The sequence below is a fragment of the Eimeria necatrix genome, genomic scaffold (assembly GCF_000499385.1).
Source record: "Eimeria necatrix Houghton genomic scaffold, Enh_scaff161, whole genome shotgun sequence".
Lineage (NCBI taxonomy): Eukaryota > Apicomplexa > Conoidasida > Eucoccidiorida > Eimeriidae > Eimeria > Eimeria necatrix.
In genome coordinates this window covers 1-66950 of record NW_013652307.1, presented here as the reverse complement: position 1 = coordinate 66950, position 66950 = coordinate 1, and the positions used below count along the sequence as shown (strand labels likewise).

Here is a 66950-nt window from a genome sequence, read left to right as displayed (position 1 = left end):
AACACTGTCTACGCTGTCCGCGCAGCCAATAGCACACACTCCCACAGTTCAACGCACTTGCTGAATTCTCCAAAACTCGAGCACCACAAAGTGGCAGCACCTGCAGCAACAGTGCTGCTTTTGACAAAGTCACTTTAAGGCCAGTCAACCGCAAATGCTATACAAGTCAACAGTGCCACAGAATCCATTCGCGAACAACAATACAAAAGTACGTGAATGCAGGCGTATCTCCCTCGATGGCTGCAAACTCCGTGAAGCCGCAGCAACAAGACTTCGTTTGCTTCAGCAGCGCTAGCAGTTCGTAACGCAGCCTCCACCGAGCCAAGAGAGCGCTCTCCAGCCATCGCAGCCTCTGCAACAGTCCTGCTGTGCACAGCCTGCCACAGCAGGCTCGGGGATTCCCCAGTAACATGGCCTTTCTAGATGAAGTATTGTCAACAATCACGCATGCTGGCATGCCGGAAATGTACCAGTTGATTCAAGCTAACCCCCCACATTACACGTAAGTTTGTGTCCGCGTGTTTGCCTCTATACGCCAAAGTACTAACACGAATTAGTAAGCAGGTCTTGAACGGTGATTTTGCACGTGCATGCTCTTAGGTGCACTTGTGTCTAAGAGAAGACGGACAGTGTGGAGCTACGAGGATCTGGGGCTGATTGGTCGCAGCTATCTGCCGTCGCCAAGCGTTCTGTACAACACAAAACGTTTCAAATCATCTCAACTGCCATCAAATGTCTGTGAAGAACTAGCAAGTTCACATAAAATGTACTTCCACAATCGCGTTTATCTGCTGTGCGCACGTGAGTTAGGACCACGCACTAGTGCGCAAAATACAGACACATCGATGGCAACTGCTGCTTTATTTGGCCATAGACTTCAGCGTCTTTCCACCGCACAACATACTGTCTGCAGTCGGGAACCATTCGGAAGTCCCCTAAGCAGAAGAATTTCTGCAATAGTCGTATTCATGCCACGGCCGCCAACCCCAAAAACCACAACCACCGATCCTGTATGGCATCCCAAGAAACACTCTGCCAAGTGACCACATATCTCTTTGATGCTACTGAAACTGTGCTCCGGTCACCAACTCTACTGGGTCTACAGAACTTTGCAGCCCAAAATGCGAAGCCACTGCTCCTCGCCTTGATTTCATTGATTCAGAACTCATGGGCAGCCACCTAGATGCCACAGTCTCCACTGGCCGATATCTCCGCTGGATTCCTCCTTCGCTCGTGCTCCTCAAGTGTTCATCAAGCTGCCCCAATCAGGCTCGCATACATTATTACGCAGCGGCACATCTTTTCATATTTGGGCTTGAAACTTGACCCTTCCAACTAAAGCCAATCATTGCCGCGTCCTCAGTCATACGCCCACGCCGAATACAACACATTGAAGCTACAGCTTCATATGCCCATCGAGTTCTACGTGCCTCCACTGAAGTAAACCTACGCGTCGACCACGTAGCAGCTTACGCACGCTCATATAGCATCTTTCGATACGCATTAGAACAGGCTCTGAATTGTTTTGCTCTTATCAACAGCACGTAAGCACAGCACATCGTGACGAAAGCATCCAAATATGCAACCTCACGAGAGCCGTCCATCCCACACACACTGTGCAAAGCTCCAAAAGACCGACAGCATCTCAAAAAACAATTTGTACTACCCTTGCTCTGTCGTGCGACAGTTCGGTTTGTCAGTTAGAGGCGTATGTGCCTTTGGCCGCGCACGCTGGCTCTACACTCAGTACAACTACCGTCTCAACTGCCAGTGAGCGACCAAAACCCATTGTCAAAGCTTCCCGCACTTCCTGCGAAGCACCACCAAATGTAACTCCCTAATGCATTGCCACTGCATGAAGAGCTTTTAGCTTGCTTTACTGAGTCAACATGGAGCGACAGCCGACCCTACGAAGCAGCAGACCCAAATGAACTCTAGGTGCCTACGCCGTGGAGCAGCATGTGCAGTTGACGCTAATATTAAACACGCTCACTATGTAGTTATCAAGGTCCCTGCTCCGCACACCAGCAATGCTACTCAGAAGAGCAAAGAATGCTGAGGCGTGGATCTCGCTTTCCATATATCACCGGCGCAAGCCAGTCTCCCGTCTGCAGGCCATCCAACGCTGCTTCAGCCCCCTTTGACAAGCTCGCTCGGGTCTCTACGAAGCTGCTCCGTGGGGCCCAGCAAAATGTCACATGACATTCAAACTTTCCAGGTTCTTTTCAATGCAAAAATGACGCCGAAGTTTGCTGTGAGCATGCGAAAACCAAATGCCTTTAAACGTATGGGCTTGTAGAGAGGCACATGATCTACAGTAAAGCACCACATGCGTACACCGTGTTTCACAATCAGAATTTGAGTACAGCACAACGACCAGAAACCTACTAATTGTGTGAAGTGCGCAACAACTGTTACACGTGCGCAAAGGTTTCATAAAATGTCACAGCACTGCCGGAGAACCTGGAGCTGAAGCAAACGAGGAGTTTGAACTCAGCATCAGCCCTTTCCACATTAGAACTGTGTGCGAAATGCTAATCTTCACGACCAGTGGCCAGCAGTAGCACGAAATCATTGTGTAAGACCTCCATTAGAGGGTACATGAGCTGGGTCATAACAATAAAAAGGCTTCCGAAGTCCAATTGGCGAATCACTACACAAGCCAGAATACTTTTTCGTTAGGGTTGCACAACTGGCCTCTTGGCCTCCACTTCCGAGTTACAAGCACATGCAGATTCTAACCAACTGCGATCACACAGCACCAACTAACGCTCACCAAAGAACAAAGCGGAGGCACCTTGCCCATAGTTTTGTCACTACGCCAAGAAGCTAAGGACCGCCAGCTCCTCAACGCGTCTCTACTCCAAACATAAGACGCTCATCATGCAATGAAATCACAGCGGCATCAACGATACGCTATCACCCAACCAACAACGCGCTTGCTACACGCGCCGACAACAGGTCCGATTGGCAGCGAGCTCGTCGCCAGAATCGCAACAAAAAATAAACTCGATTCAATGCCACTCCTTATTTGAAGGAACCATCGAGCTGAAAACATGATACGTCTCTGGCCTCGCACCAAATGCAAATTAACAGACACCTCTCGCCTCGAGTTTCCTCAACGTACCTTGTGTCGCGACCCACGGTGCACACTCACCCAGACAAGAAGCAGTCGTCTGCGGATCAACACACTTGCTACAGGCGAAAGCTCAGGTGACGCGCGAAACCGCATCGTAACCAGTATGTCAAACAATGAACTTTCACTGAATCGCAGCAAGCTGCTCGCCTTGCACAACTATGTGCGTCAACTGAGCGCTACGTTGACGGAATCGCTGCTTCAATACTCAAGAAAAAAAAGTATTTGCGTGAAGACGTTCTGGCCAGTTGCAAGATTTGCGGCCAAGCTATTGCTGTTGCACCGCTAAAGTGCTTATAGCAGAACTGCGGGTACGAATTCACAGAACAACGAGAGACTTGAATCCAGCAAACATTTACTTAACCAACCGTACGCGTGTGCTGAGGTCCATGGCTCCTTTTCGGCAAATGCATTTTAGATATTAGCAGAAAGTTTGACGGTGAATAGGATGGCCTAATTACGTGAGCAGCCAGATGCTTGGAGTCTTTTCTTGTTACATTACTTCATTATGACTCATGCACTGCCTGCAATATCACGCTACAAACATCAGCAATCTGTTGAAAATAATTCGTGGATTTTCCTGAGGTAAGGCTGACACGGGCGTTCCAAGTGGCTTGATGCAAAAAGTTCACAAAATATGATTTAAGTGGAGCGTCAACAAAAAACGCAACAGGATATGTGCTGGCGGATCAGGCATCCAAGGCCATGCACTCCACAGCCCAACACACTTGCTGTAATCAGAGTCACACAAAAGTCATGCAACGCAGCATGCATACATGAACTGTGCACTGCCTTATTAAGGCATACGCCTCAAGAAAAGGCGAAAAGGAGCGGCTCACACCGTTCGTCGGCAAGAAGGACAGATATGCAGATGTTCATGCAATGACACTGCGGCGGAAATACCCCGTCCGCCATCGCAGTCATCAACGAAATCTGCTACCACGGGACTAAATTTTTGCTAGCAGCGACGTGTTCAATTTGCCCCTTGGAAAACACCGGTCAGGCAGCCTTGTGCGAGAATTCCACGCAGCGTTGTCGGAAAATTCTTTAAGATATAAAACTGCCTTCAGTCAGCTGATACCAAAACAGATACATCAACAAACGTAGGCGAAGCACCACAAAAGAGTTCAGGACGTCTATGCACCAAACTGCAAAATCATTCACTCCTGGAAAAAACAGTTGCTGCACGGGAAGGCCTATTTTCATGCTTCTCACTATAGGCACTCTAGCACCTTCGCCCACGCATACCCTTCAGTCGTTTCAAAATCAGTTATGCTATTGGCAAATCATACCCGATCCCCTTAAATCTCTTCACTCACTAGAGCAGTAGCAGCAGGCCACATTAGGCATGAGGCTACATCAAGCAACCAGGTGCGAAATTTCCGTAGATTCCAAATCATGTAAATACGCACTCTTGAGCTTATGTCAGCGCCACACCAAACTGAAACTGTAGTCAGCATGATTGCACCTACGACTATGCGCACCTCGCAAAAACCGTCCGTGGAAGCTCTCTCCGCTAGCCATTTGGCGGAGAACTTGGTCATCAGTGTATGCATCCCTTCCCGGGAGTCAGAGTCGCAGCAAGGTGGAGCTGTGCTCAAACCATTTGCACTTATGGTTAAGCGCGTCAAGCAGAAATTATTTGCCGAAGTTTTCCGTATAAGCCATGATGCAGCAGCCCGGCTCCCTTAACAGTTCAACCCACAACATCAGAATTTTTTCTTCGTATTCGGACGTAGGAGCGTAAAACGCCTAATGATTTTCCGGTGCAATATGTACATCCATGCAGCTTAACCATTATTGCAATTAAAGGGATTGCTGATGCATTTCGCCAAATCGCATGCAGTTTTACTCACAGGCATTATGCCTCTGCGCCACAGTACTTCAGCGTATGAGAGAATAGCTGAGCCGCCCGCAAAGCAATCAGAGATGGCTTAGACCTTTAACTGAGAGCATCACAAAATAAGGGCTTAATGCCAGCGATATTCGTCAGCATTCAATCAGCTTATACCCGTGTGGGTATCGGTGCCAGATGGGTCAAGCAGTGATCCACAAAATCTTGATGACAATCCCTCAAATAAACCGCTCTGCGATAAAGGTACAATGATACATCTCAGTTTAGTCGCCTGAAGAATCAAAAACCTGAACGTATTTAATTTTCGCAGTTTGCAAGTGCACGGCCCAGCCTCAGCACCGGTCTGGCACGCAACGAGCAAAGCTACAGTGTAGAAAATACACTAGCAAGAGTAAAACAATCACGAATAGCCAGCCAGTGATCGTTGACCAATCAAAGTAGAAGGCTGTCCGAAGATTTGCCCCAAAGCACACAAATCTATTGGCTCCTGCAGTTTTCATTTTGTTTGGAAGCATTCCATGATAAGAGCCATTCAGAAGCATCTTAGCTGGTTAGCCACATCGCTCCATACATTTTCAGTAGCTCTCTTCCAGTGACCACGATGCAGTCTGTCGAATCACCTAACAACCCCGCTAAATTACTAAATTGCAGGACTTCTTTTCCCTTCAAGCAAGCAGCAAGCGACTCTTGTCAGAGCTTCAGGCCTCTGCACTAGCAAATGAACAAGCAAATGCCGCACTGAACTGTCGATGCAGCATGGCATCACAGGCTCCTAATCACTTCGCGAAACAGTATGAATACACGAAGTGCCTAGAAGTAAACGCAGTGCTGTGTTCGGGATGAAGAGCGATCACATTTGTTGAGGGCGGAATCGAGTTGGCTGCAACTCGTAGCATCCTCAGCGCACGTCCTGTGTCTTTGCAGCATCGTGCATGTGCCAGATTGCACCTATCACCGGACGAAGATTGGGTGTATGCGCTTCGAAATCGGGAGCAGTTTGTAAATCTCCACCGTGACTCCCGAATGAAAGGCTACATACAAGTCTCTCCTTAAGATATACGTCTAATCCATCTACGCGCCCACATTTGCAGAATGTAGTTTAACAAGAGCAGTGAGGCAGTTGCTCACCATTGCCGTACACAGATAACAACGCTGTGGTCTAGATATGAGGATAGATTGTCCAACGAACCCAAAAGTGCTCTCGATATATGAGCCTGCGAGCAGCCCGCTTGTTGTTAATGAAGCGAACTAATGACAGAGGCTTGGCTGCCCAAGTGTCAATAGACTTCGCATATCTGAAGTTGCTTAGGTGAAATTATTGAGTCGAAGAGGTGGCTAAACTTTGACCATAAAGTCTGGCAACGACAGCTGCACAGAAGCAGTGCTTTGGTGCTGTGATCTCATAAAAGACGCAACCAGTGCTTGAATGCGACCTTTGCCGCGCTGCAGGTCCGCTTTGTTCTTCCAAGCGCTCCGACATACGGAACAACTAGGTTCGTCAGAATCAGAAAGAATTCGGCTGATAATACTGTCTCCGCTGCTTGGCTTGCTTGCCCTAAGTAAGGCGTAGCACTGCAAGACAGCGAAGCCGACAGCTAAGGCGACTAAGGCAAAGGCGAGGTTCTGAAGAAGAGAATTATTCGGAAACAAGTTCCTGTTCAGCCCTTCAGGCGCATTTAAAGGAAGAACAGTCAGGTCACTATTCAAACGCTGCTTATAGGAGGCGGTAACAGTCGCCTCGCTTGCTTCAAAGGAGAGCTCGGCTGCGGTTCGAGTAACGCAGAAGATCAGCAAAAAGAAGCGGCACATCCTCAACAAGGGGAAAAGGAGAGCAGAGAATATAAATGGTCTTCCGCTTTTTCAGGTAAGAAACTGCTTTTGCTTGTTCCCAACGGTTCGCATTGCGAGCTGCCAGAGGCAGGGCCTTGACCAGAGAAGATGCCAATGTAAGTTTAGTTCCGCTGTTTTGAGGAGACTCTCCCGTTTAAAAATGTTTATAGGATAAAGACCGAAAGATGATTCACGCTTCTGCTCTGTGCTGATTACTGCCCTGTGTTATGCTGGAGTCAGCAACCTTGCCGACTTGCAGGTGGGGAGATGGGTTTTGTTGAGCCAATCGGCAGTTCACAAGATCTGTGAACAGGTGCACTTAAGGGCGCTTACATCACCGTACTATGCGCTTTTGCTAGAGGATTATACTATATATTGCATTGTACAGAGCCTGGTCGAGAGATCTGTGTGGTTCGCTCTCTACTATTGCGGCGAAATGGCCAACTCCTGGATAGCAGGCCTTCAACAAATCAATTTTTCTGCTCTGCAGTAGCGGTAAAAAAAATTAACCTGCCCTGTGGCATGCATATTTGAGAGGCATTCAAACCGAAGCATTGTTGAACAGGGTTCTTCGCGGTAAATTCAGTGTAGGTCGGGTTGCCGTACAGTGATGTTCTACGGCTGCGCGAAACCGATCCAGATCAAACACAACTACCCAAAACAAAACCCAAAAATCCTTAAAACATCTCTAATGTAACGTTTGACTGGCAGTTTCCTGAGTGTGCAGGAGAAAAAAGCCAAATGTCAGGGCAGTGTGTGACAGCTAGAAGAACAGCATGTGTTCAGGAAGGCTCGAAAAGCCTCAAAACGAACGTCTGTAATTTCAGTCCACGGATAGGAGAGTTTCATAAAACTCAAGCTTGGTCAAAGGTTGCCATTGCTTTTCAAGAGTTCTCAAGAAGTTAGTGGCCAGCTGAGAAATTAAGAACTCTTGCTGTTGAGTAGGTAACCCAGCGAATACGAAAACGGAGCCCGTAGTCGTCCTCAATTACTACTGGCTCTATACCTATGATCCCGTTCACATACTACATTTTCTCGAGGTTACATCTTTGTAATTGCGAAATCTTTGTCTTTTCTTGCTCCCAGGTGTGTTTCGAATGGCTGTAGATCTTCCCTTTCTCAGGTCGCCACGGTTGCCACAAAGAACTAGATGAATTGAAAAGTAGTCAGCATTTATTCAGTAACTGCTGGTGCCTCTGCTTCTAACACATGATCAAGGAAAAATTTGTGGAGGCTCGAGCAGCGTTCGGATCCGGCAGCGTGGCACCCAGCAAATAGGATAGGAGTAGTGCAGTGTAAGACAGTTCTTACAAGGAGAGTGTATACGTAGCGAGGGGTGCATTGACATCTATGATCCATACTTTGGTAGGATGGATAGGTTGCCGGAACGGTTATGCAGCTGCAGTAGCTCGGCAACTTTCATGTATAGGCGACCACCACGTCAAAACACAGATGGGTCGACTAGGTAGCTATACCGCGTAAGTAACTAGCGTGTATATGCAACTACGTTGTACAGACGCCTACACTGCATAGGCAACTAGCTTTTGTATGGAGATACGGTATAAAGACGGCGAAGCGTTATAGGCAGCAGGTGCAGTGAGGGAGCTGTGATGCGTCGGCTAGTCGAAGCCGAAACAGTGAGAATTCCGTGACTAAACGACCATTTGATCTGGTGTTATATGGAGTTATGATGGCTCTTAAAGGCGAAGACGAGGTTTTGAAGCAATTAGTGCATTCACTTGTATGTATATGTATGTGAAAATGCAGTGTGTATGAGGATGTAAAAATGCGTGAAGGTTACGCGTATGCAGATATAAGCAGCACATTAACAACACGCACACACCCTGCAGAAAGCATGACAAATTTTTTTGTGTAAATGTAGTCCGCAGTCCGTGCAAGTCCTCACGAACCAATAACGCTATGTACATAACCCACTTGGCCCTATATAGGACTAAAGAGGGGCATCTGCCACAAAAACCAGAGGCGCGAAAATTTCCCAATTTCTCTACAACCCAAATAGGAAGAGACGGTCCCCAACTTACTCCAGGCGCCATATATATAGGTATATGTACATATATTTTTGTATATATTATTTCTAACATATGTATACGCACTTGCAAACATTAACTAACATTCCTGTGTGTACAGGTACTTTGGTGTCTTTAAACAAAAATGTTGGGACACTTAGGCATATATTTGTTTACGTATACATTTTCTGTGTGTCTTGGGAAATTGAGGGAAATGCGCAGCACCAGAGTGTGTATCTACGTAGATGCACGGGAAAATAAGGTAAGCTAATGTTTGTCAAGCAGTGCATGTGTGACTGCTTGCATTTACTAATCTGTATATGCAGAACAAAAGTATGTATCTGCATATCTGTTTACGCTTAGGACCTTATGCAGATACGCGTATATGCATTTACAAGACTTTATTTGCGTTTAAGCACTGGGTTCCATGAATAAGCCAAATCAAGACAAAAAGGCCTTCCTCTCTTCTAGATCTGCTGTAGAGATATAGCTTGTTCACTGTAGCATTTCAAGCAGGGTTTATACTCTCGAGGTGAGTTTATCGGGGCAATCGTCGTCTATTCACATGAGTCTTCCCCCTACACTCAATAAGCGTGTTATCTATTTCAATCTCGGTCTCACAAGGACCACCTCTTGAACAGTTTTGTTAATTAATCACAGCTGTGGCTACATTCACTCATGTTTATCTTACATGATTGTCACTCCTTGTCATCTCCATAATTCTGCTTCGACTTCCGGAGATCATGATCACGATTGCCTTCCCATCTGAGCACGGCAAAAAGGCCCTTACTACCTCCCGGAACGCTCCGGGGTTTCGAGTGCTAACTTTTCACCTGAACTTCATTATTTTTTCATGACGATTTTGACTTGATGGAGCTGGAACAAACAGTTCAGTACTACCGTCTTTAGGTGTCAACCCATGTCTGTACCCAATTAAAGTTGTTCTCGCCTCCCAGTATGTCATCTGCACCAAGCGGAACAGAGCTTTAGGGATGCTCCCAGTGTCGAAAAACGTGCCAACAGGCTTGTGGTCTTGTTCTCAGGGAAGCTCCGCCATTTCCCTTGGTACCAGATGCCATCGGTTGTGCCTCACTGATGCACGATATAACCAACGAAACTGGTCAGCTGGATTGCCGACTGCATCTTGCAGTGGAAGCCAGCCAACAGCAGCTTCTTTGGTTACTCTGTGAGGCGTATCAGGGCGAAATGACACAATTTGGAATATATGAAAAGTGTCCTTGGAAATGGGATTCGGATGCAATTTCAATCGGTGTACCACAGCACCGTTAAATTCCGCGATAGTGAAAAGACCGCAGTAACGAGAGCCAAATATGGATTGTGCAATTTTGACAGGTTAATGCTTGCCGTTGTGCCACCTCTTGCTTCAATGGTGCACGTGACAGCGCGACGTTTGAAACGAACGTTTGCTTTTTTGAGCCACTGTCCTCCTATAACGTGGCAAGGTTCTTGGGCATAGAAAAGCTTGTTCTTTGTGGCTGTCTCTGGCTGTTTCTGGCGTGTAAGGTCGGGTTCCATAGCACCGACAATATGAAGGCTAACGGCATTAAAAGCGTTCTGGCCTGTCATGACTCCAAGGCGAAGGAACTCATTCAAGAGTAGTTGTTCGTGTTGTGTGCCAGTCAGAAGGGTTGAAGTCTCGCTCGTGAAACTAAATGCAAACGCAGAGCATCTCCTCGAGGGTACGATGCATTCGGTTTGTCTAACATTTTGGGAGAGATAAGCGGAGATGGCACTTTCGGCATTCAACCAGCAGCAGTGCTACTGTCACAAATTGAACATAAAACAAGAGTCTCTGTCAATTGAGCATTTCAAAGAACTCATGGCAGAGCAAGAGAAACCCAGATAAAAATTGAACAGTGTTGGTTGCTGTAGATATCTTTTTCGTGAGACAACCATTTTGCTGTGAGGAAAGACTGGCACCAAAGTTAACTCATTGCCAGTGACAGCTAGACGGGCCAGTCAGCAACTAGTTCCAGACTGGCATGGCTCCAGTGGCGAGAAGCAGTGAAATCTTGCAGGCTGCCCACAGAGACATTCAGGGGCACTGTAGTTGAAAGACTTCAAAAGCGTCGTAGTGTAGCGACACACGCCACACGAATAATGGCATTTGCTGAGAGCTATGAAACTCTTTTGGCCGCTGTAGCCAACTCTCATGAGGTTGTGGTGAATGTAGAGCAAGTTTATAAGGAAGTAAGGAAACTTAGATACACTGACTAGTCAGATGCTGTGAACAAAAAATTGCCGGTACAGCAATCGAAAATGAATATTAAATTGATGGCTGTGTTGCCGGCTTCATCAACTTGTTGTGCTGCAACAATTAAAGCTTGCAGGATATTGGGTACATTTCGTATGCCGACGCCAACGGCTGCTGAGGAAGGGTGTAGTGCACAAGCACTACAATGGGGCTTGCTAGTGTCCTAGAGACGATAGCTAGCTAGCGACCTACAAGGGGTCGCAACACTGGAGGACGACAGGATAAAAGTAAGGAAAACTGTCTATGAGTTAAAATGCATACGTGGAATGTGTGGAAAATGTGTGGAGACTGGGGCTGGCGATAGCGCCGGCACCAGTGCTGGCCTCCTCCCCATAGGGCCTAGGAGGCGAGCTCCCAGAGTGGGGCGAATCGAACAAATAGAATTTGAAACACTTAAGAATTATTGTATTTCGATGAAATTAAGCTATAGTTTCCAGGAAATGAGCCTCCGCTAGGTGTAGTTTGTAGGCCTGCTCGAGGGGCAGGAAGCAGCGTAGTCGCAGCAGTAGGCGCTGTGCACTACGAAGGGGACCCTCAGCTGTATTAGTAAGTGTTGGTAGCCTTGCGACAGTCTGCGGCGCTGTAATTGGAGAACTACTTCAGTAAAAGGTGCACGTGGAACGCGTGTGAGCGGTGCTGACTTGTGGGTCCCGTTCGTGGAACCAGATTCAATTGATCGCATGGCAGCCAACTAACAGGGCAGAAGCACATGCATGTCTCCAGTCGATTTGCAGTCTGGCGGGTTGTCAGCGTTTGGTCACAAGACCTGATGAAGCTAGGGCGTCCGGAGGAGTGAATGCAGCATCAGGGACGCCATCGGGGGCAAATACAATACGTTGGCAAGCGCATCGAGACAACGCATTCGCCACATGGTTGTGTGTAGCCAGCATATGATTGCGACAACTTGGGATTCCGCCTGAAGTTCAAGCCAGTGAGCAATGCGACTACTTAAAGGCCACGAATCGCTGAGCTGTTGCAAATAGTTGAGGGACTGATGGTAAATATACATTCTAGCTGCAGTACACTGCGTTCTCCGCAGCGTGTACGATGCTGCATGACCCACAACTCTGGCGCTCTATGAAATCTTCTCTACTACAGACGCATCGGCTGCGTAACGTCTTCAAGTTCTCAAAACCATATCTCATAAAAGTCACTTCTCATGGTTCTTGCTTTGCTGGTCCGGTGAGGATTTGACGCGCAACGGTGCCGGCGTTGTCGGCAACCCCAATCTTACGACATTCGCAGACATTTCTACTTGCTACATGTTATTTTGCTAATAAATTGCTTTTCTATTTCACTAGTAAGAGGGTACAGCGCTCAATCCGAGTCTTAGCCTCTTGACCGCGTATAGATCATCAGTTAGCTATCCTCTATAGGTCACCAGCAAACCCTATTGTAGTGCCTGCGCATTACAGCAGCGCTAAACAAGTTAGGCCACTAGCCTAAAGGGATGACTGAGGTGAGACCCCTTTGGTCGTATATGCAACATCTAACAAGTTAGGCCACTAGTCTAAAGGGGTGACTGAGGGGAGACGCCCTTGGCCGTATATGTAACATCTCTGTTGAACCGGGTTCATGGCATGGCTTTGAAGGAAGATTGATTTGCGTGCTTGCGTGCAAGCCGGCCTTCCGTTTCATACGCGACCAAGAGCGTCCCTTCTTCTTCACTAATCTAGACACATGGTGCTGGGCCTGATGTATGGCTCACGGCGCTTCGTGGTATCGGGAAGTTGTGGGGTTGCACAATAAATTAAGCCCTACTTAGGGCATCATGCGGCGTATGTATGAAGTTATGTCTATTGGAAAGTTGTGTGCTGTTGTGTATGAGATAAATAAGTGAGCGCAACAGCTGAAAAGTCAGGACCATTGCTGAGGCGTTGTCTTACTTGTGCCTGAGGGCACCCCGGAACATTCATGTTGTTCGCCCGCCTTACAGTCCACGATAGCTTGCGTGCTCGCTGTAGTCGCAGTAGCAGGATTTCATGTGAGCGTTCAAGTGGCGGCTAAAGCCTTTTCCCCCTGTTGCTCAAGCTCTGTGCCTGGGTAGACTAAAAAGAAACCTGTCAATATTACTATCTGCGTTTAGCGAACAACGTACGCCTGAAGAGCTGCTCCAGCCCTTCAAAATATTTTGTCCATTTGCTTTTTCTTCAGTAGCCTCTGCATATAGCAAGAGGAGGTTCCGGTGGAATCTGGCTTTGCAGTGACGGCACTTGGCGGCCACGCACTTTGCCAGTGGTGGCTCAAAGGCTCGTCTTCCGCAACTCCTACGTACTGCTCTCTAAGTTTTCATGTTCTTCCCCCTTCTTGTGGGATATTTTAGTATCAGTAAACGCTTCATAGTGCACTTGCCTTTACCGAGGTGCGTTTGAACCATCCCTGGCGTATTCGTCTGCACCTCTTCACCTGTTGCAGAATTCAGCTGGTCTATGAATTTTCAATTCGTCGTGAGGGGAGGCATTTCGCCGAACTCCCCCTGCACATGCATTCAACGTATACCGTGATATCCGCATTTCCAGTCTAAAGTTGATACCTTGGACGCCTTTGTTTGCCTGAAGCTCGAAGATGGTTGTGCATACTTCACTAAAGTAGAGCTGTAGTTTGCTGTGTTTCCTCCTGTACTCTCCATCCGCAGCTTCTCTTGGGCTATGCACTGCTGCCAATTCTGTTGCTGCTTCTGCCATGTCCATGCAGTTGACAATGAATCCTTTTGCTAGACCCTGCACAGTGTCACGGCCATTAACTCCGTCAAGAAAGCCTTTTCTTTTATTGCGACGACTTTTGCAATGTACTCAGGCGCTTCTGGCGGTCCCCTCGCCCTCGTTTGAGCGCAATCTTTTGAATAAGGGCCACCCCACTAGCAATGCAACAGCGTAGGAGATTGTCGAACTTCGTTCCTGCCCAGTTGTTCATGCCTGCGCGCGCATCATTGAGGTTGATCCAGTTTATGAAGCTACTTCCATAGTGTTTCACTAGCTCGCTCTCTCAAGGGCGTTGTTCCAAGCCCATTATTCAATTGTTTCTGTGCTATAGTAATGAAGCCTTATTTCTGCTACCCTACTTGTGTGGCGCCGGCTACCAAAATCGCTGGAGCCCGCAACTTCACGTTCAAATGAAGGAGCAAGCTCCACAGTTGCTCCGGTTTGCTTTGATTCCTTTCAGCATGGCAATTCTTCCGGCTTGGCCAACTTTTGGAGGGGATTCTGCTTAATTCTTCTTGAAACTATCTCTTTGCAGTACCTCAGTAAGGCCTGGGTGACACTCATTTTGCGCTGTTGAAGGATACTGATAATCTGCTTGAAATGGCTGGCAAACGCTGGATATTCTGAAGGTTATTTGATCGCGTGCGCCTATCACTCGCAGATTCCGCAGGTATTAGACGTTCCTGTGCTCAAGTGAACTAAAGTAGCACGGCACTGCACGAGTGAGGCGCATGTGAATCGATTTCTCAAAAAGCGTTCATTTTGTAGCAGGCTAAGCCCAGCGTGGCTCCTACGTGTGTCTACTGTCTGGTTACATAGTCTTGTTTTTATCACTACTTACTAACCAGGCCGCTGCAACAATGAACGTATCTGAGCGTCGTCGCTTTTGGTCCAGTTTTAGAGGGCTACACTTTTCTTCATTTGATGAAGCTTCCTTCCCGCTTGGTAGTGCTGCGCATTGCAGATTCACTGCCTCTTAAAAGCCCAAAACACTCTGCCTCCTTATGGAACAGAGCAAGCCTGTAGGCGCGAGGAGTAAGCCCCGTTGCGTGGTCATAGGGTTTTGCACCTTTGCACCACGTTGGTGGTATGTTACAGGCATACTCTAACTGCCGCAAAAGAAAGTAAAGTTGGACACTGTGCCTTGGTAGTGTTGAAGAATTCTTATCGGCCTTAGATGGGCTCAATATGAGTGTCTAATCGTGTAGGGGTTACGCTCAGCATGCCTTGTATGCACAGCGGAGGGACAACTGTACCAAATATAGGACAGGGCTGTGGCTGGGCTGCTACGACCTAGTTTCTGTCTGGTTTGGAGCGCTGCCCGTTACTTGCATAACGCTTGATTTTGGTTCTCAACAGTAAACATGGCTGACACGAGTGCTGGTGAGCCCGGTAGAGCGCATGAATCCCGTTGAAGCACAACCTCGCTGGCGCTGCGGCTCAGCGGGCTCTTTCCATAGGACAGTGGCCCAGCTGAAGCCCAGGCTATTATTTTATGGAAATGCCGTGGTCCCGGCCTCGACAGCCGGCGTTTTTGAGCGATGCTAGCGCTCTTAAAGGTGTGGTAGCGCTGAATCTACTGGTGCGTAGTAGCAAGTGGACCCTTTACCTCTAAAGCATTGCCACAGTGGCTCTTGCCTGCTTAGAAAGAACCTCTTCAGTAAGCCAAAGGTAGCTAACCGCTTAACAAGTTTTAATTGTAAGGAAGGGCAACAGTCACCTTCTGTGATGGACTGGTGTTTGCAAACGCCCGCATAACTATGCTAAATATTGCTCAACTGCTCTTTAAATGAGTTGACTATCTAGTCAGAACCTCTATTTCAACAAAATCAAACGCGAAACGCTAACGGCAGACCACCGCACCCAACTGGCACCCAACAGCGGCCCCGCGGTCGCATGGGCTAAGAGCGACGTGGGGCCAAAAACAAGTACTCGTTGGCTGAATCTGGGAAACTGACACTCTGAAAGGCGCGAAGGGCAAAACTTCACGGCGAAAGTTACTCTCTGATGGGAAGGTAACTAGTGAAATACAAATGTTGCCTGCATCATCAGCAGGTGCAACAGGGCCAGCCTGATCTTAGCAACGCCGTGACATTGCTAGAAAACATCATTTAACAGTCTGTTTTCATCCATTTACACTTTATACTGTACTGACTTGAGGACTCACCTCATGTAGCAACTACCTGAGCTTGACAGACGCCTCGAACTGTCTGGGGTTGCAAGGTACTCCGTTAAGGCTTGTGCAGCGGCGCTGCACACCTGTTCCGTTTTTCTGGCGTTGGCCTCCAGAAGTAGATTGGCGTGTGAGCACTTCTGTTGGGTATGTGCCTGGGGCCTTTCCATGGAAAAGAACCTCACAGGCTATACTCGAGATGTTGGCACGAACAAGAGCCGGCGCTGATCGCTTGAAGAAGTCCAAGAGTACCGCAACGATAAGGTACGCTCCTTGAACTGTCTTGTTTACTGTCGCGCCTGAACTTAACGGAAGCCTCGAAGGGGATGCCAGGAATTCCCAGTGGAGGTCGTGCTCCTGCGAGCCCAAGTTGGATCACCGGGCTAACGGCGGTCAGAACCATCAGGATATCTTGTATATCCATTGAGAAGCAACCCAGTGCCTCTATCCAGTATGTATGCTTTGTGGGGCTGCGTTTGCGCCAATACTAAGACGTAGCAATGCTCACACAGTGTCACAAGAAGCAACGACCACACAGGCGAAAGAGCACACCACTGGCACTGTGGCTTGCATCACGGCAACTAGTCCTGCAGATACAGCCGAAGCCAGCATCGCGACTGCTGCTACCCCTCACAAGATGTTGAACTCCTGGACGGCGTCGAAGCAGGCAGATCTCTCAACTGCGAGGCACTCGACCGAGGGGACCATCGTTAAGGCAAACACGCCCACAACAGAAAGTGCAAGCGACGTACAGAAACAGACGGACAATAAGCAGGACAGCCTGCGGGATGCACGCTGCAAAAAGCCACCAGTCGAGAGCAATAAAAAGGAGAAATGTCCGAGGCCGTTTCTAGGCGTTCGGCAGATTGCTACCCAGTCTGGTCTGCTGTTGTCGTCATGGGCAGTTCTCACCTTATTCCAACCAGGCGGGCATCCTGTGTTGCTCTTTGTCGCCATTGTCTTGTCTCGCCTTCATCTGGGATGGCTCCTCTGCTGCATGTTCCGTATGGTGCTGTCGAGCTGCAGGTACGGAAGTTAAATCGCTGCACTCGCATATCTTACAGCAGCCGTGTGTTTCGCTGCCTGTTTGTGACTCTCCTGTAGCTAAGGATTCGTACAAACAGTAGCTAGAACGAAACAGTCGGGAGCTCTGAGCGTGGGCAAGTCTTGCCGCAGGAAGTGCCTTTACAGCGACTAACGCTACCACTTTGTACTCTTAAGAACAAGTTTTGCTTGGGCTATTCGGTTTGGTTTGTTTATCATACAGAAAGAACCGGTTAAGAAGCTCTAGGCCTACAGAAGAGCAGCAGCCAGTGTCACGGTACCGTCATCTTCAAGAGCAATGTTGGAGCCGTCTCCCTCTTCGATATTGGCACTGCGCGTTTTACTTGATGTTGTTGCTCGTAGCCTTCTGGGCTGCATCGCTAGTGAGAGACGACTCGCAAGAAGGGCTACAGACCCTGCAGGGAGGCGGAGGAGTTCCACTTCCTCCAGGCCATGCTTGGCTGGGCGGCGGCCTGCCGCCGCTGCTTCTGAACTCTGACTCACCACAGCACGTTAAGATTGCAGCCACGGCGGTGGCCAGAGGGCGAGAGGCATCAGATCACCTTGTCTGGCTGCTGCACTTTGCGTCACGACGGCAGTACGAAAAGCTGGCCACATGGCTGCGAGCGCTGTCCTGGTGGATAGAGAGCGCCCTGTTGCAGCCGTTTTCATCTCTACTAAGGCGCGCCGGAATCGTTGCTAGTGTAAGTGGAACCTGCAACGCTACAGACGCTCCAGACATGCCGGGAGATAACACGGGCACGGAGTTCTGGTGGGCGGTTTGGTTTAGAAATGCTATCCGAAGTGCAGTGCGAAGCCTTCCCAGCGCTGCCCACACTTTTCTCTGCGGCAGCAGTCGAGATGTCGGCAACAGAGATGTTGACGTGTCCCCTGCATGGCCTGACAGGGAACAACAGACTCATATAGCTTTTGACGAACAGGAGAGCGTCCTGGAGATGGGACACTACTGCTTGGCGCTTATGCTGATGCTTGTTTACTCCCTTTCCACCATCGTGAACAGGCTGTGTCTCGCTGTTCCTTCAGCACTCAGGCAGCGCTTCATCGCTTCAGGATTCGTCATCGATAGTGGCCTCATGAGCAAGTTGATGGGCTATGTGGCAGTTGGGAGCAAGAGTGCGCTCACTGCTTTCGCCGTGACATTTGTGGTGCTATCGCTGCTGTGTGTAGCCGCAGCACTCGCTTTTAGAGTTATTGCCCTGTTGATATTCGTTGTGCGGAAGCTCGTAGGCAGACGTTCTGACCGTGTCACGACTGCGTCCGCCCCTAACCGCGGCGAAAATAGCACGTCAGTGAGTGAGAGCGCCAGTGCTGGTAGCAACCGGGGTGCTGCGGGTCTCGAGATTTTGGCTGCTTGTCTGACATGTTGGGTCCTCCTCCTGCCAGACCGCGAATTCGTCATGTTTACTTGGACCACACTTCAACCCCTGCGGCTCTCTGTCCTGTCAACATTGCTACTGCTGCGGCTGCCCTCTGCACAAGTTGCAGCTTTGCTGACGTGGCCTCCTCCTCTGCGTGAACCCGCCCTCATGCTGCAGCGCTCACAGCCGCTCAAAATAATAGACCCCGTGGCTGTCGGCTCAATGGTGGGATGCATTTTGGCCGCTGCTGCCTTGCACGTCATGTGGCGCTTGGCTGCAAAGCTGTTCCGATATCGTAGGAGGGTTTTGCTCCCTACCAGCGTTGCATCTGTTGACTACGAGACACCGACTTTAGGCTGCACGCGCGGCAAATGGACGTCGCGTAACAGCTCTGCAGGGAGCGACTGTCAAACACCGAATGCACTGTGGCAGCGACTGCAAGAGCAAAGCTTGATGGTTTCTGAACTGCAAGCCACGCTAAAAAGAGAACGACGAAGGGCCGAGCTGGCCGAAGAAAGCTGCACGAAACTACAGGAAAAGCTGCAATTCGATAGACTCGAAGCCCAGAAAGGAAGCCTGAGAGCAAAGAGCGAAAGCATCAGAGCGACAGACCTTGAGAAGCCAGAGACGAAGTTGCGCACAGAATTTTCGACGGTTTCCTCAGCGGCTGGTGAAGCGCCACGGAGGCAGGATCTGGTGCAAGAGGAATCCCTGCTTACAAAAGAGGCGCAACAGGAAACAATCGGGGAAGCTCTAAAGCAGAAGTTACAAAACCAGGAGGAAAGTTTCTACGCGGAACAACTGCGAGATGCTAATCGTCTGCTGCAGGAGGCAGTAAACAAAATAGAAGAGCTGGAAAGCAAACTACGTGAGACACAGGAAGAAATGCTTCACCTGCAGCAGGAAACTGAGAAGCATGAAAAACAGCAAAGGCATCTGAACGCGGAGCTTTTGGTGTCAAGAGAGGGGGAGGCGAAGATACACGCTTTGTACGATCAATGCCGAGCAAGCTTAGCCGTGACAGACGAGAACTGTAAGAGTTTAATGACGGAGCGCGATAGTTTATGCCGACAGCTACAGGAAGCACTGGACCGTTGTAATCGTTTGGATGAGGAAACAAAACAAACTAGTTCTATCATTGAAAAGCAAGCTAGCGATTTGGCAGCCAAGGCAGCGGAAATTGATGAGCTTCGTAAGGAGCTGGCTGAGGCGAAGAACAGGCAACAGCAGGACGCCGGCCGGCCAAAAGCACTTCATACTGAGCAGGCTCATGCACATGAGGTCTCACAACAAGAAGACAAGGCCCCTTCGAGCTCAAAAAGTGATGTCGCGGCTTTATGCAAAGCCGCTGTCTACATGTCTAAACGCATGATGACTGGGCTAAAAAAGAAAGTTGAAACTGATGAGCGGACTGTAAGCGCGCTGAAGGCGGAGCTTCGCATGAGCTCCCCTGTAACACAAAGGCTTTCCCACGCCTCGGGGGGCGGAATGCCTAGTGACACTCCAAAGGATACTGCGCTGGAGTCAAACTCTGGTACATCTGCAAAAGGAGTGCTTCTTTTCAGTTAGGCACGGATGCTTCCCTGTCGTGAAACCATTGAAGTAGATAATGAGGAAGGGGCGGACAGTAACTCCACCAGGGAGCCTGCCAGCTGCGCCTTTACGAAGTTGTTCTGTTGTAAAGGAGGACCCCGCAGAAGCGCATGCACTTGCTGCTCGGCTGCTTGTGTTGGTTTGCTCAGCATCTCGCGATACTGTGTCTGAGTACGATTCGCAGTTGTTCAAAGGCTCTACTCCAACCGGCAGGTCCGCGGTAAGCCGCCTATTCTGTTTAGCGGTAGCTCAGAGGTGTGGTGTCTTCACAGTATTCGTGTCAAGTTTGGCCAATTATAGCCGTGCATTTATTCGTGCGGGTTTTTGTGGACTGTTTCGTTTAGACCAGAAAAAAGTCTGGGACGATCCCGATAGGTGATAGGAAAAGTGCCTTGTCGAAGGAAGAATCCGAGGCGCTAATGAAAGCACTGGGACAGAGTGGACAGTGCATATACCTGCTTTCTACAGTGCTAGAAAACTTCAAATTGCCAGAGACCACTCTGCGTGCAGCTCAGAAGTTGCTCGACACTACGAAGTGCCCTAGTACGGACAGTTTGGTGCTTCGGCAGGCGTTAAGCCGATCAAATGGATGCAGTTGGACGGGTGACGCGGAGGCATTGGCAAAAATTTTGGCAGTGCTAAGACGCGCCTGGCCATCCGAAGAATCGACTGAGCGTCTACTGCAGCGGGCTGGCGAGATGACGTTGTCACCCTCTGAGCAAAAGGTAATCCTCCCATTGAAGCCGTCGTCTGTTCAGTAGGCGTTTACCCTGCCACATTTTTCTTCGATCCTATAAGGCGCTGCTGCCAAGCTGCACAGCAAGCTCTTCTCCTGCAAATACGTTGTTTGTCGCAGTTCATTTTAGTAGCCCAAATCCCGCAAGTCCGTGAGCGCCTGGCCATGCTGCAGTTTCTGCTGGGCCTCGATGAGCAGTGGCAGACTGAGAGCCGCCGCCTGGACAAGTTAGAAGGCGCTTTAGTAAGCATTCAGCAGTCATCAGTTTTGAAGAGACTATACAGGATCTGTGCTGAAATATACAAGGAGATGCGCACCGACTTTTCCTTTGAAATGGAGCCGAATTTAAAAGACAGCAAGACCAGTGCTGATGGAAGCTTGCAGCCGCACCTGCAGTACGCAAAGATATGGGTGAACAAAGCAAAGCTGAATAGTGCGCTGGAGAAATTTGAAGTCTGGAAGGACAACGCAGACTTTAATTTTGGCTGTCTTGCAAATTCAGCAAAAATCTGTCCCCCAGGGCTCAAGGGATTCTCGTTGTTGCATGTCAGCCTTTACCGTGCGGGAGTTGCAAGCTCTTGCGGGGAAAAAGCGCCTGTCGCAAGTGATACCTTTCAAGGAGAGATCCCGCAGCTGCTCGGAAAAGAGATCTACGGCGATTCTTCGGCGACTGGGGCGCTGCAAGGTGCTGCGTTCAGTGACTTGGACCTAACGGGTCTCGCAATTCCGCGCAGCTGCAGCTGTGCAGTTTGCTTGGAGGTGGAGTCAATTAACCACTATCTTCTGCGGGAGTGGCAGAGACAATGTACCATGATGAAGCACCTACGGATGTTTAAAATGGCTTCCAAAAAGTCACCTAGCCTTCCAGTTGAAGGGGTGCATTCGGAACCTGTGACAGAAAACAATGATAAGGTGCTACGCGGCGGGCCACCCTTTTCCTAGGAATAACATCAGGCTCCCTCAGAATCAGCACCATTAGCAGTTGCTGCCGTTGAACAAAAATACCACTTGGAGGCGCTATGGAGTGCCAGTAGATGCAAGTGGTGGTCTCCTGTGGGTCTTTCCTCCCTTGCCTTCTTCAGGACAACTGCAGCTCAGCTTCAGAGGGGCTAGAGCTTGCGATCACGATAAGTGAGTATGAGAAGAATCCGGCGCTTTCAAGAAATTGAGTTTCTCCTCTCACGAAGAATCAGGCGTGAAGATAGTATCTTTACTGTCACTTTGATGTGATGTGTTGCAGCCAAGTCGTATTGTAGGGAGTTGAAGAACCGCCAGAGTGAGCTCGCTGACTTGGCCAGGTCAATCCAGCAGGACTTCACGAGGGAAAATCCCTCCTGCATGATTCCGCAATCGACCTTGTTTGGAGCGGCGTCGGTTGGCTCACGGTCTTCATCTCCCGCGCCCTTAGCTTCGCCTGAAAAAGAAAGGCCCACTGAATTGCGGGCTTCGAAACACATGACACTTCCAGCACCCGAAGCAGCCAGTCCTCCGGGCCATGTTCAAACAGATACAGGATGGGGCTTGGAGATGGCATGCCAGCTTGTGAAAAATGTTCACGCCGCTGTAATTCTTATCACACAGTCGTGGTTAGTTGTTCTGACGCCCAGCCATTAATGATAAGTCATATGCCCTATTCTCTGCTCGCCCCTATGATCCGATGGCACGTGGGAGTTGAGTGGCGTCTGAACATAGCGAATGCTTTCCTCTGGATCTTGATGGTGTTTTTTGGGACTTTAAATGCTTGCTGTTTAGGAACGAACTTTGGAATGGCCACAATGGCGAGGCTGGCTTTGTGACTGTTGACAATGCGCACTTGTGGCCGGTGAAACAAGGCGCTGGTGGCGTTAGCGATAATACAGTAAGATTATTTCATGCGAGGCAACGCTATCGATATTCGTGAAGATTAATTTAGTGCTCTCCATTTATGCGTCCTTCAACTGCTTTTTGTGTGCCCTGTAGGCTGTGGCTCATTTTTCGGCGTCGTCAGATATGTCCGATGGGTCATCTGTTTCTAGTGCAGTTTCTGCTGCTTATACTGCAGCAGCAGCAGCTGAGGCAGCGGTGAAGGCACAGGAGGCTGCAGCGCGTGCCAGCCGGCAAGATGGCACAGTAGAGCTGAAAAGAAGGGATAGTCTCGGTAAGATCGTTGAAACAAGGCAAAACCAAGATGCCGCCACCGATGACAGCAGACGCTCCAGTGACCGGTCTCTCCGTTGCCCAATGTTGCTGACATATCAGAAGCCTCCACTACAACACACAAAGAGCGGCCGATATCGCCAGAATACGGAGTTGCCTGCATTAAGCAGGCACATCACCGCCGCCGGCAACAGCATCAAAGACTCGTCAGCGCTGGAAAGGTGGGTACCCTCTCATTCACGGAACCTGAATAGTGGAAGAACAGCTCCTAATTCCAATGGAGTCACAATAGCATCTGCGGCAACGAATCAGCAACATTCTCGATTTGGTCGGTATAATACGCAACCTGCTGATCTCCCTAGCTCAAATACCATTAGGCCTACAGGGAAGCTACAGAAGGGCGATGCCGACCCCTTGAAGAGTGCTGCTCCTCGTCAACTGCGTAGCGCTAGCGGGCGGCGAGGACTACTTGATTTCGTGTCTTCCGACCGTATACTTCTGCGGCCAAAGCGTGAGGCGTCAGGCGCGTCCTCCACGAGTTCTGGGGCCGTCATGGGCGCACAAGGAGTTCTCCAGTTGCCAGATGCTGACTCCGAAGCACCACCTCCAATAGGCATGCCGAACGCCAGTGTGGACTTGTGCTCGAACCCATCGCCTTTACTGCCATCCTCCGATGATTCATCCATAGGGGAGGGCACGGGAGATGGTCCGTTGAGCGCTTCTCCTGCGGGAAGCGCGGGAGCCCAAGAACCTGATCGTGCTAGTTCGGCAGCAGGGCCAGGTGGAGCATTGTAATGTCCGCTCACGACAGAAGCAATTCATTGTGAAGTGAAAGTACAGCTTCATTTCAGTTGTAAAGAGTTTCTACTCGACAATAAACATCCGACTTTGCAGCGTCAGGGGCTTCTAGGCCGCTCTACAGGAGCTCTTAGGCTTCTAGGCCGCTCTACAGGAGCTCTTAGCCTCAAAACCTTTGAGCTGTCTCAAAGAGGGCCTTAGCATTTGTCAGCGTTGAGAGTCCAGTTTTCCAACCCGTTTATTCTCTATGAAGCGTATACAGCACTAAGAGTAGTCTACACTAATGGAGACGCGCAAGTCGCTAAACAGAGGGTTGAAACGGTTCACGCCGCTCACCCGTGAACGTCATGCCTAAGATGCTTGCAAAAATGAGCAACGGAAGATCCTCTTGCGGCCAGTAGAGCAGCTAAGGCGGTCTGTACCTGGTGTTTTATGGAAGCTTTTTCGGGCTGGGCAGCAGTGTACACCTGGCGCATTTAGCTTCCATCGTATTCAGAGCGTGAGAGGCTTAGTGAACGGCTACGATTTAACTGCTGATGGTAGAGCGGGCGGGCGACAGTATATTATCAAAGAGGATTTCATTCCTGAAGAAGCTCGAGCATTTGTCATGTTGTTTGGTCTGAAAATGCCTGCACTGGGCTCCTGCTGACTGATTAGGATGTTACAGGTATGAGTTCACAAATTGAAACACAATGAGGAGCTGGGAATGTAAAGTGTCGACGTATGCCTCGGGATCAGGCAGCCCGCACACTTTGTGAGTGACAATGATTTTTGGAAGAACCGTAAAACATCAGGCTCTTTAGTGCCTCTGGAGGCCTACCTACAGGAGCAGCCAAACCAATTACCTTAGTGACTATTGAGGCACCCAGCCGGGCTGCCGATACGGCACGTAAGTGTTGCAACATCACTTGTGTCTTAAAGGTGCAAAGTGGTACGCGTTTTAAGATCCTGTTGAGACACTTCTGCGAGACCTACAATTCTTTGTAGCGTGTACAAAGTGGTACAAACTGAGAGGCTCGAGCTGGGTCAGAGGCATAGTGGATGCTATGGTGCTGATGAAGATACGGCAGCTGCCTTGAAGGGAGTCCTGCTTTCCTTGCCTGGTGGTCTAATTTTCCCTGCGTATCTGGAGGCTGCGGTCAGCCAGTGGTTTTTGCATTAGGTGCTCGTGAAAGATGGCATGACGCGGCATGCATTTTAAAAGGGACAGGAGGTAAAACGTTTATTCATGCGAGCATGGTGATGCATGCATTCTAAAAGGAACAAGGAATAAAACATTTTCTAGGCTGCATGGCAACACGAAATGGCATGCTTGACTCTACAGTTTTTAAAGCGATGTTCCTTTGCAGGTTACTCTGCAACTTTGGAGCCAACGGCAAGCCGCAGCAACAATGAATCAAAGCGTGAAGCAAGAGTAGCAGTCACTACGAGACCTACACTATGAGAACCCTGACTTAATGCAGCCTTGAGAGAAGAGCTAGTAAGTAGGATTGCATTCTGCTGGAATTCAAACGTATTATCGCTTTAGTAGGTAAATCGCGCGAGTTCCAAAAGTCGAGTTACTGGTGATACCAGATACGTTGCAACGGAAGCAACAGAGCAACGAGATGTGCAACGAACGCAGCAGCAAACAATGATCGGCGTAGAAGTACAGGTGAATATAATTCTTCAGCCTCTTTTGCAGCGCATATCTCACTGAGACTCACTTAGTGTGTTTTGCGGATGAAGACAGCTGTTTCAGGCGTGCAGTGGCAGGGTGCGCCGCTCGCATCACAGCGAAAGGCTCGTGATGAAGTAACGCTTCACCATACTCTTCGAAGGTTTGCACGCCTGCAGATTGGATAGGTCTGCACCGTACCAGCATTTTAACGTGCAATCCTCAGGCGTGCGCACAGCAGTTGACTGCAGCTAACAACACCCAGCTGCGGCCTGATGCAGCGGCAGGTACTGTAATGTCTGGCCCAGAACTGTGTAGCTGAATAAGCGCATGGTGTATCGTGGAGCGAATGAACGTAGAGTACAAGAAGACTGATGCAGATGGCCACCTGCAAGAGTCGTGTGAAGGCTCTTTGAGATTCGCTTGAGTCTCGCCACAAGTCTTTGAGACATCGGCTCGCCTATGTAACATCGGTGGACTATGTTTTCCTTGGATGAGCGCATTAAATTGCCATGCAGGCACGACTCATCTACTGAATTTTCGCGCAGATAAGCACTGCACGCAATGCTTCCCTTCCGCTCAACAAGAAAAATCTTTGTGAATGCCACGGGAACAGGGAGCCTCATGTGCTTGAAACAAGCAGTCTGCTGCTTATTTCAAGCAGATAAGATTTATTCTTCCCCACAAGATAGGAACGAGAAGCCTGTTTAGCTGCTTGAACGGCTCTTGTAGAGGTTCACAATGAACAGGATGTTTCTTTAGAATCTTCCATTGATGGTCCCAACGAAATTAACGCGAAGCGCCTTGGCTCTTTGAATGAAGAACCCAGGCGCTTCGCGTTAATTTCGCGAAGCGCCTTGGCTCTTCATTCAAAGAGCCAAGGCGCTTCGAATGCCGGAAGGCGTGAGAGAAGCCTTCGGCTTCTCTCGCGCCTTCGGCTTCTCTCGCGCCTTCCGGCATTCTTGGTTCACCTTCCAAAACTCAATTTCTGGATTGTGTGGCTAGTGACTAGGAGAATAATGTGAAACTGGAGAATGAAGGAAGCTATGAAGTTACAGGGCGAGGCACCCTATTGACAATTATTCGTAGAGTGCGAGATTTCGGTGACTCGAGTGACTGAGTTGCAGGCGTATAGTGTTGTCTATCACCATGAAGCAGCAAGGAAGATACGCCTAAACGCTCTGCGTTAAATGAGATTACAAAGGGAATAATCGTCCTTGAGATTCTTTACAGGGAACAGCAAAAGCTTGACCAGCAAAGACTTATCTGGCAACAATGCAGTTCCTGAGTATTGGGAAAAGCTGTGATGCACTCTGTTCGAAATTGCGAGCACAACACGACGAGTTAGAGACGAACTTCTTCAATGCATCAGGGCAAGACAAGCAATGGAAGGCATGTGAAGATCCGCCAGAATATAGCGGATTGGGTGCGTGCAGGGGAAAGTAGCACTTGAAGCGTTGTCTGATAAGTGAGCCTGTATGAGTTAAAAGCATTCATAGGCAGTCTTGCGGCATCGTGGTACTTCTCTTTGCGTCGAATTCCGAAAAGCAAGCCGGATCTTTTTACCAAGATTTGAACGGGTCTTTGTTAGGGTCAATGGCAGGGGAATCTTCCTTTTCCTCGGGATATGACTCGAAGTTCGAAAGGTCGTCGACACCCTGAGAGCATACGGTGCACTGTGATGTAACTTTGCTTATGATCCACTGTCACTGATACCGCAACGGGGCAGCGAGATCATGGAAATCCATCTCCGCATGTACTCTGCATGTAGCGAATAGACCCAAGTTGCGATGCAGCCGCCTTTTTTTGTTTTGGTTTCGAGAAGTCCAAGGAACTTTGTGGCTGAAGTGTGCTCGGAATTTAGTGGAATATAACTTGGCAAACTCTCTGCAGGAATTCCGTGTTCGGAGGTAGCCAGCGCTACTTCAGTCGGGAAGGCTCACCTTGATGACTGGTTTGAATTTTGCGGGAATTCTTTTTGCTCGGATGTCGGCGAAGTCAATTGTCGAAAACCACTTACACTCTTTGATGTCTTTCACGCCATCTTTTAAGTTCCCCCAGCGCTTGCTGAGATCGGCCTGTAGCAGCTTCCGTACAAGAAGTTTTGCATCCCTGTGGAAACCGACGCTCTTGCAGTGAAAAGCAAAAATGAAAGCTTAACACAATGACACTATGAAGCCTCCAGATTTCAGGCACAGCTGCAACAAAGATTGCTATAAGCTCGGCAGTGCTCACTTGTCAAAAAACTTGGGGAAGACGTATTTTCCGCTCAGGATTTTCTGGTAAATCCCGAGAGGATCATCGTCAAGAAATGGTGGATAGCCAACAATCATTTCGTAAATCAAAATCCCAAGAGTCCACCAATCAACAGGTTTTCCGTGACCTGTGCAAGCGGCAGAGCTCACTTTTACTCTGTCATTTTGGAGTAACCTGTCGAGTTTTGACTCTGCAGCTCAATGTTTAGGAAAACTGTAAAAGTGGGGCAAACACAGCGTGAGCCACCTTTGTTTAGAAGGACTTCGGGAGCGATGTACTCAGGAGTGCCGCAAAGCGTGTCTGTACGGAACTCCACAACCTTGGCGAAGCCAAAATCTGTGAGCTTGACGTAACCGTCACGATCCAGCAGCATGTTTTCTGGCTTCAAGTCCCTGCACAAGGGCTTTGAAGAGGAGAAACAGATCTCTCAGAGACCAGTACTTGCTGTCTCTTTAACCAAAAGCGCGCCACTGCAAACGTGCCAGGGTGCAGAGAAAAGGCAAGGTGGGGCCATCGTAGTCACCTGTAAATAATGTTGTCCGCGTGAAGGTAGTCGAATATATCGACGATCATAGAGGCATAAAACTTTGCATCATCGCTCTCAAACCGTTTGTTCTTTCTCAAATGAGTAAAAAATTCTCCCCCTATACGCAAAATGCAACACTGGGTACTGTGATCACACACTGCCATAAAATGGCTAGTGATCGACTATTTTTTAACAGATAATCGTAGCAAAGCACAAGCATGTTTTGTGCATAGCGCGGTAGGACGGCCACTCTGCATAAAATCAAGGGGCACATGAGCTTCAGAGCAAAGGATTACCTTGAACGAGTTCCATCACCAAGTAGAGGTAACGGGGATCTTGAAACGTGCCAAAACAACGAACCTGCAGCGTGTGAAGAAATAGCCGTGTATGCATCTTTCCCCACAATGCGAAGATAACTCTGCACTTTCCAGTCGCCTTCAACATCTATTGAGGGCCTTTCTACAGCACTATCCATCACTTGAAAACGTTTTTCTGAACTAGGAACGTGCGATATATTTGTGCATTTGCCCCACCGTCAGCGGATGATCCAAATGCAAGAGGATTGCTTTCTCGTTGAGAATATGGTCGACATGTTTCAGCTTGATGATGCTGGCCTTCTTCAGAATTTTAATTGCCACTCGGGGAGGCACCTGAGTTGTATCTTCTAGTGTCATGCCACGGGATTTGAGGTATTTTGCGCATTTAACGCGCCCGAATGACCCTGAGCCCACAGGCCGCTTTGATCAAATTTGTGCACCTATCACCAGCTTTGCTTTAACACTAGACAAATCTAAACCTGCTCTGCGTGTGGGTGCTACGGACAGAGCAGATGCCTTTCAAGTTTCGTTGTTCATAGAATAAACGTAGGTGGCTTTGCCCAGGGTGGCCGTAATCCACAGCAAATAATAGTACCAAATGTCGACTCGCACACAATTTAATGTACTGAAGAAATAAAATAGCAACCCTTTACTATGAATAAACCCCCTATTTCTGCCAAAGAATCTATCTGGCCCTCATTGGCTCCCATGAACCCACACCTCTTCAGGCAAAGGTCACCATTCAGGCCTCTGCAAGGGATTCGGCGTGCTTCAGCTAAACTAGACATAAGTTCATATTCATCTTTTAACGCAGCACAAACTAAGCCAAAGTACTATTGCTTTTCATTCGACACAGCGCTGAGCTGAGCGAGGCTCTTGCTGCGCTGCAGAAATTTCCGTGTGGCACGAATGCTCGCGATACATGCGGATAAAGCTAAACGCGCTCACGAGATGGAACAAATTGGATTTCATATAATCAGATTTCTGAGTCTAAAGTTACGGATAAGAAGGAAGCCGACAGAGTTTGGTTTAAACTGTTGTTGCCAGAAGCCAGGGGTTGACCACGGGGCCCCTTGGCATTCACTCACTAAATTTACATGATTGTATAATTTTTCTCGGTTGTATTGCTCACGGGACTTAAAAGGAAGCTCCATGCCTCAATCGGATCCATTTTACAGTTTCATAGATAGCAGTGACCCCTGCCTAACAACATGCTCAAAGCCTTCCGTGGCGTGTAGCTTACCAGTGCCTAGGATAGGTCCCATCTCAAAAGCTTCCTTCCCCGTTCCGGGGGGCAGCATTGGTCTACTCATTTTTTGCTGGCTGGGGCTGAAACTGGCTCCTAAGTGGCTAGCTAGCCGTTCTGCGTGCCTCCCTGCTTCGGCTTCCTGTGTGTAGATACCGGTGTACGGTATTAAGTAGATGACAACAAGAAATTAGAAAAGTCTTTTTACGGAAGAAAAGCCTTGAGCTAACTTTGGCGCTAGGCGGTCTTGTGCTGCTGCCGCGTGGGGCTGCCGGAAGAGGCAATGAAACTCAAGGCAATGCAGTTGGCCTCAGCGGCGCAGCAGCAACGGCGGGAAGGGGAGGCTCATGCAGGCATTTCCACAAAATGCCACCTTGTGAACATTTATAGAGTTTTTGTGCTAAGCGTGAACCCGAAACCCTGTGCCTTAATCCTCAGGGTACTTGGGACTAAACAACCGCGCAGACACGAATAGTCTCAGATGCGCTGCGCAGGACGCACCCGGGGCTTCCCCAATTCGGCCTCTGACACACCATATGCACTGTGAGATTTCTTCTCTTAGTATGTTTATTGCATATGCTTTGTAATTGTCAAGTACTCCCCCCATATGGAAACCACGTTGCAGGCAAACGCCTTCGTAACAGAGGTGACCTTGGGAGCCTACCGGGTTCGTTCTGCGCGAACACCGCAGCGCTGAAACTGTCTTCTGCTTTTATTGCATCACTAATTGAAATTACAAGAATAAAAATGCCAATAACACTTTTAAGAAAAATCAAATCATGCTTACTTTACAGACGGAGGCTAGCCACGCTGCAAGTCAGCATTCAACCGAAGCAGCCAGTCTTCTGAAGAAGCGAAGGCATTCGCTGCGTGTTGCTGCTTGCTTGAACCCCACTTTAATGAGAAGAGCTCATTATTGATTGTGAGGGAACAATTAAAAGGTATTTCTCTATCGAACCAGTGGGTGAACTTCTCCGGTTGAATGAGATACATGTGTAGGTTAAGGATTAGGCGGGGCCTGCTGATGCTGTCAGCAAGCCACTGAGAAATTGGGTTTTCCACAAGTTGAATATATGAAGTAATCGTTAGGTGCGGAAGCAGCATGATTCGGCAGGACAGTCCGTAGGTGCCTTATCTTGATTGCCCGGACTACATATAACGAGTACATGCCGCCGCGTCCTGCATTCTGCTGCAGATGCCTTTTCATTCTGCTGCTTCTACTTCTAAAATGATTCAGTAGTAGCACTCATACACGGAGCTGTTCCTATATGCACGAGGTCCCTAAAACCTCTCATTGAGTGTTGTTTTAGTATCGGGATCCCACTCTCATCATGAGCGTTGTTTCAGTACCTGGGATTCCACCTGTCGGGTCCTAAGCCATCTATAATCACCTACTACGCCGTAATCTGCAGAAGTCTACTTCAGAGCCCATCCACTATATTACTTAGCTTCACTAGCCCTTTCATTACTCTTTAATCTCCGGCAACCATCTTGGGCGTGTAGCAAAACGCCTTCGAAAGAGCTCGAAAAAAAAAAATCAGTCTCCCGCCTGTGCATGCGTTGCATATCTAGCATATTTACGTGGTCAGTAGAGCCTCAATAGGCACTTTGCAAGTGCAAAAAGACAAAGAGCCAAGGAGCAGCGAAAGAAGAAGGCAAGCGGCGCTTTAAACTAGAAACAGCCCCGCGACTAAGGCACAGACCGACAGAACTCTCGCGAGCCGGTTCGCTGGTCTATCTTTTGGTAGCGAAGACTCTTTGCAACCTTGACAAAGATCTTTGCATGCGTTTCATATGTGTAGGCTCGAGCTAACTTATGTGCCGTCATGTGCACCTGCACATATGCGCTGATCAACACTCAGCAAGTAGCAGGCGAGCCGCATCCCTCTGCCCATCCCACATACAAATGAAACCGCAAACATTCAAAAAAATATATTAGATATATCTATATTCAGAGGCTGGTGTGTTGAGGCCCACATATTTGTAAACATTTACGCCTGAGAACGCCAACGTGTACCTTAGTTGCGAACACACCCCCTGTTTGTGAACGCTGGCGCTGAGCCGGGGGATTACAGCAGAAAAGAGAGAGCCAGCGCCTAAGCTCTTAAAGAACGCAGTTGCTCCAGCATCTGCACTTCACAAACCCACAGCAATAGTGCCCAGTGACTTCCCCTTCACCCCGTTCTGCGCAAACAACAACCATTTCAAATCCCAGGGACTTTGCTGCATTCTCATGTGCATCAACTGCAGCAAGCATGAAAGCACATGCTCACATAAATACAAATTCATGTATTTACTTCTACGTGCTCGTGCCACCGAAACAGTTAGCGCACGCTGAAATCGCTGATCTGTACCCACGAAAATATGTGGTGATTGTACTGAAGGAACTGGGCAGGGAGAGAATGTGAACTGCATTATTACGTGAACAAAAGCAAGTACATACGTCAACTTACTCGAAAATATCTTTCCAAAGACAATTAACATAACTAAGAACATTGAATTAAATGCACATCTGCATGGATAGGCCGCGAAACTGCAGAAGCTGCCAAGGGACTTATGTAGAGTGACACTCTTGACTACACAGGCGCAGCAAATAAAGCAAAGCAGCCTTCAAAGTGCTGCATCACCTGCCCAGCGGAGGGCCTCTGCCGTGGTTCGAAGGCGAGGCAGGCGCGGAGCAGCTGCTCCAGGGGTGCTGGGAGATCGGGGGGAAAGACTGGTAGCTGCAAAACATACATACAAAGCACAGCTGCAGCACTAGCACTTTCTGGCTTCCTTTTTCTGCCGCGAATTTCAGAAAAATGCCCAAGCCACTCCGCTGCTGGTTGCCTCGGTGGTTTCCGTCTATGCATGCTGTCACGCGCCGCTCGCTGCACCCGGCTACTCTGCAGCAGTTGCCCACGGCCTCCACGAGCGCCAACGGCGGTGAAGCGAGTTTCGTTCTAGCTGCTACTGCTGCTGCTGCTGGCGCTTTTGAAATACTTGTGCTTTTCGCCGTGGCAGCGAGCGACAAACTGCAAACGGCATCAGCGAAGACCCACCATTCTATCCGCGTGCTGCTTCTGTATTTCTTCAAAAGTTTGGCAGCGGTGATATGGCAAAGGACCTCCAAAGAGCTCCAGCAAGACGCAGGCAGCAGACCAAATGTCAAGCGACGGGTCCAAGTGAGTTGCCACTGCATGCAAAGCAGCAGAATAATCATAAAAGAGCCCAACCTACTGAATCCTGCCTCCGCTAGCTGACTAGCCAGCCAGCAGGCTCGAGCAGAGGCCCCTCGCGCACCCCAGCTAGCTGCAGAGCCAGCTAGCCAGCTCGCCAGTTTGCCAACTAGCTAGCGAGAGCCGCATGCTTGTAGACCCCAGTGAGCATGGCCCTCCAGCTAGCGAAATCTCTCGTCCGGAGGGGGAACAAGCTGGCCGCCTTGGGTTGCAGCTAGCTGCAGCTTGCTACTGAAGACTGCGCAGCGAAACGAATTACCTCCAGCAGCTAGCTCCGGGGGCATGTAGCGCGGAGAACCCGCTGGCTGGAGAGGCTCCTTGGGGCGAATTAGCCGCATTGAAGCCGTCAAGCTGCGGCTGCTGCAGCCCGTGGAAGGCAAATGCACATCTGCTTCTGCTGCCAAGCCAAAGTCGCACAGCTTCGCGTTCCCCGCCCCGTCCAGCTTCACGCAATCGCAACCAGAGACAGAAGAAAACAACATTAGAAATGAAACAAATACACAGCAGTAAACCGCTGCTGCAGCAACCCTGCAGCACCTCTGCAGCAGCGCTGCAGAAGAATTTGCAGCAACGCTACAGCAACTTTGCAACAGCGCTGCAGAACCTTTGCGGCAGCCCTGTCTTTGCCTCGGCAGCGCGCACGCGGCCCCGGCATTGCTACTTTTGTGCAAACAGAGTCCCTCTGTCTCATTTGTATTTTCTAACTGTGTTTTAATTTTAAATTCTCTCATTATTTAACTGCCTCCTAGCTTTCTGCCTCCCCCGACGTGTCCTTCCCTTCGCCTCTACTCGCTCTTTTTCCTCTCCCACCCTCTTCATGAGCCCCCACCCCATCTGCTGCTGCAGTTGCCACGGTAGCTTCTATACCAGGTAGCTTCTATACCAGTTGCTGCAGTGATTACTACAGCAGCTGCTTCAGCGGTGGCTGCAGCAGTGGCTGCAGCAATTGCAACAGCTGCTGCAGCAACAAGCAAAGCAGCACGGGCTACAGCGCTGCTTTTGTATGCTTACGACGATGTTGAGGGACTTGATGTCTCTGTGCACTATTGGAGTGGGCCTGGAATGCAGGTAATGCAGAGCTGCAACAAAGTGGAGAGCAATCGAGAGCCTCTCAGAAGCCTTCAAAGCAGCGCGCCGCTCGTGCAGCAGCGAATACAGACTGCCCCCTGCACAAAGCAGCAGCAGCAGCAGCAGCAGCAGAGGGCGCATGGGCACACGCAAAAGATCTACTTCCCTGTTTGCCCTTTTCTCGCCATAAATAAACAAAATAAAACAAAAGGATGCTCCAGGTTCCCGGACATCAGCAGCAGCAACAGCAAAACCAGCAGAGCAGCAACAAAAGGGCTGCACTTCGCTACATTCAACGATGCCCCTCTAAATTTAGTAACGAATAGATGCATCAGCCTTTTAAGCCCAGGAACCACAAGGCCTTAGCGCGCTGACAGTTAGGCGTACCACTGCAGAGCTCCATGACAAGAGCCACTCGGTAGTGTTGCTGCTGCTGCTGCTGCTGCTGCTGCTGCTGTAGCTGCTGCTGCGGTTTCTGCACTTGGGGCCTGTGGCTGCTGCTGAAGAGCAGAGACACCCCAAGTAATTTTACTATGCACGGGTGCTCCAGTCCCTGCAACTGCTGCACTTCTTGCTGTAGCTCCTGCAGCGAAACTGTCTCCTCTTCTGCTTCTGCCGCATTTCCTCCTGCTGCCGCTGCTTCTTGCTGCTGCGAGCAAGAGACGCGCATGCATTTCAGCGCCACGGGCAGCCAGCGAGCCGCAACAGCAGCTGCAACGGGAGCAGCAGCAGCAGCAGCAGGCCGCTGCTGCACCAGCAGCTCAGCTACCCACACTCTTGAAAACCCGCCTCTCCCAATCTCGTACAGACACCGCAGCATATTTTGCGGGAAGAGCGGCGGCAGCTGCTGCAGGCCCCTCAAGAGTCGCCGCAGAACAGCTTTTTCTCTTTCTGCTGTTGCCACTGATGTTGCTGCTGCTGCCGCAGTTGCTGCTGTGGAAGATGCTGGGGCAACAACAGGAATAAGCCCCGCAGCAGAGACCTTCTCTCCAGCCGCGGGGAAAGGCCGTAGAGGCGCGCCCACAGCAGCATAGCGCATTGCTGCTGCTGCTGCTGCTGTTGGAGCTGCTGCTGCAACCGGAACGAGGGTACCCACTGGCCGCACCACTGCCGGCTGGTAAATGACATGGTGCCGCTGCTGCTGCTCCTGCAGTAGCTGCTGCATGTGCTGTTGCTGCTGCAGTTGCTGCTGCAGCTGGTGGTGCAGTTGCTGCTGCTGCAGCAAAAGCTGCTGTTGCTGCAGACGGTGCCGCAGTGCTGCGCTCGACGGTGGCTTTACCAGGCGTGTGACGCGGTCAGCATGTGTCTGTTGGTGTTGGTGGAGCAGCAGTTGCTGCTGCTGCGGCTGCGGCTGATGTTGAGGAGGCAACAGCAGCAGCTGCTGCTGCTGCTGGTTCCGCGCTGTCCCTGGCGCCGCGCGTGTCCCTGGGTTTTGCATGACAGCAGTATGTAGATGCTTCTGCTGCACCACATGCTTGGGCTGCAGCATTTGCTGCTGTGGCCACTGTTGCTGAGACGAGTTGGCTGTCATGGGCTGAGTCAGACATCCAGGAAGCAGCTGCTGTTGCTGCTGCTGCTGTTGCTGTTGCTGCTGTTGTTGCTGCTGCTGCGGTTGCGTAGGCTGCAGTTTCTGCTGCGAAGCCTGATGTTGCTGCTGCTGCTGTAGTTGCTGCTGGCTGGAGGGAGCTTGCTGCAGTTGCTGCGGTTGCTGCAGCTGCGCGCTTTGTCCTTGTGGGGTTGCTACGTCATGCAACAAAAAACTCGGAGCATTGCTGCTGCTGCTGCTCCCGCTGCTAGTTGTAGCGAAGCTACAAGATACTAAGGACGCGTCCCAGTGGCGCCAAATCAGCTGATGCTGCTGCCGCTGTTGCTGCTGCTGTTGATGCTGGTGCCGCAATGCAGAAACCCGTTGTCGGGGCAGAGGGTCTGTCGGAGCTTCCATTAGTCTCCCAGCCGCAGCTGGAGCTGCTGCTGCTGCTGCTGTCACTGTTCCAGCAGCTACCAGTGGTCTTGAGGATGAGAAGCCCGATGCATCAGCAGCTGCAGGCTGCTGGCCGCCTGCTGCGGGCACGCACCCAGAAGCACCAAAACCAGGAGGACGACGAGCAGCAGCAGCAGAAGCTGCTAGTGATGCTGCTGCTCCTTCCGGTGCTCCTAGCTGCGGTGTCAACAGAGTCTTCAGGCCTTCTTGTGCACTTTGCTTCTCTCTGGGCTGTGGCTGCTGTTGAGGTGGCTCCTGCCGCTCCTGCAGCTGCAGTACGTCCTGCTGGCGCTGCGCCAGCATTCGTTGCTGCTGCAGCTGCAGATGTGCTTGGTTTGCCTGCTGCTGCAGTTGTGTAGGGACCTGCATCTGCTGTTGCTGCTGCACTCGCTGCTGCTGCTGCTGCAGCTGCAGCTGCTGCTGCTGCCGCTGCTGCGTCCGCTCTGAAGAGCTAGACTCAATGCTCTGGAAAGTTTGCGGGCCAGAGCTGCATGCATTGGCTTCGTTGCCGCGTCGCTGGTGCTCCGCAGCCGCAGCAGCAGCAGCGGCAGCAGCTCGTGCTGCTGCTACTGCTGCTGCTGTTGCTGCTTCGGCCCCAGGCATTGCCTCGGGCAAAGAGCGCCGGTGCTGTTGCTCTGGCAGCTGCACCGAGAAACGCTCAAGCAGTTTGTCCTGAAGAAGGCGCTGCGCTGCTGCATCTGTTTTTGCTGCTGCTGCCGCTGCCGCTGCCGCTGCCGCTGACTGCTGAGTAGCAGCAGCAGGTGCTGCTGCTGCTGATGCTTTGGTAGGTGCAGCTGTAGGCGGCTCACAAACAGAAGACACCTGTGAGTTAAGGACTGGCAGCAGGCGCTGGGGAGATTTCACTCGCTGCTGCCCTGCTGCTGCACAGTCCTGTAGAAGCAGCCGCTGCTGCTGCCGTAGCTCTTGCTGCTGTAGCTCTTGTTGCTGCAGCTGCTGCTGCACTGGTTTTGGCGATGCAGCAAAGTAAGCGGCTGCTGCTGCTACTTGTTTCTGCGGCACGCGCAGCACCCTCTGTTTCGTCACGTCAGCGGCAAAACTTGCTGCTTGAGCAGCAGCAGTCGCTGAAGCAGCAGCAGGAGCAGCAGCTGACGGCGCTGCTGCTTCGGCTGCTGCTGCAGAAGCCAATCCTGACTTGACCTCATTCCCAATAGACAAGATGACAGCCAAAAGCTCCTTCGCAGAGCGGCCGTCTAGTTCTCCGCGCCCAAAGGAACTGCTGCAAGTGGTGGTGCTGCTGTTGCTGCTGCTGCTGCTGTTGCTGCTGCCGCTGCCGGCGAGCTGCTGCAGCAGCCTCCACAGCTCGGAAGCAAGCGGTTCAACTAACGGCAGGTACCCCAGACCTAAAAGCGCGGTACCCCCCATGCTGCTATTACTGCTGCTGTTGCTGCTGCCGCTGCTGCTGCAGCTAAGCGCATTCCGCAGGAAAATGCGCAGCTGCGGCAGGTGCAATACAGCAGCATGCAGGGACACGGAGACCAGCTGCTGCAATTGCTGCAGTTGCTGCTGCAGCGCTCCTGCTCTGGCGTTGCTTCGGTGGTGCTTCTGCTGCAGCAGCAGCAGCAGCCGGTGGCTTTCCCTGGCAGCAGCAACAGCAAGGTAGGAAGCAGCACAACCTATGAGCTCTGGCGTGTAGGCAGCTCGTCGCCGCTGCAGCGCAGCAAGCAGCACAGCTACTGCTTCTGCGTCGCAGCAGCAGCACAGCAGCACCAGGCCCAGCCTCGTCTGGCTCTGCATGTCTGCCGTCAGCCTGACTGCTGCTCTTGCTGCTTTAAGTGCTTCTTGGTTCCTGCACCTTGTGCTGCTGCTGTTGCTGCTGAGCAGGTAGACAAGAGCCTTGGCAGACAAAGCGGCAGAAAGAATGCGGGGGGGCAGGTGGCGCTGCAACAGCAAAGCGTCACAGACTCTTTCTGCGTCCGCCAGCAAGGTAAAGGCCTGCTGCTTGCGCAGCAGCTGCGGCTCTGTTGCTCCTGCTGCTGCTGCTGCGCTGCACTGCTGCAGCAACCGCTGCGCATGGCAAGAGAACACCTCTGCCTGCATGTGCTGCCAGCGGGCAACAGACGACTCGTCGCTGCTGCAGCTGCCAGCAGCAGCAGCAGCAGCAGCAAGGCTCCGAGCTCTTCTCCGCAGCTGGGAGTACGGGATGGAAATAACTAAGTTGAGGGCTGAACTGGTTAGCGCCTTGCACTGTAAAGACGCTGCAGCAGCGGCACTGGCTGCTGCTGCTCCTTTGCTGCTCGGCGCAGCCGCAGCGAATCTTGTTGCTGCCCGTTCTGCTGCAGCAGATAACGCAGCAACAACTGCGTCGTTCGGATCTGCCGCGGTGCGCAGAAGCTTGCCCAGCTCCTCCGTTTCGTCCTGCAATAGGCTGCTGCTGCTGCAGCGGCGAGCAGCTGCTGCCAGGGCCAGCTGCAGCGCTAGAGCAGCAGCAGCCTCCTGCCGCTGCTTCAGCAGCATATGCGCATACAACGCCCACAGGGAGTCGTCTGCTGCTTCCGTGGCTGCTGCTGCAGCAGCTGCTGCAAGCGCCCGCTGCAGCGGGAGCCGTGCTGCAGCAGGAGGGGCAAAAGCTAGGGCTAGGCGGCCGAGGCTCTTGTAGCAGAACCACCTGCAACAAACAGTAAGGACACAGTACCCAAGCTATCGCTTTGCTGCAGCAGCAGCAGCAGCAGCAACAGGAGCGACCGGGCCAGGAACAGCTGCAGCTGCTGCAGTGACAGCAGTGGCAAGAGCGCAGCGCGATGCTGCGCTGCGCTGCCGCAGCGATACGAACTTACTCAAGTGGCCCTGCAATGAGAGCAGCTCGCCGGATTTGCTGCCTCTGTTCATTCTCCTCTGCTGCTCCTTCTGCTCGTGCTGCTGATGTTGTTGCTGCTGGCCAAACAACCAACGGGCCTGCTTGCTGCGCCTCTGCAAAGCAGGAAAATAGGGCTGCTGCGTCTTCACCGCACAGCAGCGCAGCGGGCAGCAAATGCGGCAGCCTCAGCAGCAAGGGTCTTTGATCTACTGCTGCTGCTGCTGTTGCTGGCGCGTTCGGTTTGCTGCTGTGGGAGGGCAGGAGCTGCAGGAGCTGCAGCAGCTGGTGGAACCTCTCCTCTGCCTCCTTATAATCTCTGTAGTAAAGAGCAACGGCAGCTAGCGCCAGCAGAGCCCCCGTGTCCTTAGGGTTTGCTGCTGCTGCTGCTCGCAGCAGCAGCAGTGAATCAGCAAGGGTCTGCTCGGAAAGAGCAACGCGCTGCAGCGCAGCAGCAAGGCTGTCCTGCTGCTTTTGCTGCTGGTGCTGGTTTTGAGTCGCTGTCCGCTGCAGGGCGGTTGATAAGCTGAAAAAGGCAGCAGCCGAGATCGCCATATCCCGCACACCATACTTGTCGCTGTGTTGCTGCTGTTGCTGCTGTTGCTGCTGCTGCTGCTGCAGCGCTGCTGCAGCAAGAGCAGGTGCAGCCTGGGCGCTGTTCGCTCTGAGAAGACAAACGGTAGATAGTAACAGCAACAGCAGCAGCAGCGGCAATATACTCGCTTTCTCCAAGCCCTAAGCGGCAAGTCCTAGACCCTGAACCCTGTCTCATAGAAAAGAAACAGCAGCAACAGGAGGCGTAGCTCCCGCGCTTTAGGGTTTACAGATTCGTTGGCAGGAATTAGAGCGTAGGGCTTAGGGTTTACTTACCCTAAGATAAGCTGAAGGTCATCAGATGCTCCCCCGCGACTTCCGGAGGGTTCCACCTGCAGCACCCTGCTGCTGTTGCCGCTGTTGCTGCTGCTGCGGCCAAACTCGCCACCAAGTTCTGCCAGGATTGCCTGCTTTTGCTTCTCCAAGAGAAGCAACTGCTCCTCCTCTTCAACTAGCTGCTGCAGTTGTTGCTGCTGCAGTGCAGAGAGACCCTCCCTCATCTTCTGCAGCAAATGCCTCTGTGCATTGAAGGAGCGGGTAGCAGCAGCAGCAGCAGCAGTCGCAGCAGCAGCTGCTGTTGCTTCTGCTGCTGCTGGAGCGCTCAAAGAACAGGCAGCAGGCACCTGCTGCAGCTGAAGCTGTCTCTGGGCATCAGGGATGGCTGTTTCATTTGCTGCCGCGGTTGGTGCTGCTCTTGCTGCTGCTGCTGCAGCTGATGCTGCAGAGTCGCCAGTAGCAGTGTGGCAGCCTATTGCCTTCTCGAACTGCAGCAGCAGCTGCTGCTCCTCTGCTGCTGAGAATGATGCTGCTGCTGCTTCTTCGCACAGGTGGGACAACAACGAGATAGGTTCGCTAGCACGCTGCTCTTGCTGCTGCTTATAGTTACAATGCTGCTGCTGCTGCTGCTGCTGCTGCTGCTGCAGGGTGTCACTTCTTTGGGCAGCCGCAAAGGTCTGCTGCTTCTGGACGTCGCAAGCGCCCGGCTTTCGCTGCATTTGCTCGGCCGGAGCAGCAGCAGCAGCAGCAGCAGCTGCTGCTGCTGCTGCCAGCTGCTGCAGCCCCACCTCTGGGGTAGCAGCAGCAGTGCGGCAGTCTCCATCAGCAGCACCAGAAAAAAGAGAGACTGGGGTGTTGTCTCTGCTGCTGTAAGGAGACACCAGACCTATAGAAGGGCCCAAGCTTGGCCGCGGGGAGCTGCTTGCTGCTGATGCAGCAGCAGCAGCAGCAGCAGCAGAAGCTGCTGTTACTTCTGCCTCATCCTCTGCTGTTCTTGAAACTCCTTCGATCCACGCTATCGGCGTAGCTACCGGTGCCTCATTCGCTGACTCTGCTGCTGCTGCAGCTGCTGTTGCTGCTGTGTCTACTTGCTCCACAGTTGAGCTATTTACCTCAGCTTTCTCCTGCTGTTGCTGCTGCTGCTGCTGCCGTCGCTTCTGCTGTTGCTCCTCTTGCTGCTGCTGCTCCTCCTGCTGCTGCAGCTCCTGCGTGGGTGCTTCGCCGCATGGGGGACTCTGTTCGCTGTACGAGACAGTTGCCGCATCAGCTCCTTTCTGTTCCCGCTGCTGCGGCTGCTGGCAATGTAAGCCTTCTGCTGCTTCTGCTGCTGCTGCGCACACACTTTCGTCTGCCCCTTCGTATCTTTTCACCTGCGCCTGCACGTGATGCTGCCGCTGCTGCAGTTGCTGCTGCTCCTCTGGACCCTGTTCGTGCTGATGCTGCTGCTCATAGCGTTGCTGTTGCTGCTGCTGCTCGTGTTCCTCCTGAAGGTGCTCTCTCCGCTGCTGCAGCTGCTCCTGGATAACCTGCTTCTGCTGCTGCTGCTGTTCACGTAGCAGCTGCACCCCCTGCAGCTGCTGCAGCTGTTGTTGTTGCTGCTGCTGCTGAATAGAGGCCTCATCTCTCTCGTGGGGGGTATAAGAGCTGCGAGGCGTGCTGCTGCTGCTTTTGCTGCTGTGGGCTGGTGTGCTGACAGTAGAGATTCTGTTGCTGCAGTTGCTGCTGCTGTTTGCCGCTGTTGCTGCTGTGGCCCTGTTGCGGAAGCTGCAGCTACCGCAAGGGCAGCAAATCGCCTGCCCAGGAGAGGCCTTGCTCCCATGGCAGCAGCAGGGGCAGCAAACTCCAAGCCCCACATCACGTACTGCTGCTGCTGCTGATTCTGCTACTGCTGCGCTGCTGCTGCTGCCGAGAGCCCCAGGGAACGTGTATCTCCTCTCCACCTCGCACGCAGACGCAGTGATGAGGCTGCTGCTGCAGCAGCACTTGCTGCTGCTGCTGCTGCTGCAGGGGATTGTGAATCGCGCGAAGTGGGGACCCGGCGAGGGCCCCTGGGGCCCCCTAGGAAGCTGCGGCCAAGTGCAGCAAAGGGCCCTGCTGCAGTGGTGGGTCTCTACAGGGAGGCAGAGGCTCATGAGGTCTGTTGTGCAGCAGCTACGTCTGCTATTGCTGCTGCTGCTGCGTCTGCTCCTGTTGCTGCAGCGCCGAGTGCTCCCGCTGCTGCTGTGCTTGCTGCTGCTGCTGCTCGTCGGGGGGCTGCCCGGGGGCCGCTGCAGCAGAGACATGGCGTCTCAGTATTAATTCGGCCCCTGAGGGGGCCCCCTGGGCAGCGGGCTCTTAGGGGACTTCGCTGACTTCAGCAGCTGCTGCTGCTGCACTGTTTGCCGCTGCTGCCGCCGCTGGTGCTGCTTTGACGGCAGGCGTTACTGCCGGCTGGGCGCTTGAGCTAGAGCTGCTGCCGCCGCCGCTGCGGTTGCCGCTGCTGCTGCTGACAATGATCCCTAAATGACTCTGCAGCACCCTATAGCCTTCCCCGCCGCAGCAAATTTGCAGCAGCAGCAGCACCTCAAGAGGGGCCCTGCGGTCTACGCAGACACCCGAGACAGGGGAACAGCAGGAAGGGCTTGGACGGGCCCCTGAGAGCGCCTCTCTGCTTAAAAAGGAAAAAAGAGTTAAAAAAGCATATAAGAGACAGGAAGAAGTTCAAAAAGACAAAAAATAGTCAGGGCGAATGCAGCAAAACCCTTCCTCCCCAGCCACGCAGCACAGCCGCGACGCACGGCTCTCCTAGGGCCCCCCGCCTACTGCAGTGCTGCGATTTCAGCAATAAAGTGTGAAAAATAACAATAAATGAAATCTAAATAAAGACTTTAAATGCTTATTATTCATTTGCACTAGACAAAAGGCCTTATTTAAAGGGGAATTCTGCAGACACTGCTGCAGCAGATTGAGCCTGCGGCCGACCGCTGCCGACACTGCTGCGGCAACAGCAGTCAAGGCATCCCAGCAGCAACAGCGGCAGGAGCAGCAGCAGGACCAGTGGTTATGTTTATGAGTTTAGTTACAAATCATGCAGCTACACTGTGGGGGCTACTCTTGCCGAGCTTTGGCTGCAGCAAAGCACAAATCTCATACGAGCAGAGGCTGCAGCAGCGGCAGCAGCAGCAGCAGCCATAGCAGCTGCTGCTCATTCCAAACGGAAGCTTATCTACAAGTCGAGTAACCATAGAATGTCGCAGCGTTAGCGATATGCTGGCTTGTTTTAGAACGTTTAGGGTTTAGGGTTTATGGTTTGTCGTTTACGGTTTAGGGCTTCAGCCATTCTTGCCCTGCGCTCGCTGCACCGGCCGACCTCCAGAAATGGGGACCAGGGGTTGAGGATCAGGGTTTAAGGCTTAGGGTTTAGGGTTTAGGCTTTAGGGTTTATCCCTTCAACAATGTGACTGTCTCTTGCCGCGTCAGAAGCTCCCGAGTCACCCGTAGCAGAACACGGGGCCCCAGCCCCAAACACCAAAACGCTAAACTCTAAACCCTTAAACTTAAACCCTAGGCCCTCTGTTCCCTAGATTAACAGAGAACTGCACTGCTTTGGCGAAGAGGGCGCTCAAGCGTCGCTCTCTCCCAGGGTTTAGGGTCTAGGGTTCAGGGTTTAGGGTTTAGGGTGACCACAGGAACACACTCTCCTCCTGGAGCCACAGACAGCCTACAGCATTACTAAAGGACACAGGCAGTTTGCTGCTGCTGGGGACGTTTTCAGATTTAGGACTTAGGGTTTGGGGCCCAGAGCTTAGGGTTTAGGGTCTGGCTGCAAGAGTGGGAGCAGCAACGAAACTTCATTTGTAATTCGCGTTGGCGCTGGAGCCCTTCGAAAGCAAAATTAAATAAGGTAAATGGATCTATATAAACAAAATATAGATGAATAATCAAATATAATCCAATTGAATTAAATGTACCATAAGGAACTCGAGGCAGCAGCCAAGGGCGGCACTCGTAGAGAAGCAGAAGAGGCAGCAGCTTGCTGCTGCTGAAGGACGAAGCAGAGATGTGTGACGCAGCAGCAGCAACAGCAGCATGTCCTGCTGCAGCAGCAGCAGCAGGTGCTGCTGCTGCTCAGCCGGCTGCTGTTGCTGCTGAACCAACAGACCCAACAGACCCGGCAGAGCCAATGCAGCTGCCGCCTCCCTCTAGTGTGTACGACATGGGTAAGGCAGAAATAGCAGTAGCAAGAGAAGCGGCAAGACACAGCACAGCGTAAAATATCATACTGGAGACTAATCAAGGCAACCACTGCTGCTGCCGCTGCAGCAGCAAAAGCGAAGAAAACAGCAGCGAAAACAGTTTTGGACAGATGCTGCTTCACAAGTAGGCATTCTGCTGCTGCTGCTATTGCTGTTGCTGCTGCAGAGACAGGAGAGTTGGTGAAATTATGCCGAGACCTTCAGAGCGCCCAAGCGACACAGCAAGGTCCCCAGCAGCAGCAGCAGCAGCAGCAGCAGCAGCGGCTGTTGCTGCTGAATCTTGTGCTGCTTGAGTTGAGAGACAGACAGCAATCCGATTCCCTGCTTGAGGCCGTGGACAAGCTGACGGCCAGCAGCAGCAGCAGCAGCAGCAACGGAAACAGCAATGTCATCAACAGCAACAGCTACAGCAGCAGCAACAGCAAAACGAACAGCAACGGTAACAGCAGCAGCAGCAACAGCGGTGGAAACAGCAGCAACAGTGGTGGCAGCAGCAGCAGCCCTCGCACGAGCAGCAGCAGCAGCAGCAGCAGCAGCAACATGCAGCCTCCTGCACCGTATTCCGAAAGCCATTATCCTAGTGAGCCTCTGGATGCATTTCTCAGCAAAAGTGAAGCGGCCAACAAGAGCTTCTCAAGGCAGGTAAAAAAGCGCTAAACCATAAGCGCTAAATGCTAAACGCTAGGCCCTTAACCCTAGACCCTAAACCCTAGACCAGTTCAAAACCGTAGTTCTTGATGCGCTCCCCTTGAAACTACTTTGCAAGGCAACGCGGCTGTGACCTGATGCAAAAAAGGAGGCATTCAGCACTCCTCCGCTCTGCTGCTGCTGCTGTTGCTGCTGCAGGGGAAGAGGGTCCCTCGCTTGTCTCGGCGAGTTGGGGGTCCCCCAGCTTCCCGTAAGCACCAGCAGATGCTGAGCAAGGAGCAGCAGCTGCTGCGGCCGTTGCTGATTGGCCGCCACAAGCAGGAGCAGCAGCAGCAGCAGCAGCAGCAGCGGCAGCAGCAGCAGCAGCGACAGCAGCGGCAGCAGAGGCAGCAGCAGGGCACCCGCGGGAACCGAAGCAACCGCAGAGGCAGCGCAAAGCGCAGGAACAGCATGCGACCTTCCCTTACCTCCCACGCCAGCAGCAGCAGCTGCAGCAGCAGCAGCAGGTTCAGGGGAGGCAGCGGAGACACTGGATTCTTTAAGTCCTTTCTTCCTTGCTGCTGCCCCTCTTCCCATTTGAACGACAAAGCGAGTACCAGTTCTCCTTCTGCGCTTTTTGGCAGCCTGCGACGAGGTTGGCCTAGGGCTTTAGGGTTCGGGGTTTAGGGTTTAGCTTCAAGGAAACGAGTTTAGGGGGGCGGGAGAAGTGTAAGTTGGCTCTGGGGTTTGAGCTCTGGGGCTCTACGATTCCAAAGTTTGCTGCCTAGTGCATAGGGCTTAGGGCTTAGGGTTTAAGGATTAGGGTTTAGGGTTGGCGGTTTGCATATGCAACAGCTGCTACAATTGATGGCCTTTCAAGGGCCACCGAGTATTCGGCGTGGCGCTCTTCGGCAGCAGACTCCACAGGGACGGGTAGGGGTTAGGGTTTAGGGTTCAGCGCTTAGGGTTTTTTATCTCTGTGCACTGCGCTGTCTGTCTGTCTCCTTTGAACGTCTTTAAGACGACATGTGTCTCCTCAGCATTAGCTTCTCGTGTTTTGAACACTAAACCTAAAATATAAACTCTAAGCCGTAGTCAGCTTTGTGCATGCTGCTCAGCGTCTCCAGTATCGCCCACTTTGTCACCACCTGGCTGTAGGATCCCTTGCAGCAGCAGCAGCAGCAGCAGCAGCAGCGGAGCGCCGAGCAGCAGGGGTGCCCTTTACAACCAGGCATCCCTTAGCAGCTACAGGGGTGCGCTAAGCAGCAACAGCAGCAGCAGCAGCAGCAGCAGTGAGGCAGCCCGCAAGGGCAAGGGGACCCCTAGTACCAGCAAAGGGGCGCCTACTAGCACAATGCGACAGGCTTCCCCTACTAGGAGTAGCAACCTATATCATCAACCACGCAGCAGTAGCAGGACTAGCGGGGAAAACTCGGAGATGCCCTCTGGTTTAGGGCCCCGGGCGCAGCCGCAGCAGCAGCGGCTGCAGCAGCAGCGGCTACAGCGGCAGCAACAGCAGGAGCAGGAGCAGCAGCGAGCCAATTCCAAGCAGATGCAGCCTCTTGGGAAGAACCAGCAGACAAAATGCCGCCAGCAGCAGCAGCAGCAGCAGCAGCAGCTGCTGCTGCTGGCACCTTCCCTTTCGGCCGACTTAGCGAGGCAGCTGCCCCGCCTGAAGTCTCTGGGAAGCTGCTCTAGCGCTGCTTCCTCAGCAGCAGCAGCAGCCGGGGACGCCTCTGCAGCAGTAGCAACCCCAGCAGCAGCAGCAACCCCAGCAGCAGCAGCAGCAGCAGCAAGCAACGGGCGACCCAAGAGCAGCCGCTCGGCTCACGCCTCCATTCGGTCCTGCGCAAAGTCTCTAATCAGCAGCATAGAGGAGGCGGTGAGGGACCTCGACATAGACCTGCCGCTGCCAGTTGCCGCTGCAGCAGGCCCCACAGCAGCAGCAGCAGCAGATCCGTATGGTGCAGCAGTAGCAACAGCAGCAGCAGCAAGGAGGCACGGGACACGAAGACTAGCGAGGAGCCCCCGCAGGGCACTCAGCGACTGCAGAGTCCCGCGGGTCCCCCACAGAGCCCCCCAAAGGTTTTGTTTAGGTCTTTCTTCTCCTCCAGCGGCAGCAGCAGCAGCAGCTGCTGCTGCTGCTGCTGAGGCGGCTGAGGCTGAGGCCGCTGCTGCTGCTGCTGCTGCTGTTGAAGAATACATGGATGCTGACGGCGAGAGGCACTCCATCGCTAAGGTGTACAGACTGCTGCACGAAATGGGCTTAGCGGCACAGCAGCAGGCTGCAGCAGCAGACACAGCAGCAGCAACAGCAGCAGCAGTAGAGGCAGAGGCCGAAGCAGCAACGACAGCAGCAACTGCAGCAGATGCGACCGGAGCACACTCAGTGCCACCAGCAGCACTCAGTGAAGAAGCAAAAAAACAGCAACAGCAGCACGAGCAGCAACTGCAGCAGCAGCAGCAGGAGCAGCAGTCGCAGCAGCAGGAACAGCAACTGCAGCAGCAGCATCTGCTGCTGCATGTTGTCCCTCCATTGCCACAGGCAAATCAGGAGTCCCTCGCAGGCCCCTTCGAGCATCCCCCCGGGACCCCAGCGATAGCAGCAGCTGCAGCAGCTTCAATGGTTGCTGCTGCTGCTGCTGCAACTGCTGCCCCCGATACTCCTGTTGCTGCTGCTGCTGCTGCCTGCGCTGAGTGCCGCATAGCCAAACAGCAGCAAAGGCAGAGCAGAAGGCAGCGGCAAAGGAGGCCTTCCACAGCAGGTGCAGCTGCTCCTGAGCTGCTGCTGAGCAGCCTCCGTAGAAGCCCCTTTGCAGCAGGTACAGTGGCAACTGCAGCAGCTGCAGCAGCTGTAGCAGCAGAAGATACACAGGAAGCGAGCGCACTGCAGGAAGTGGGTGATAGTGCTCCTGCTGCTGCTGCTGCTGCTCCTGCTGGTGGTACTGCTGTTGAAAATCATACCTCAGTTGTGGAAGCGGTGCATGCAGAAATAGCATCAACTACAACAATAACAACGTCAGCAACAGTAACAACAGCAGCAACAACAGCAGCAGCAACAGCATCAGCAGCAGCAGCCCTTGGAGCTCCAGAAGAGGTGAACCAAATGGAAGCTCACACAGAGGCCGCAACAGCAGCGCAAGGAACGGCAGGAGCAGCGGCGGCAGCAGCAAAAACGAAGGCAGCGGCAGCAGAAGCAGCGACAGCAGCAGCAGCAGCAGCAGCATCAGCAGCTCCTGGCTTCCCAACAGCTGTAGCAGCACACCCCATCGAATACATGCCTTCTTCAAGTAGCGAAGATAAACAGCAGCAACAACAGCAACAGCAGCAACAACAGCAACACCGACACGAGAGGCAACACAACCAGCAACAGGAGCACCAACAGGAGGGCGAGCAGTACAAGCTACAGCAACCTGAAAATGTCATTCCCGCTATTGCTGCTGCAGCTGACACTGCAGCAGGTGCCCTTCCTCAGCAGCAGGGAGACCCCGCTGAGTTCTGCCGTTGGGCCTCTTCTCCTTTACCGCACAGCAGCAGCACCAGCAACAGTAGCAGCAGCAGCAGCAGCAGCAGCAGCGACAGCAGCAGCGACAGCAACAGCAGGTTGAATAACAGCAGTAGCATTGCTCTTTTTTTGCCGACAGTGTACACGTCCGAAGGCGCCCCGAGAAGCCTCACAGGACAGCAGCAGCAGCAGCAGCAACAGCAGCAGCGACGGGTGGACCAAGACGAGGAACTGTCACTTTGGGACAGCTGCGAAAATGCCACTTTTGATTTATCTGTCTCCTTTCCTTCTGTGCTGCACTTCGTTGGGGTGCACGTACACTCTAAGTCGCTGCTGCTGCTGCGCTCGCTGCTACTAGCCCTCAAAGCAGCCGAAAAGGAAGAGGCCCAGGACCCTCTTTTGCTGCAGCAACGCAGCAGCAGCAGCAGAAGGACGTTTGCTGTCGTTGGCTGCACCAAGGAGGAAGAAGTCATCGTGAGAGAGTCAGCGCAATTCTTTTCGTTCCTTTTTTCTTCTTTCCTGTATTTTATTTCTTTAATCTTTTTGATTCTCTTTCCTTCCTTTTTCTCTATTTTTTCTTTTCTGCCCCTCTCTTGTTTCTTTTCCTTTCATTTTTGCCCTTTTGTTGTCCCCTTTTGTTTGCCCGTTTTTCTTCTCTTCTATTTATCCCGCCTAAGGACAACAACACCACAGCTGCTGCTGCTTCTGCGGCTGCTGCTGCTGCTCCTGTTGCTGCTGCTGTTCCCGTTGCTGGCGCTGACTTCAGGGCCTTGCTGCCTACAGGGCAGTGGCGCCAGGTGTTTTCTCCTGCTGCCGTTGCAACAGCAAATTTAATTTGGGTGTCTTCTAGGGCCCCTGCTGCTGCCCTGCCTCCCTCAAGGGGTCCGTCAGTTCCGCTGCACCGCAGCAGCAGCATCAGCAGTAGGGCTGCGGCAGGGATCTTGGGGAGCCCGTACAGAACCTTTTCAGGGCGTTCTCTTGGGGGCCCCTCCGGCAGCTCGAGAGGGACCCCAGGGGTCACCACGGCGGCCCAAGGGGTCCCGCTCGGGGGCCCCTGGGGGCCCCCCGGCAGCCTGGGTTTTCGGCTGCAGCGGGTAAGCTGTATGTACAGTTTGGGAAGCACTTTAGAAGCAGCAGCTCTCTATAAGTCTCTTTTGAGACTAAGTCAGAGGCAAGGAACTTCAGGGGAGGCCTTCAGGTTAGCTTGCTGCTGCTGCTGCTGCTGCTGTTGCTGTTGCTGCTGTTGCACGTGTCTTGGTTGCTGCTGCCCTTGCTGCTGATACTGCTGCTACTGCAGCTGATATCACTTCTGCTGCTACTGATGCTCCCACTGCCACTGCTCCTGCTGCGTCCATCGCTGCTGCTGTTGATGTTTCTGTGTGGCTGATGTTGTTCGTGCTGCCCTTATTGCTGCTGCTGCTCCTTTTTTCCTCTGCTGCTGCTGCTATCGCTGCTGCTGCCACTGCTGTTGCTGCGTTTATTGTGATGCCTGTGACTTCTTCGGCGCCCTGCGGCCCTGTAGAGCTGCCGCTACTGTTTCTGACGCTGCTGTTATTGCTGCTGCTGCTATTGTTGCTGTTGTTATTGCTGCTGCCGCTACTGTTGCTGTCCCTTTCGCTGCTGCCGCTTGGTGCTGCTGTTATTGCCGCTGTTGTTGCTGCTGCTGCCTATAGGGTAACGCCTGTGACTTTGACTCTACCTTGTGACCCTTTGGAGCTTCTGCTGCAACTGCTGCTGCTGATACTACTACTACTACTACTACTACTACTACTACTACTACTACTACTGCTGTTACTGCTGTTTCTGCTGTCGCTACTGCCAATGCCTTTAGGGGGATTCCTTTGACTTTGACTTTGCCCTGTGACCCTTTGGAGCTTCTCCTGCTAGCGCTGCTGCTTCTATTGCTACTAATACTGCTGCTGCTGATGTTGCTTTTACTGCTGCGCTTACTGCTGCTGCTGCTGTTGCCTTTAGGGTAATGCCTGTGACTTTTTCTTTGCCTTGTGACCCTTTGGAGCTTCTCGAACTTTCTTCGAGGGAACTTCACGGCAACAAGAAGTCCATTTGGATTTGCAGGAAGAGAAGTGAAAAAAATAATAATGCAAATATCAATAAATAAATGATTACTAACAAATAAACAAAAAAGGAAAGAGAAACTGCTGGTTTGTTCACTATGAATTCATTTTTTAGCGTTTTTTATTTGATCGTTTTCCTTTTTTTTCTCCATTTTTCCTAATGAACAAATTATTAATAGTTAAAAATTATAAATTAATGAATATTTATTTATTTATTTATTTATTATTTGTCACGTTTTGTTGCTTAGGGAAACTCTCCGGGGCATCCCTGCTGGGTCCCCCGCGTTTGCTGCTGCAGCCGTTTGCTGCTGAACTTTATGGGGGAGCTCTGCTGCAGCAATACGTAGCAGCGCCGCTGCTGCTGCAGCAAAGAAAATTCGACTTTCTTTGTTTTGTTGCGGTGCTTTCCTTCGCTCCCCTCCAGGCCTTCCTTTACAAAGAGGTCCCTTGCTGCTGCTGCTGTTGCTCCCGTTATTGCTGCTGAGCTGTCGCTGCTCCTACTGCTGCTGCTGCTGATAATGCCAATGCTTCTGACGCCTTTGCTCGTGATGCTTTGTTGTCGCGGCAGAAGAAGCAACAAGGAAGCAGCCGCAAGCGGCGGCTGTCTCGTTGGTTCTTCTGCTGCTGTTGCTTAAGCCAGTAGTCGTGTTGCTGCTGCTGCTGCTGCCACTGCTCCAGATGCGGCTGCAGATGCGGCTGGCGTGGCTGTTTCAGCTCTTCCCGCTGCTCTTTGATGCCCCGTTTCTGGCGCTGTTTTTGCTGCCATGTTCTGATGTCGGGCGTGCTGCCTCTTTGCGTTCCCCTGCTGCTACTGTTGCTGCTGCAGGGGAGGGTTCGCGTGGCTCGGCTGGCTTACACTTCTGACCCTAATTCCATCAGCAACAAATTTGTTCATCTGACGGATTGTCTTTCAGCAGCAAACTGGGAAACCCAGGAATTTTCTGCTGCTGCTGCTGCTGCTGGTGATGCCGTCGCTAGTTGTTCCAGTGCAGCAGCAGCGGAACCCGCACCAGCAGCAGTTGCTGCTGCTGCAGCTGTTGCTGCTGCTGCAGCAGTGCCTGTGGTGAAAGCATCAGGGCAGGCGTACATAGACGGAACACTGCAGCAGCAGCAAAGGCAGCAGCAAAAGCAGCAACAGCAGCAGCAGCAGCAAGGGTCCTCCCCTGGCGCTGCTGCTGCTGCCGACGAAGAACCAGTAGCGGCAGCAGAAGCAGCAGCAACTTATTTGTCCTTCTCAGAACTTCGCGCTGCTCTAGCAGCAGAAGAGACAGGGGCCTCCCCGCAGTTATTTGACCTTTTGTGGGCCAACAGCTGCGATTCGATTTTGAAGGTTCTCTTTTGCCTCCAGCAGCAGCAACAACAGCGCCAGCAGCAGCAGCAGCAGCAGCAGGGGTTCCTGCTACTGCGCTTCTCGCTGCTTCCAGATGCTAAAGGCAAAGTCTGGGTCACAAAAGTAGCTCCTGTCTCAGTAGGGGGAGGCTCCCTGGGGGGCCCCCTGGAGGGGCCGCTCTTGGGGGGACTTCCAACAGAAGCAGGATTTAAGGGTTTAGTTCAATTCGTAAGAGATGTTGCTAGTTTAATCAATCCGCTTTATTATGACAGGAAACAGCTCATCAAAGTGAGTGCAACAGCAGCAGCAGCAACAGCAGCAAAAGCAGCAAAAGCAGCAGAAGCAGCAGCAGCAGCAAAAATCAGCAGCAGCAGCAAAAAGCAGCAGCAGCAGCAGCAGCAGCAATAACAGCAGCAGCAAAAACAGCAGCAGCAGCAAAGGCAGCAGTACCGAGAAAGAAAGAGTTCGCCCTTTGCTGCTATTCCATTTGTTTGTTTTACTGTTGCCGTGGTGCTCGGCATCTCCCCGCTGCCTCCTGTGGCTGTTGCTGCTGTTGCTGCTGCTGCTGTTCGTCGTGCTGTTGTTCTTGCTGCTGCGGCTACTGTTGTTGTTGCAGCTGCTGCTGCTCCTGCTGCTCCTGTTGCTGCACTCGTTGCTCTTGATCAAGCTGCGTCTATTGCTTGTGCTTCACCTGCTGCTGCTGCTTCTCCAGCCGTTTCTGCTGCTGCTTCTGCTGCTCCTTCTGCTGCTGCTTTTCCAGCTGGTGCTGCTGCTGCTGCTGCTGGAGTGCAGTGTAACTCTTTGACCCTGTGCTTCGCACGCACGTCTGGAGAAGATATAAGAATCAATTTGGAATTATTTTTTGTATCTTTTTTATATTTTTGTCCTTTTTTGGTTTTATTTGTTTGCTTTTGAGTCTTTGCTGCTCTGAGTTTTTAAAACTGCTCTTACTCTTATTTGTTGCTGTTGTCTTCTGCTGCTCCTGCTGCTGTGCAGCTTCTCTCCAGCGAAATTCCCGCCCTTGCTGCTGCCCGCTGCTGCTGCTGCAGTCAGAGCCGCTTGCTTTCCTCTTCTGGGCCCCGCAGCAGCAGCAGCAGCAACAACAACAAAGTCGGCGGCTGCCGCGGAACTAGCAGCAACTGCTGCCAGAAAAGTAGCAGCAATGGCAGCCATTGCCACTGCAGCAGTAGAAACCACTGCCACAGCAGCAGCAAAAGCAACCACTGCCACAGCAGCAGGAGCAGCAGCAGTCCCTGCACAAGCAGCTACAGCAGCAGCTACAGCCACCGCGACAACAGCAGCAGCGGCACGGACCGCTGCTTCTGCTGCTGCTGCTGCGGCTTTGGAGGGAATCTTGAGAAGCAAAAAAGGGATATAGAATTGGTTTTTAAAACTAAAAATGTAAATGAAATGCCGCTGCTGACCCCACAGAAGACTGCAGCGAAATTCGTCCGCCTGGCTCCCTCTAAGGCCTTCCAGCGGCTGCTGGAAGCAACGCACACCTAATTGCTGCTGCTGCTGCTGTTCTTGTTGCTGCTGTAGTGGCTCCTTCTACAGTAATTTCTGCGGCCGTCCCTGCTGCCATACCTCTTGCTGCAGTGATTGTTGCTGTAGTGAATTTTGGTGCAGCTGGGGCATTTGCGGCGGCCGGGAAAGCAGCAGCAGCAGCTGCTGCTGCTGTCACCACTAGCAGCAGCAGCGCTAGCAGCAGCAGCAGAGTGCCTCGGCCCTCTGGATTTCTTTTTGGTGCTTCTAACGAAAAATAAGTTCGTCACTAATATTTTAATCATTAAATTGATTACTAAATTTACAATTCGTAATTTCTGTTCTGCTGCTGCTGCTCTCCTGCACTTCGCCACAGTTCTGCAGCAGCAGCAGCAGCTTGCAGCAGCAACAGCAAAACTAGGACCAGCAGCAGCCACTTCAGAATCATCAGCAGCATTAGCAGCCACTGCAGAAGCAGCAGCAACAACACTAGCCACTTTTGTAGCAGCAACCAATGCAGCAGCAGCGGCAGCAGTAGCTACTGCAGTAGCAGCAGCAGCAGCACCCATTTCAGCAGCAGCTGGAGTTCCGTTTTCTGCTTTTCCTCTGTTATCGTTTTCGGCTCTGCAACATCTCAATTTTACCCTTTCTAAATTCCAAAAAATCTAAATCCTAAACCCTAAACCTCTTTTCCTAATCAGCTGCCTAGATGCTTCAATAGGGTTTAACACCTCTATCATTTCAGTCTTTTTCAAGCTTCTGGCTCAACATCATAAAACCCCTCACGTCGAAAGCTTGCAAAAAATTCATGAATACCCAAGTAAAAGTCGCATAAATATCCACAAAACGCCTTTCCATAAAAGTTAGTCGGCACACCATGCTCTGCTGCGCGGCTGCGCTGCTCGTTAGTCGACGAACTGCCGTATATCATGGACCACCTGAAGCGCCACTCAAACAGCTTTTCTACTTCCAAGAGCCTAAGCTCCGTTCACAAAATAAAATTGAATAATAATGTACAGATTTCTCAGGGGAAGACCGAACAATTCAGGAAAGCGTAACGTGCTGTTTGGACGTGACGAATCCGCCTCGCCATATATTTGCAATGCCCGTATCACCGAAGTCGTTTCCTTCTCATGGCTTTGCCTCGCAAACGTTTGCCTCGCAAGATACTCGCTTACAGCAAGCGACCTACAACCAAGATGTAAACGACAATAGCATGTTAAGCTTTTCGCGTACTAGGACGCAGCTCGTTCTTCAATAGAGCATCCCCTCCAATATGATCCATCTGAATATCTAAGGGCTCCTGCAACTCTGTGGCGCTAACGCAGCGCAAACCAGCTCGCTTCCCCATACATTCCGGCCACCAAATGAAGCGTAAAGCCAGGTATTCATCCACCATCGCACGCTTTTCACAGTGGTTCATTAAAAAGCACAAACGTACAATAAATTTCCAATAAACTACTAGAAACCGCTCTAGCTTCAAAGTTGCTGTACTACACGATTCGCCACAAACGACGAATTCTCTCCTCTTCGTCCTTTTGTTCACAACATCAGCTCTTCGTCGTGCTCTTTTCGAGGGCTTGCATACGCCCTGCATACAACGTCGAATTGTCAGAAAAACTTTCACATCTTGATATGCAACTTGCTTGCGTTGCTTGCAACTCAGCGCAGTCTCTTGCGCGAAAAGAAACGGCATTTATGCACATGCCCACGTATCAGCACTTTGCTTTTATTCGCAAAGAAGTGAAAGATAAACACTTGGTGAACCGACAACAATGTGCTGCTGGGTACAAGTGCCAAGCAGCGCTTCACAAACGTATAAGCTGCAACGGTTGTCGCTTCTCTGTAAAGCCTGCTTTGCGCGAACTATGGGGCAGTAGAAGCGCTGCAATGGTTCTGCGTCATCCACAGAGCTGGAAACAGCCGCTCTGGTGTAGTAAACACCAATTAAATGAAGCAAGACAGTGAGCCTCTAGAGTACCACCATTTTTAGAACGACTGTTTCAGGAGCACAACAGCTGCAGGCATTAAACTTGCAAAAGACTGGCAAATTGCCGATTGGCAACTCTCAAGATGCACAAGTAAGATTCAGGGAAACCCACTCCGCATTGCCATCTGGCTAATGCGTTCCCACTGAAGCTTTTTAAGGAATCTGCGCACACCGCAGCAACTGCAAATTAAATCCTCAACGCGGCCGCGTTGCTTGCTTTTCTGTGCGCTCCGCTCAGCACTCTGAAGCACAACGCAAGCGCTTCGCTGACGCCCGCATACCTAAGAAGTTTTATTCACAGAAAACCAGACAAGGTTCTGGAGCTTGGAATATCTTTAAGCAGCAGCTTCCATTTGTCTGGACACTAGGCATGTGAATGCATTAGTCTATTCCCGTCTGTGCAATGACCGAACCAACTGGCGTCGTCGCTGTCGTCCTAAGAACTCGATTTCGGCAAGACTGGCTCGCAAGCCAGAGGACCACGTAAAACGTCTCACGACATGTAAAGTAAAACATGACATAACACTATGTTTCATATCAACCTATTCAACACATATCTCTCTCGCTACAGACACACAATGCGGCCGTCCAACTAATCTGCTAAATTTTTGGCACTTGCTTGGCAGGAGGTTTTCTTTTTTCTTTTGAATGCCGACGCCCGCTGCTTCAGTCCTTCCAAAAAGACTGACGAAAAAAATCACGATTCCTTGAAGCGGCGGGTATGCGTCAAATGGCCAAACAAATGAATGAAACATCCATTTGGTCCTACGTGAGTATGCAGCAAAATCATAATCTCTTTATATCCAGAACACCAGCCACTTAATGCTTCCTTTCCAATCCTTACGCACATTCAGCACTCAAGAGAAAGTTTGCAAATCAACTCGTCACAACACTTTTGTTGCAAATTACATCAGTTTGTGTCAAGCGACTACCCTGCCTGCTATTAAGTAATATATCGTTGGATGCTTGAGATACCACTTCAGTAGCCTGTTGACACCCGTGTATCTAAGTCTCAACAACCAGAAAAATGACGCATACAACTTTACTTAGAAGCCCACAAACGCATTCAGCGGAAGTGAAAAAGCCGCCCTGGCAGCAGGTCTCTGCAACTCGTCTTCGTTTCCTTGTAAACGGCCATATTGCCACGGTCTCCAGCATTTTATGAACTTTCTTGACAAATGGTTGGCTGGCGAACAGGTCGCTCAAATCAGGAGTCCTAGGACTGACGCGGTGAAAGCAGTATCCTTCAAGTCAACGTATTTTGGGTAACTGTCTCGTTTTCATTACGGGGTATGCCTTTTATATATCACTCAGCTGTGCAAGCAACCTGAAGATTGTTTGGCACTCACTTTACCAGAATCAAACAACTCTTTCAAAGTCAACAATCAGAAAGATAAGCTCTGGAGCCCACCAGCACTATCGCACTCTGGTCCAAAAGACGTTGAACAAGGAATATATCAGCTCAGCGCTGCAAGCCCGCAACAAGTAGTCTACAAGAGGATGAATTCTATTCAAAGCCAAGAGCCTATTCCTGCGTCAGCATCCAGTGTAGCCTTATCTTCCACTTAGTCTTTAACTTAGAGGCTTGCTGCTTGTTGCTCTTAATACTCCTCCCTGTAATCTGCTCACCTCCAAATCAAACCGCCCCATATTGATCTTTTGCTCACGAGCTACAGGGCGCATGGTGGCTCACGAATTAAATCCCCATTCACACAGCTTGTCGACGTTCGTCTACCTGGGTTTCATACGAGCTTGTCCAGGGCCCACAAATACGTTAAGCAAAAACTTGCACGCTTTCTGGACACACGACTGTAAGGGCTCCTCTCTCTTTCATTGACAGATATCATCGCCAACGTTGCCATCCTAAGAACTCGCCTGACAAAAGGTTTGTGCGCAAGCTACTCGCTCACAGCACGAGTCTGCGAGACCGTCACGTCGAATCCAAACACTACTGTCCAATGCGTCTCATTTGCTTCAACCACCATATTCTTCCCACAGAGCATACCTTTTGTTTGTGCAATGCGTCTCACCCGCTTCAACCACCATATTCTTCCCTTCCCAAAGAGCATGCCTTTTGTGAATCAGGCCTCAATACAAACGCTCTGCTGTGCTCTCGAAAAGCTGAAAACTTGCCGCTGTTTTGCGCGCAGCAAACAAACCTATCCCGCATGGCTGCTGCTGCTGTAGTTCTCAAGTCTGTCACATAGCAGTTATTGTAACGCACCATACATCCAAACGTGTCCACAGCCTCGATCCAACGCACACCTGCATGCGCTCTAATACAAGGTGTTCACTGGCTGAGAAATAGGCATTCGACTGCCCTCGGTTTCATGCCCTTCAGGGGCTCTGCATCTACCTATTCCGTGAAATGCCGCACTAACAGAGACTCACAGAGCCTTCACTACAAGTTGCTACCGTCCCAATCCATAGGCACAACTCCTGTCGGCAACAATCCGCCTCAAAGAGCCGTAAGAATAGCAGGCGCCTCTGCAGGAATTTCAAGAGAACGGAACTAACGAAATTATAAGACGTGGTGCTCCTGGAAATCGTCTCTCCATGTTCCCTCAATGCAATGCCCACGCAACTCAGAACCCATCGCCTGCGTCGTTCTAGCACAGCCCAAACTGCCGCCGTCGTAAACGCCTTTCACCTAGTTTCTCTAAATCGTGCATTCAAACTCGTCATATCTCATGCGTTCCATGGTCTTCTTCATACTCTTCTTCGTGTACCTAGCACTCGAGCTGCCCTGCAGCATCCAAACCAACAACTGCCCACGCCTCAATTCCAAATGCATGCGTTGGCTTAGCATCAACTCCAAAACTAAGGAGTAGGTCGAGATGGTGCATTATATCTATCATCACAAGCGTGTAATTAGACAGGACGCCCTGACACTCAACGCCTATGGTGCGCCTTGTCAGTGTATCTGCAGAGCCATTTCGAATATCACAAATCCGAACTGGTGTCTTCATTTGCGCGGGGAAACAACTTCGTGCGATCTTATACGAGGCACCTTCGTGCTGTAACACACACATTCAAGTCTGCGCAATGCCATGTCCATGACGGGTCTTGCTCTTTTCTTTTTCGTTAAATGACAGAGTAAAGCCGTATCCCAGTGCCTTCATCCACAGCTGGCCTATCCCCAATGCATCATATATATGCATACACACCTACATGCAACATATATATACGTTTTGTCCATTTTTATGTCCATCATGCGTCCCTTCAAGTGCAACAAGAAGCCGTAGGGCAGCGGAAAATCTTTTTGCCTGCTGTTCCTATGCCTCGTCTGGCCCGGCCTTTGTTCCTAACCTGAGTGCCAGTCTGACGCAACTCAGACCCAACCAACTTCATCTCTCTCTCAACCCACAGTGCCATGGTCCGCAACATATTCCGCCCACTTCCTGGAAAACACGTATCCATATTTACCACGTCCCATGCGGCTCACGGTCTTCTTGTGACTGTTTTCTCTTCCTGAGTTACATCACGATAGAGCAGGGGAACATTGGCGAGGCGATGCACAGAAGCGGCATATGCCAGGATATTCGCCGAGCTTTGCGTGTCCCTTAATAGCGCGAAGGCAGACGCTCTTTAGACACATGCTCGTCGCGACCTGCTGCTGATATCCAGGGTGCGTATGAAGTGGAAGAGATAGCAGCTTCTGTTGAAGACTCTGTGAGGCCTACTGGTCTGCCGCTTCGCGCAGGAGGTAAGAAAAAAGCTCTGAAGGACTTGGCATCAAGAGCCGTTGAATGCACAGTTTGCAGCTCGTGGGAACCACAGTCAACGTTCAACGGCCTGAACTTACTTTCTGCAAACGACTCATGCATCGGTACAGTGTCACCTGCACTGTTTGCTTCTTGCCACGCTTATCTCCATGTCCCGCCACGGTCACGCTGCCTCAGAGCGACTTACTCCACAGCGGCTCGCGCCCAACTCCACATGCACTTCCTGGGCCAGCAAGAACTAGCAATGAATACTGCTGAAACATGATCGCGTTTTGCTCACATCGCCAGTACCATATACGTTCACGAGAGGCTCTGACGCGGAGTGTCTGTGTGTCGCATTTCTGAGGTTCCTTCAAAGCCATTCCGGCACCTTTAATGACCGAAGGCCTTCTCTGCCACGTCGCAGCGCACGTCTGCATGCGCTTGAATGTGCGCCACCTACTCCCTGAAAAACGCGTTTACAACGTTTCGTCGTGGAGTTCACCCTACATTCATTCCCTTATGTTTCCGGTACCTTTGCACTGGAAAGTCGTGTCGCGCGTTCTCCCAAAAAGGTTGCTCTCCCCCAATTCCATATGCACGCTTTGCGACACTCCACATCGAACAGTTCTAGTACATGCATGCACCCTTCTGGTATCGCTAGAACGACGTATAAAAACAAAGAACATTGACTTAGGAGCACCGTACCTGTGCTTCCCACCTAAAAGCTACCTCTTTCTGCAAAACCTGCGAGATAGGTTGATCTCCCTGATAGCAGTCAAGCACAACTTTGGCGTTTACAATGCATGATCAAATCAACGTGAAGGCGCCAATAGAGCGCATTTCATTTCCCGTCGCACATTTGGACAAAGCCGCCGTAACCAAGTTGCTCAGACAAGACAGAACGATTAAGGCATCAAGGTGAAATTGCAAAATACTGGCATTCCAGTACCCATCAAGAGGATATTGCAAACCTTGTACCCGTCAACCTCAGAAGCGGTTTCTTCATCCCATTCCCCGTACTCATTTAGAGCTATCTTGGCGTAAACAAGCACAGTCACCACCTGTTGATTTTCGTGGTACTGGTCAGCATGCAGCAGTGAGATGCTCCCACGAACGCGTATACAGGAACGCCTATACGGGGAGACTCATTATAGTCTCGGAAGCTCAGAGTGCAAAGAGCTTCGGCACAACATATTATTCCTTAATTGCCCAAACCAGCGGCCTGATGCTTTCAGCCAATATACTAGACTCTCATACTCCATCCTCGGCGAATAGCGTCTGCCTGCATTGTCGAATTTATCTTCATTACAGGCGATCGTCTAGTGAAACAATGATTTTCTCGCCTGTTAGCCCACGAACTGTACATAACTCCCACAAAAAAGATAGCCAAACAAAATTCTGTGTTGCTAAACATTGTCAAATTCATCTTCACAGCAAGCGACCATCTAGTGAAACAATGATCTACTTGCCTGGTGTCTAATTCAAGGGCCTCACAAAAGGCTCACGAAAAAAGATAACCGGAGACACTTCTTCACTGTAACGCACTCAGTAAAGAGCGCTTCCAATTCCCAACTCTATGAGCTCCACAGATCGTGAGAAAACAACATCAAGGGCCGTTCTTAACTCCTGGTGGACATAGGTTTACGTCCCGCAAAACCATAACCATGCAACATGAGAAACTTCGCTTCCTATGCATTTTAGCTCAGAAAAATGTCCCCTCAGCAAATGCCACTTTTTTGTGCAGCACTAGACGCACGAAAGCAGACACTCTCAGCCTCATTTTGTCAAAGTCGAGGTTGGCGATTCATATCGCCCAGTGAAAGCATCACATTGACAGCCAACCCGCCTGCGAGAGTCGGTCGTTGTTACCAACGTGGGAATTTGTTGGCAATAGGTTTAAGTCCCGGAAAACCATAACCGTGCAACATATACGGTCCTACTAACCGACGAATAACAATTTCAAGAGCAAAATGCTGGGCTCTTTCTTACACTGCAAAGCTTTTCTTCTTCTGGGAATATGTTGCTTACATTCGGACAGAATCCACAACTGGAACCTTGCAACAGGGTCAGCAAACACCAATGTGCTTGCATCATTGATCAGCCCTATAGGGCTTGCCTGCACCAGTGATCAGTCGTACAGGGGTAGAGCTAGAAGAGGCACAAACGCTGGGGTGAGCTTAGCCGCTATGCTGGGAAGTCAACCAACGTCGCGAACAAAGACGAGTTCAACCTGAAGAGAGCGGTTTCTGGCCCTCTAGCCTTCGATGGTTCCAACTTCAGAGGAGCTTATTGCTGCGCCGAGGAACTCGCTGTATTACGTCCTTTGCCTACGAAGCATTTTGATCAGTCCAAATGTTGCGCGCTTAGCTTTTGTTCTTAGCCCTCCGACGTATGACGTGATTGCCTATCGGGTCGCACGAGTTGCCTAAAATAGTGATCACGATACACAATGCGAGCTACTATTGTTGTTGATTCGGTTTGGGTAGACTGCTGTTCGATCGTCAAGTTTAGGCCAGGGTTCATTATTGATTGTGCAGCGGCAGCTGGGCAGTTGTAAAGTTGCCAATTAAAAGCCTAGCTGATAAACCAGAGCCCTTTTCAAGCGCCCGTTCTAAAACCGTCGGCTGTTTCGTTTGCATGAGCTTCGAAGTGAAGAACTGTTGTTTTGGAGAGAAAAGGCTGACAAAGACGAATTACCTGTGTGTGTGTGTGTTGTTCAATGCTGCGTTTCTGCCTTTTAGCTAGCCCTGTAATGCGCAAGCTGACTCTGAATTGCACGGTAGTTCGGTGTACCGCTTGTTTGAGAGATTTGAAATATTTATGGAACCGGATGCGTCTCGTTATGCCAAACATTGACAACAATTTGTGTCTTGCTACGAACCTCCGGAATCTCAGTACTGGATCTTAGTGCTACATTGCACCAATATTCAATGCGTTGAGGCGGCAGGCTTAGAATCTTGTGCTTGAAATTTTGAGCCTTTTGTTTGCTTGGATTCCTAGTTATGCTGCGGAGGCTTGCATTATGCGCGCTCTGGGGTTGACAAGAAGGAATGCGGACTAATGTACTAATGCGTCACGCTGTGCATGCTCGCGTACAAGAGGCAAGCAGCATGAACCTGGCTCTTATTTTGTAGTACTTTGGGTCAATGGCCCATTAGTATAGTTGGCGGCAATCCTCAGGGATAATTTACTACTGAGAAATTATTTTTGCCTTAGTGGTTATTGAGGGGTCCGATCAATTTGCCTGGCATTCAATCAACTTGTTTGTTTTCTGGAACGCTAAAGTGCGCGTGTTTCTGCAAGATGAAGAGGATAGCGCTTTTCATTAATGTTTAATGGGACAACTTCTGCAATGCCAGCATTAGAAAAAGCTGGCTTCTAACCGGGCCGACTTCTGAAGAAAATCTTTGACGTGAATTTATTAGTGGTCTTACAGCATGAGGGCTCTCAACAGAATTAAGCACGTGCAGTGGGATATGCTCTTCTTCCGTCTCCCGAAATGACATTTCTAGTTTTCTTCGATGCCAGGCTCAGCTGATCTTGCACGATTCGCGTTGGTGGCAACTTGCGAGTGCACTTGGCCTGCTTGCTTCTCCATAGGGCTCTAGAAGCCTTAACTGGCTTCAGCACTACTGGTGGCTTTTGCAATGCACTCATGTCTTTTGCAACGCCCTGAAAAAGATAACAAGGGCTAAGCTGTGTCTTGCAAGTCGTTCAAAGAAATTCGCCCAGTCAGAAAGGATTACTGTGCTTTCTTGTAACGTGATTTACCGTGTTATCTTTTGACCTGGCCAGTGCGTGACCGTGTCGATGGAAACTTTTTTCTGAAGGGTATATTTTTAGGTTAGTATACCAACTCGATACAGAGCTTTAAATGGGTGCGCCTACATTATGATTCTTAGTTTTTGCGGCTAAAGACGCTAACCCCACATCCACCCTTAAAACGGCATTTTCCTGCCCTTCCTGTTGTTGCAGCTCGTATCTCGTGGTCTAAAGATTTTTAGAGCACATGTGAACAAGAGTGGAAGAAAACTCGAATCTATCGAATAGCCATTTATATTTGAAACGAAAGAATAGTATGCGGTCGTATCGTTGTATTGCTTTAGCACTTCATCCTTCCACGAATGCGTTTGTTTCCTTTTCCCACCATGTTTCTGCGCAAGTATTTCCAACCTATACAGCGTAGTGTGCTTCTTGAAAGCTCTTTGAATTATTGAATGACCCCTGGAAAAGTCGTCCTAGCATGAACAAGCCATCACTAGGGAGGCTCATCGCCGTTCAGGTGTGGCGAGCGGGTTTACTTCAACCTGTTACTCGGCCCATTTTAGATTTGTCACAGCACTGGAGGTTTGTATTGGAGTAACGAGCATGCCTTGCAGTCGATACTTAGCCGGAAAGAAGTTTATAAAATATTTTAGAGAGCGCCTGAAGCAAATCAAGCCGTTGTATATATACTGCATCCACCGGCATCACGCCGCTGCCCTAATGCTTCATCATAAATGAAGGTACTGCTTGGAACCCAACTCGAGCAGCTCTGAAATAAATGCTGGATCGATCGGAGAAGGGTATTCGAACTGCTAGCAAGGCGAGCACGCCGGCATTATATAACGTTGCGCGCAACATAAACTTTCTTTTCGCAGAGCTTGCCGCAGCTAGGTGTCGATGACACATTGCTCCACACCGCGTCACCCGGTGGGCCATAGCTCATGAAATGATGAAGAATTTGCTATGAAGAAGGGTAGAGGCATCACAACACCCCTAAAGCAGGTTATCCAGACCAACTAGGCAAGTGAAATGCGCAATAGCACTTAGACTGGGTGATTAAAGCAGGCTCAACAATCTCAGCATTGGGAAACCGAAGAACTGCTAGGTATACATGAATATTCCTTGCTCTAATCGTCCGGTTGTGAGGCACCTGCCACTGAACAAAATTAGTAAGCAGCAGGACCTTTTCGAAACAGGCACTTCTCTGAAGGCCCTTAGCTGACGACGGCATATATTCTGCCCAGTTATGTTCGATCAGGGGTGCCTTCAGTGTCCACGTATCATGGAGAAAGGCAAGCACTGTGTGGAGCGCCGGAAAACTTCGAAGAAAGCCGAGCAAGAGGACGCTTCCAGCGTAATTAAATAATTCCTTCTCCCCCCTGCAGGCGCATGCGCACTCCAACGTAAAGGGTGTAATGCTGTACAAGCTTGGGCGCGCCATTCGAAAATCGATGCAATAAAATTCCCCTCACCCGAAAACACCACAAACATTTGCAAACGCAGAGCCATCAAGCATCTCTTCAGTCTTTGTCTTTTCAAGTGGTAACCTTAACATGTGCAGGCTTGGATTGTGAATGCTTCGATGTGCGCAGAGAGAAACATGAGCTGGTACTTCATCTTTTCGGTCAAACGAATCAATCAGGCAAACGTTATAAAAATTCGGAGCTTGCGAATTAAGAACAGCATTCTGGGACAGTCACAGTGAAGGAGTCACTCGTTGATGCGATGAGATGGTACAAGCTGCAGACGTGATGCTGTCTTTTACTTGGGCCATCAGACATAGCATACATTTTTGCAGGTAGTGCGTATCACAGTGGGTGGTAAAGTAAGTTGCTGAGATAATTCGCAAACACTGAGTGCTGCCGTCTTTTGTTCCAAAAGAGTGGCTGACGTCCACCTTATTTATTAGGACCACAACAACTTATGAAGAATCACACGCTAAATTTATCACAGTGATAACTTGTGGAGAGTCGCAAGCTAAATTTATCAGGACGAATGTAAAAATAGATTTAGGGGTTTTCGATCACGTTCTTTTCGATTTTTCTTGTTGATTCGAGGCATAAACACTAGTGAATTATTATCTGTCTAAATGCCCATGCTGAAGTTCAGTGAAAGGATTTGTGTTGCATTTGGCAATTGGATTGCCACCAAACCACCAAATGTGTTGCACTGAGATGGCAGCACGTGAATCTACGAAAGAAGTTACCAGTGCATTCCGGCAACGCAGCAGTAGCACCCAGCAACCAAAGTCAGAATGCTGCTTTATCATATGCAAGAACCATCAGCAAGAACATGGAACCAACACAATCTGTAAAGCGTATGAATGCTTCTGGGACCTTCAGAACGAGCACTTAGTATTAACTGCCGTAGTCGACATTGCATTTTTATACGGCTTAACTGGCTACTGAGGACGATTGAACTAAAAGCCAGCAACAAGCCAAGAGCAGGTGACCTAAAAATAAAATACAGAAATCAGCATCTGGCAAACTCGATGACCTGCGGCACGTGACTCGAGCGTGCTGCAGAGAAATGCTCACGAACTTTCACCGGTGAGGCCTTCCAACAATAACACACACTTCAAGTATTATATGTGTAGTTTATGCACAAACTACGCATGCATATATGTCATAGATTGGTGGTGCGTGGCAGTAAAATCGGTGTCTGTTTAGCAGAATGCCACTGGAATATGCAAAGAAGAAGGACCCGCTGTGAACAGAACCCCATGAAAACCGACTTCCAACTGGCAGATAGCTTAAGAATACACGGGAGAGACTTCAGTACCTGTGGTTTCAACTGACAAACACCCTTAACAGTGCATTCAAATGAAAAGTGTAACGCTCGAAAACGCTCTAAAAGACCTGTCAGATCTCAAAAGCTAAACAGCTGTGCATGAGAAATTGTCAAAAATGCACAGCATATGCAACCTAGCGCTTGAATGATGAAAACACACATTTAAACAGAAGTCTGACCAATATCACGAAGTCGTGAATATATTGCACTCCTTGAGCATCTAGTGTGAAGCTCATGAGTGGACATAATAAGTATTCTCAGGTCTAACAGTTGCTTTAGGATCGTAAGGTCCTGAAGCAACTGTTAGACCTAAGAGTACATATGTATGCAAAAGTATGCAGTGGATGCATAGGCGGCAGCAGGCCGCCTATGCATCCACTGCACACATTTGAGTTCTAAGATAACCGCTTTACCGGGAAAGTGGCCAAAATCGTCGCATAAGGACTCAAACCATGTCACTGAAATTCCGGATACTGCAAGCTTCCTCGTGTTTGTTGTCGCTCCTAGACAAAAGCTAATAGTTTGGCGACATACTGTTGGATTCAACAGTACTTTTTCACAAAATATTGCTGCCGTGTCACTTTTAGATCAAGCCATATACGGCATATTTCCTTGCAAACTGCAAATATCAAGGAAGGGTGAACCAGGTAGTTTAATGCGAAAATTTTGCTCGACGTGATCACGATGTGTTGAGGACCACCTCAGCAGCGTCCAAGAGCGATTCTTTGCCTTCAAGAATGGTTATTTGCCTGGGCACAGAACAGAAAAATTCCAATCACTACACAAGTAAGCAAATCCCTAAGGATAAAAATGTGGCACATGAAAAGAAATTCAAAAAGGAGCTACGCAACGTCGTCCACATGCTCTGGAAATAATAAAACAGCTCTGGATCCACACATAGAAGAGGCGGCCAAACACTTTCTGTTATAGACACAATGCAAACACTACGGTCATCCATGAGTCAAGAGCACATAACCAATCATTTGCGTAGCAGCACCTGTCTCAGAAACGTAAACTGATCAAATAATGAATAATCCTGGTGCATCGAACACGATTTTTCTGCTGCGCCTCCTTACCGCACATATACAACGAAATATAGAAGCATAAATCAAAGGTCAACAGTTCCAGAACTCATGGTGGGCAGCTCAGAAAAAACGCTTTCCATGGTACAAGGAACGGGCTACGTGGTTGAAGTAAGAATCAAAAAAGGGAAGTGTCGAGACGAGCGCCAGAAATGTGTACCGTTGAACCTTCCAACAGGGCACGGTTCGTGTCGAATGCGCGCGATATAGTGCTCAAATCAAAAAGGGCCTCATTCAGCGTCTACGTAAATGGCTCACGCGCCGCAGGCAATCACTCACTGCGGCAGCTGCAAAGCTGCCATGAGGTACCCACACTAATTCGGAGAGGCGAAGGATTTCAAGTGCTGCATCGACTCGACACTGTCAGATTCATTATAACAAATTTATGCAAATTAAACAACCGAACCTCATACCATTTCTACTTTCACTCAGTGGTGCAAACAGCGACAATGCCAGTGTCCAAATTGGATACATCGCAAGGCTAAAATGCGTGCAGCCAAGCGTCATATGCATCTGCGTTTAACAAAGTTCACCCACGGAAGAAGCATCAGGCGATTTGCTAGCAGATTCAGCGCACCTTGCGAAGCTCCTCCGCCCACTCTACGGCTCACGCTCGCATACAGTGCCTTCCATCAAAGCGATGGACACAATTGGCACCCTTATCTCGCAGGTGCTCGGAGCTCGCTTCGCGCCGCCTCCTCCACACAGCCACTCGCCATTCCGG

General features: G+C 50.8%; 6 protein-coding genes across 6 annotated transcripts; 2 read left to right on the top strand and 4 right to left on the bottom strand.

Annotated features, from left to right (window-relative positions):
* Positions 1-16635: 16635 nt before the first annotated feature.
* Positions 16636-23681, top strand: ENH_00018740 (hypothetical protein, conserved; the record flags this gene model as incomplete). Its single annotated transcript, XM_013579335.1, has 9 exons — positions 16636-17024; positions 17266-19955; positions 20164-20234; positions 20359-20739; positions 20871-21662; positions 21833-21881; positions 21991-22336; positions 22503-22608; positions 22710-23681. 9 exons carry the CDS (start codon positions 16636-16638, stop codon positions 23679-23681), a joined length of 5796 nt encoding a protein of 1931 aa, XP_013434789.1.
* A 3222-nt stretch (positions 23682-26903) lies between these two features.
* ENH_00018730 (AGC kinase, putative) lies at positions 26904-27674 on the bottom strand (the record flags this gene model as incomplete). The annotated part of the gene is made up of 3 exons (XM_013579334.1): positions 26904-26999; positions 27285-27453; positions 27577-27674. 3 exons carry the CDS (start codon positions 27672-27674, stop codon positions 26904-26906), a joined length of 363 nt encoding a protein of 120 aa, XP_013434788.1.
* A 74-nt stretch (positions 27675-27748) lies between these two features.
* ENH_00018720 (CAMP-dependent protein kinase catalytic subunit alpha, related) lies at positions 27749-29753 on the bottom strand (the record flags this gene model as incomplete). Its single annotated transcript, XM_013579333.1, has 3 exons — positions 27749-28000; positions 28657-28844; positions 29684-29753. 3 exons carry the CDS (start codon positions 29751-29753, stop codon positions 27749-27751), a joined length of 510 nt encoding a protein of 169 aa, XP_013434787.1.
* Positions 29754-31822: 2069 nt separating this feature from the next.
* On the bottom strand, positions 31823-41917 carry ENH_00018710 (hypothetical protein, conserved; the record flags this gene model as incomplete). The annotated part of the gene is made up of 8 exons (XM_013579332.1): positions 31823-31930; positions 32314-32409; positions 32728-32861; positions 33164-33347; positions 33916-34070; positions 34360-38579; positions 38749-39429; positions 39636-41917. The coding sequence occupies 8 exons, from the start codon at positions 41915-41917 to the stop codon at positions 31823-31825; spliced, it is 7860 nt and encodes a 2619-aa protein (XP_013434786.1).
* A 1757-nt stretch (positions 41918-43674) lies between these two features.
* ENH_00018700 (hypothetical protein, conserved) lies at positions 43675-51815 on the top strand (the record flags this gene model as incomplete). Its single annotated transcript, XM_013579331.1, has 7 exons — positions 43675-43834; positions 44037-44512; positions 44717-45152; positions 45353-45430; positions 45616-48484; positions 48853-49096; positions 50904-51815. 7 exons carry the CDS (start codon positions 43675-43677, stop codon positions 51813-51815), a joined length of 5175 nt encoding a protein of 1724 aa, XP_013434785.1.
* A 265-nt stretch (positions 51816-52080) lies between these two features.
* Positions 52081-52580, bottom strand: ENH_00018690 (hypothetical protein; the record flags this gene model as incomplete). Its single annotated transcript, XM_013579330.1, has 2 exons — positions 52081-52233; positions 52359-52580. The coding sequence occupies 2 exons, from the start codon at positions 52578-52580 to the stop codon at positions 52081-52083; spliced, it is 375 nt and encodes a 124-aa protein (XP_013434784.1).
* Positions 52581-66950: the final 14370 nt, after the last annotated feature.